The following is a 70,497-nucleotide window of genomic DNA, read 5'->3' as shown; positions in this document are numbered from 1 at the left end:
AGTATTTCTGGTAAAAACACACATAAAAATAGCATAATTATCTATCTAGCTATATGCTTGTATGTGTACCTATTTTCCATTGACTGACATTCACCTTATAAGTTTGCCTTCTCTCTCTTTTTGGCCAATGACCACAGACAGAAAACACAATAATAGTGAAAACACAGATATTGTTGCTAAAAAAACATTTGAACATGGAGTATTACCTGTCACTGGGATTGCATGGAAGGGGAAGAGAGTGATAGGAAGCACTAGCATAATACGTATACGTGATATTGGCACGGCTCAATCAAATAACCGAGCTCTAAGCATATTGAACACGGCTTTCAAATTGAACCGCACCAATATCTCGTATCATTAGCATACCACTCACTCTACCAACCCTTTACATTGCAATGAGAGATAAATATATAGAGCAAAAGGGATAAGTGATGAGAGGAAAGATTAGTGAATTGTGATCCTCCAAGAGAAATACAAGGCGATATATAAATAAGAGAGGGATGGAACTTGGAAGTTGGAAGCAACAAGGCATTGAATTTGCCAACAACCCAACAACAAAAAAGGAGAGTATATTTATTCAAAAGCTATGTAACGATGAAAAATGTGACTGCAGCAAATCTGGAGCCTTCAATATGCATTTATGAGGTCGGGGTAAAGGCGTGTTAACACCATCACTACCTGCATTTTGTTTTCTTTTTTTGAATTTCAAACCTGATAGATACATTTTTTGATTTATTCATACATTGCCAAAATTATATTTAAGTTATCGAAGAAATTAAATCCATGACACTGTTCTTTATCCGTCGTTGTCAAATGTGCATTGATGATGAAGCTTCTAATTTCTATCGCATGCTCTGGTTTTGTGGCCTTTTCTTGTTTGTTCGTTTTGTTTTTTATTGGGATTTCTGTGATCTATTAATTTGTATTTATGAATAGTCAAGTATTTGGGTGAAATGATTGTCGTATTAGGAGTGCTGTAACTATAACTATAAATACCAGTGGACTATTAATTCCTTTATTTATGGACCATTTCTTCCATCATGAATTCAACAGTACATTGTCCTTATGTGCTTCAAGCTTCGTATTCTTCCTTTTATTAAATAAAGTTGCAATCTGATGAAAGAAAAGGAATCTTCATCTTTTATCACATTTCGGGGGAATTTAGTAATGCTAATCTATACACATATTGCAAATTGTAATGTTAAAGAAATCAAAGAGGTCAACTTCGGCCCTGATTGTGATTAATATATTCTAAATTAATTAAGAAATTAATGATGGAAGTACCGTACATCCGGATGTATATAAGTTTTAGCCCTGAATAAAATATGATCTTGTAATAGAAGTTTGAATTAACATCATGAATATGGGGGGGTCTCATTGTCGAGTTTCAGCAACTCATTTCTTCATGTTTCCTACATTTCTCTTTTACTTTAGGTTGGTGCGTGGTTACAGAATGTGGGAAATTATGAGTGGAATTAAGGATACGAGACAAAATAAATCTTATAATAGAGCTTTGTGCTCCAAAGAAGCCACCACCAGCCCATGCCCGAATCCCGTGCACATTATACTGTTGGGGGAAAGGGCTACTGCCTACAAAATTGAAACTATATTCACCTCAAAAAGGTTTCAACAAGTAAAAATAAAACCACGTATAGATACATACACACAGGCGCTATCAAAAAAAACCTTAAAATAAAGAACCAACTACTTTACTTGCATAGGAAAATTTGAAAAATAACCACAATTTAGAATGCATAAGAAACCGTTCTTTATGTTGTAGACAATTTTAAAGTTTGTGAAAAATACCTAGAATTAGGTCAAAATTCGTGGTTTTATGGACTAGTATCTTTAAAATATATAGAATGCAATATGCCTATTTCTTCTTTTGCACGGTTTTGTGAGTGCATGTGATATATATTTGTGACATGAGCCATCATTTTAAAGGTTATAGTAATATATGCTCTTCCATTGTGTTTAGAGTAACACCTTTTTATCATATATCTACGTGAGTTGAGTTATGTTATATAATTGTATTTACGCAAGCATGATATGTGAATTACCAAGATACAACAAAAGAAGAGGCATGGTGGCATGGTAATGGTAGTAGAAAAATGTTATGGGTAGGAAAAGGAAAGTTAGGAATGTGGAGTGTAGAAACGAGAAATAATTGGTTGAGGAAGAGTCCCTCTCTTCATGTTGATAAGTAATCCCATGCTGTGTTTTCAACGTACAACATTAAATATCCCCATGACTGTTTTCACGTGATTTTACTGACCCCCTTCTTGTCCCTCACCTCACCTAACTCATCTCTCTCTCTCTCTACACATTTACACATCAAAATTCAATACAATTGTGAATAAATTCAGACATGCAACTTCTTATAATATGGAGTCTTGATCGATCCCCTGGCTCTTTGTCTAAATATGTCGACGGCGACAACGGATGGTATCGAGCTTTGTGCAGGGTGGTCCAGAATAACAGTGAACCATTCTAGTAGTATACTTCACTAGAATTGAATAGAGCGCCGATAAATGTAATGACCAAATTTAATTTGGGACCTTATAAATTATAATAAAGGAAAGGAGGGGGATGGTGAGGGTGGCCTCTACAAAGTATAAATGAAGATGGACCACTTGCTCACTTACTTGTTCTCTTCCAACTCCGATTACTACTATTTATTATTCATAAATACCAATTTAGGATTTTATGCTAATTAAATTTAATTTTTCCAATAATAAGACCTGCAAATTGAATATGTTTGGTGTGGTTCATATTTCTATATTTAGTCCATGGGTTAAAACTGGTAAAACACTTATACCAATGTCAAGGCGCCTAATAGCAACCGAGTAATTAATAAAACACGAGTACCGTTATGTCAAAATATTGACACGTTCTATAAAAATATTTTTACTACAGAGTAGTATAGAAAAATCTTGATCATTCAATGATTTTCCAAGAGTACCATTATGTCAAAATTCTAGCATCGTAGTGTCAATATGGATTTCATTTAGTACACATCACAAACTATCGCCCTCGCTAAAGTATACTCCATCCGTCCGCGAAATATTGTCCTTATTCGACTCGGCAAAGGGTTTAAGAAATGTGAAAAAAATGAGTGAAAAAGTTAGTGAAATGTAGATTCCACATTTATATATATTAGTTTTATAATAAAATGTAATTGTAATGAGTTAGTGGAAAATAAGCTCTATTTACCAAAAATGAAAAATAAGTAAAGTGGACAATATTTTACAGACGAATGAAATGACAAAAGTGGACAATATTTCATAGACATGGAGGAGTATGTGTTAAAATTGAGTACCCTAAATTTTAAATTTATAACTCAACTAAATATTACTACTAATAATTAACATCCATATAAATGTCAGTGTATGTGATAAAGTTGAGAGTATCTGAAGTATAAATCTATAAATGCATATTAACATTCATATCAATGTCAATGAGAGGGGGAAATATAAATAGAAAATGAAGAGGTGGTCCCCCTATGAGCACTCAGTATTAATTACTTCATCAAATTTAATCATTACTCCCTCCGTTCCTCCGTAGTTGAGGCGAAACTTTTCAGCACAGAGTTTAAGAAAGGAATATTGAGTTTGTTAAATAGATAAATAGATAAAAAGGTAAGAAAGAGAAAAAAGGTAGATAGAATAAAGTAAAAAGTGAATAAAGTAGAGAGAATAAAGTAAGAGAGAATAAAGTTATACATGAAAATGACTCAACTATGATGGAACTTCCCGAAATGAAAAAATTACTCAACTATAAGGGAACGAAGAGAGTAGCACTTGCTAATTAAATTCTATTTTTGTAAAGACCTCACATTTTACTAACCCATTCATATTCAATACTTACGATAAAAACTCACAATTCAAAAATATTTTCAAATCATTTATTATTACATTTTTAAACTCGTACTAAGTCAAAATATGTCAATTAATGCCGGACATAGTATGATTCCATATAGTAGTAGTGAAATGATGTACTCCCTTCAATAGAACTAGACTATTTAGGGTTGACACAATTTTTAATGCATAATTGGTAAAGTAACAGAGAATGGTAAAAAATACTTCCTCCGAGTCCCAGTTTAGGAGTGCAATTTTAGTTAGGGCACGAGTTTTAAGAAATTGTTGGAGTGTGTAATAATTGAAGTGATGTAGTGGTTGTTGGAGTGTATAATAATTGAAGTGGAGTAGTGGAAAGTGAGACCCTTTTGACTATTTGTATGTTTAAGATTTTGTTTTGTTTTATTTTTATGAAAGTAATGGCATTTGAGTGTAAATTTTATCAATAATGAGGTTAAATTTTATATCCAAATATTGTGAATTCTAAATGAGACTCTTAAACTAGGATGGACGAAAATGACAAAATATGACTCTTAAACTGGAACAAGGGAGTAGTTGAAATTGTGTAGTTGATTGTGAGACTCATAAATGATAAAGTAAAAGAAAGAAAAAAAGGTTGTCATAAATGAATATGAACTATTTCTATAAGATGAAAAATGTTCATTTTTTAAACTAATGAGGAAGTTTTCACTTAATTAAAATACAAAATGTTAGTATTAATATTAACAAAAACAAAATATGGGAATTTGTTAATTATGATTTCGTATACGAATTGGACACCTAATTCTGTATCCTTCTATACGGAGTACTAGAATAAGCTTCGTCCCTCTGATCTCTGCTTCATAATCTCTATCCCATATTCCTTGTTTCTAACGTCCCAAATTATATCCAGTCACCCTTTCAAGCTCCAATTACCGTTTGTTGTTGCGTCTTTAGTAAGTTTCCGAGTACCTCTCTGCTTGAATTTGTGTTTTAGTTGCCCTCTTCACGCAAAACTATAACCCGTGATTGTTTTAAATATAGTACTACTTGTGTTTGCTAGTCTTTTGGGCTTTCGGTATTTGTGAAGAATTAATTCCTTTCCCTGTTTCTTGATGTTGTTTACATGTCTGAAATTTGCAGTTGGAGAAAAAAAATCAAATCTTGCGATGGCCAAGGGTTCTTTCAAACTAGAGCACCCTTTGGGTATGCTTTTTTCCCTTGACCTATTTTGATTGATTTAGGTAAATGTTCTGGTCGCCCCTACTATTGATTGATATCTTTCCCAAATGGAAAATTTTCGTTTTGCTGATCTGCTGTGGTTAAATATGTGATTAAATACCATTGACTATCTGATTGGTTTGTTTTTGGGTTGGATACATTATACATGTACGCGATTTCTTGCTGAATGATACGTTAATATAATAGCTTGGCCTAATTCTCTTGGGATGCTGATAACCAAACAATAACAGTCAGATTGAAAGCTCCCCCTAAATTGGCTGACATATTTCCCTGGATGTAATGGATAGTGCAACACCTCTTTCTGAATTAGAGTTCTTGATGCTTTTACTTTGCTGTTGAGTCTATTTTTGATTGTAAGCAAGAGTTAACTGTATAAATTACATAGTCATGAACAGCCGGCCGTTGTTCTGTAGGTACTGGATAGATTCAATCTGGACTCCGTAGTCAATTCATCAGCTTTTGTTTTACATATTTCTACATGTATAATATTTTTGCTTGCCCAGCATTTCATGCTTGATTCCTGGCAAGCTTTGGTCTCTTCATCAGAATATCTCCTTATTCATCAGTCATCATTCATGTTTTGGTATCCATTACTGCAGAGAAAAGACAGGCTGAATCTGCTCGTATCAGAGAAAAATATCCGGATAGAATTCCAGTGAGTTATAAACAATTTATTCTGTGGTTGAGGTCTAATTATTTGCAGTCTTTGTGTTTGTAATTCTTATTTCTTTTTGCTACTATAAAGGTCATTGTGGAGAAGGCAGAAAGAAGTGATGTACCTGACATTGATAAAAAGAAGTGAGAGCAGCAACTTTACTGTGGTGTAAAGAGCTCATTAATCTAATTTTCAATATATTCATCTTTGCAGAAGTTGGCGTAAAGTATCATGTTCAATTATTGGTTACAGCAAAATAAGAATTACTAGTATAATTTGTAGATGCGTGTTGATTAAGAACCGTAACTAATGAGTAGTCACTTCTGGGCCACAGAAGTGGATCCTCTCCTGTGTAAAAGGGAGAGGTCCCAAGCTCAATCCCTCCCCAGCAGCCAGAGAAAAGAGAAAAAAGGAAGATAAAGAATAATATAATCAGTAGGATTTTCTCTTTTTTTGCTCGGATAAAGCTTGTTGACTATCTGTGTTTATCTTTGCCTTACTTTTCAGTTTATTTAATCAGCAAACTTGGGATATATGCTAAGTTGATTTTAATAATTAATTCTGAGATGTAAGGTCCTTGTTGGAATGACTGCTCATCCGGTGCATAAGCTATAATGTGCTGAACACTGGTCTTTATAGAGATTGAATATTTTGATTCAGACATTTTAGGCTCGGTCCCATTTAGTGATAGATACTGCTTAAATGTATGTTTTTAAACCTGTCTTTCTCGGGTTGCAATAAAGCCTTAGTTTGTGGCTGTTAGGTTATGCGAATAATAGGTTCTTACTATTTCTTACTAGAGTGCATCATCTCCCTTGTTCATATGATTTACAGATATTTGGTTCCTGCTGATCTGACTGTGGGGCAGTTTGTTTATGTGGTTCGGAAGAGGATCAAACTGAGTGCTGAGAGAGCTATTTTCATCTTTGTCAAGGACGTGCTGCCTCCGACTGGTGAGTGGGATCCTTGTGATTAACTGTGTATTCATGTTTGTAGTTCGCTTACAATGTGGTTTCGTTGTTATAGCTTCTTTGTTATCGGCAATCTATGATGAATACAAGGACGAGGATGGGTTTCTCTACATGACTTATAGTGGTGAGAACACCTTTGGCTTTAATGAAGGGCAGTAAATATATTTCTTCTGAAATCATTTCAATTGTAAATTTATCTTCAGTCCATTACTTTTTAACTGATATGTTCATCAAACTTGCCTGCACATTACCTTGTTGAAGAAATCTCTGTTTATATTACTCCATTTAAACGAGCCATTTCATAGTAAATAACTCCATGCATAAAAAAGAGAAAATATGTATTCTTTTGTGTGTGTATGTTGGTCTAGTGGTAGGGTGGTTATCTAATGCCAAAGGTCTTGGATTCAAGTCGACCATGGTTGATACTATTCATTTATAGAAAAAATGGAGAATAAATACCAGCTCGTCTACGCAAACTTGGTTCCCTCACCATTGTTGTTTTCTAGCCATCTCTATTTTCAATCCCAGCTTCCATCCTGTTTTTTTTTTCAAAAAAAATTTCCATCTCATTTGGCCTATGATGAGTCCGCGAATTGTTGATGTTAGTAAATGCAGGAAAATACAGATCACGACACAGAGAATTTTACGTGGTTCGATTTACTGAGGTAAATCTACGTCCACGGGGAGAAATGGGGGCAGGTTTGTATTGCTTGATCTGGAATTACAGCTTACAACACAGACTTGCTATATGGTATTTTTCTCTAGAGAACTTCTAACCCCTTTCCATCAGATCTAAGTTCTATTTATACATTGAACTAAGATCGTGGCTTACATCATCACTCTAGGTCGTGGAGGTCGTGTAGGTCATGGCCTAAGATCGTGGCCTGAGTTGACGCCACGTGGTAGTGGGTATGTTGGAAGTCGTGGAAATCCTGCATGGGTCCACTAACTCCTTGTTCGGTCGAAAACTGAGACCGAACTGCTTTGGTTGCCGATCTGAGAGTAGAGCTTGATGCCGACCTAATAGCAGAGCTTGATTGGTTGGCTTTTGCCGAGCTGTAGGCTGAGGCCGAACTCTTACTGAGACCGAACTGCTTTGGTTGCCGATCTGAGAGCTTGGTGCCGACTTGAGAGCATAGCTTGATTGGTTGGCTTTTACCGAGCTGTAGGCTGAGGCCGAACTCTTTGGTAATGCCGAACTCATACTCTTCCTTGGGCTTTGGGCTGATGGGCCGTCACTGCTGTTGGGCTTGTTTAGTCCGTACCCCATCACTACCCCCCCCGAAAGACGAAGTGAATCACTTCGGCGAAGCGAGTCACTTCGGCATTCTGGATAAAGGTACGGGGGAGGCTGACGTCAGGGGACGTGCCGTGCACGTGACTGCATTAAATGCGACAGTAAAATCCGGCCGTTGAATCCTGAAAAGGTGGGATTCGAAACGGTGTGACGATTTTGAAATCTTCGCCGAATCTGATAAATACCTCCCTTCTTCATCGTTTGAACACCTTTGCTATTGGCTTCTTCTGCACTCTCTATCTTTTGCGTGAAAGATTTTCTTCCGCTTTCAAAAATTTCCTCAGATTTTGCAAAGAGTAAGGACCATGTCTGCTTCTTCTTCGTCTGAGTCTGGTAGCGGTGGTGAAGGGGGTAAGGGGTCTTCTAGCCGGAAAGAATCCGGGGAGAAGACCGTAGAGTATTTTCACAGTATCTTGAGTAAGGATACTGTGATATCCCTTCACGAAAAATACTCTTTTCCTGGGGGGAAGGTTGCGATTCCTGACGACCTTTATAGGGCGGACTCGCCGCCGGAAGGTTACGCCACCGTCTACGAAGCCAGCTTAGAATGCGGGCTTCGTTTCCCCCTTCCCCTTGCCTTTGTAGAGTTGCTAGATTTTTTTCAACTCCCTTTAGGTCAGGTGACTCCGAACTCTTGGAGGCACTTATCGGCTTTTGCTGCCGAACTGCGTAGGCTAGATAAGGATCTGTCTCTGAGGGCAATCCTTAATTTTTTCCAGTTTAAAAGGAAGGGATCTTGGTTTTACTTGGTCCCTTTACAGCCTTTTAGGGCCTTTTGTAAAACCAAATGGCCGAAATGGCAAAATCGCTTCTTTTTTTATAATAGGACCGCGGCTCCTAGTTTTCCCTGGAGAGGGCCGAAGTCCGTTATCCGTCATCCTCGGCCTGAACCGTTGGACGAGCTCGATGGCGAGCTCAACAAGATTCCCATAGTTAGGAAACAATACACGGAGTCTGAGCTCGTCAAGGGCGACGTCGTGTTCGACATCTCGTCTTCGGACGAAGAGGCCGAGGGTGAGGATTTCTCTTTATCTTTATGCTCTACTGCTTTAACGAAGAAAACTAACCTTGCTTTCTTGCTTTTTGGCAGTGTACATGCTGAACAAGGCTACCCGAAAATCTTCGGAGTCCAAGGAGCCGGAGAGAGAGAAGGCTACCAGCTCGGCGCCTGATGCCGAGAAGAATCCGAAGAGGCAAAAGACTTCTTCGGGTCCAAAGAAGCCGGAGTCGACTTCGGCAAGTAGGAAGGGGAAGACCCAGAAGCCCCCGAGAGCGCCAGAGAAAGACGTGGTCTTGGCGCCTCCTTCGGAGCATATCTGTGAGCCATTTTTATGGCCCACGGACTTCGCCGAGGTGAATTGTCTTCTTGATTCTTTGGCTTGGCTTCTGTCCTGTATTTTTGGTGCCCTCTGTTGACTTTTTTCCTTATCCATTTTCAGAGGAACGATATGCTCTCCAAGCTCGTCGCCGTCGAGCTCTCCAAAGCGTCCAACGACTATGCTGAGATGCAGAGGAAGTTGGCGGCTGCTTGTCACCGGGCCGAGCAGGCTGAGGCAAACTTTGAGAAAGCCAGAGCTGCTAGGATTTCGGCCCAGGATGAAGCTCAGTTTGCCAAAAACCAGCTCGTCATCCAGCGAGAGCAGACGAAACGGAGTGATGCTGCCGCCGTGGTTGCCCAAGGAGAGGGTCTCCGTGCTTTCGTGGAGAAACTCTTTCTGAGCCACCAATTCTCGGCCTTTGTCGGTGATCTGGTAAGGCTAATTACCGATAAGGGCGAGCAGGGGCCTGAAGTCGTCCTGCCGCTGTACGGCCGGGAGATAGCAGCTCGGCTTCAGAGTCTGCCGGTGCTTGAGGAGCTTGCTTCGTCCTCGGTCCTGCTTTCTGCAGACCAAGTCCGGAGTTGTCGAGCTGATCGGGACGAGAACCTGGAGGCTATCTTTGCCTCCGTGGGACCCGTTTCACCCGCTTCGACTTACAACGGAGAGGGTGAGGCCGAGCCGCTGGAGCGGGAGGCCGAAGTCGAGCGGGCCGGGCATCCGGAGAAGGAAGCCGATCAGGAGACGCAGCAGATCGGCTACGGTGGCGCCGAGCAGGCTGGGGAGAGCAAGGAGGCAGAGGCTGAAGCTGAAGCAGATAAGGAGAAGGAAGCTGAACCTCACCGAGAAGGTGGAGACGAAGCTAGCGAAGTATGATTTCGTCTCCCTTCTCTTAGTTTAGTTTCTTCCTTTATGTAAAATGGCCTTGAAGCCCTCCCTGTATAGAAAATTTTTTTTCTTATGAATGAAAAAATTCTTCTTTCTGCTCTTGTGTCTTCGTATAGCCTTTCGTACTCTCTTACTCCTGTTGTGGTTTACTACCTGCTCGGTAAGCTGAAATGCCGAACTGACGTAGCTGCTTTGTATTCTTAACTCTCAAGGAGCTGGAGGTACTTCACTGGAAGCGGCTGTACTCTTCGGCTTTAGACGAAGCTGAGAAAAGAGCTATAGCTGACCAGATGAAGAATGACGAACTCTTGGCTCGTTCAATGAAGCTGGAGGCCGATAATAAGGACTTAGAGTCCGAAAAGAAGGATCTGGAGGCCGAGCTGAACACTGCCGTCGCCGAGAGGACTGCATATGAGGATTTCATCTGCAGGCGTGGGGGAATGACCATCTCTGAAGTTCAGGAACGAGTTGACGAACTGTGGGAGGAATATCACGTACTCCGGAGGAACAATGTGCTGGAGAGCCCGGCTTGCCAACAAGTTGTGAAATCATTGCGGCGCTGGGCTTCTCGGTACGACATCGTTCTTTCCCGGCGTCCTCCAATAGAGAGATTCCTTCGGCATTTCCCGCCAACAGATGCTAGTACTCCAGATCAAACCTCTGGTTCCCTTGTTCAAAATCCTACTCCAAATCAGCAACGAACTCAGGGACAACCAGAGACGTCAAGTCGAGGACGGACTGAAGTTCGCAGAGGAGCTGTGGTTATGAGTGAGCAAGACCGGCAAATGCTTCGTGAAGAGACTCTTCGCCGCCGAGGTGCTAGGGCTTCTCGGGCTCGGGGAAGAGGCGTTGGGTCGAGGATAGCATCTCGTCGACCTGCTTATTCTTCATCTGCTCGGAACAACCGAACTCGGCTTCCAGAGGATTTTGCAGATAGGTGGCTTAACTTCAGCAACCCTGGACAGTAGAATAGTCCTGTGTAATAGCGTAACGCCATTTTGTAGGGTAGCGGAGTTGTATGCCGAACAAGATTTGAAAATGAAATTTTGTTTTCGCTTCTAACACTGTATTTACAGCTTAGCGAAAAAATTTCATCGTACTTGTCCTCGGTCTTATGAAGTAAACTTCTTTGACCGGACTTGGTCCTTGATCTTATGAAGTAAACTTCTTTGACCGGACTTGGTCCTGGGTCTGATGAAATAAACATCTTTGACCGGACTCGTCTTTGGTCTGATGAAATAAACATCTTTTGACCGGACTCGTCTTTGGTCTGATGAAATAAACATCTTTTGACCGGACTCGTCTTGTCGGTCTGATGAAATAAACATCTTTGACCGGACTCGTCTTTGGTCTGATGAAATAAACATCTTTTGACCGGACTCGTCTTGTCGGTCTGATGAAATAAACATCTTTGACCGGACTTGTCTTTGGTCTGATGAAATAAACATCTTTGACCGGACTCGTCTTTGGTCTGATGAAATAAACATCTTTGACCGGACTCGTCTTTGGTCTGATGAAATAAACATCTTTTGACCGGACTCGTCTTTGGTCTGATGAAATAAACATCTTTTGACCGGACTCGTCTTGTCGGTCTGATGAAATAAACATCTTTGACCGGACTCGTCTTTGGTCTGTGTTCTAATTTGGCGATTTTTGTCGCCGGGATCGAACTTTCCCTTGTCCTAATTCGGCGAGTTTTATCGCGTGGATCGGACTTTCCCAGTTAACCGAAGTGGTCTTATGCAGTAAACCTCTTTGACTAGACATGGTCGTCCTCGGTCTTATGAGGTAAACTGCTTTGACCGAACTTGGTCGTCCTAATTCGGCGAGTTTTATCGCATGGATTGGACTTTCCCTTGTCCTAATTCAGGCAAGTTTTATCGCGAGAATCGGACTTTTGTTGCAGTTCGTTTCAGACGAAGTGCTTGATTTTTAAGCAGAATTGTGGTCTTGTATCCTCTTTAGAAGCTTTGACACACAATCTTTGGCTTGTTGCAGCTCGTTTCGGACGAACTGCTTGTTTAAGCTGAATTGTGGTCTTGTATCCTCTTTAGAAGCTTTGACGCACAATCGTTGGCTTGTTGCAGTTCGTTTCGGACGAACTGCTTGTTTAAGCTGAATTGTGGTCTTGTATCCTCTTTAGAAGCTTTGACGCACAATCGTTGGCTTGTATATGTTCTAAGAAGGGGATCAGCCTTCGAAGAACAAGATACCTCAGTAACATTTGTAAGAGACGACACGCACATAGACAGACAAAACGCATATAGACAAATAAAAAGCACATAGAGACGAACAAAAACCAAGCAAACCAAATAAAGCACATTGACCGAACAGGACCCAAGACCGACTGACCGGACTGTCTCTTACAAATGGAACTTTTTGAGGTTGGAAACGTACCATGTTCGGGGTACTTGTGCTCCTGACACTTGAGTCAATTTGTAAGATCCTTTGCCGAGGACTTCTGACACCCGATATGGACCTTCCCAGGTGGGTTCGAGTTCGCCCAGCTTTTCTGCTCGGCTTACTTCGTTGTTTCTCAAGACGAGATCTCCCACTTGAAGTTGCAGCTTCTTCACCCTTTGGTTGTAATACCGGGCTACTTGCTCCTTGTACTTGGCTGCTTTTATGCAGGCCAATTCTCTTCTTTCTTCGGCAAGATCTAGTTCGGCTCTCATTCCGTCACCATTCATTTCTGAGGAGAAATTGAGTTCGGGGACTGGGTATGCCGATCTAAACCGGAATCACAGCTTCAGTGCCGTACACCATTGAGTTCGGCTCCGGTGTGACTTCGGTCATTCCGCCTGCCTCTGACTCCGGCTGCTGTGATTGCTATGCTTGATGGTGCCGAACTGATTGCTCGGCACTTTTAAGCGCAATCTGCGAACACACTTGCTCTTTTTCGATCACCTCGGATGACCGCTATCCCTCCTTTGATGGGGAAGGTGTTCGGCGAGGAAGCCTCTGATCGTTGTGATCGGGCTTCTTTTCGTCTCCTCTAGATGAGCTGTCTAAAGACCGTTTTCGACGGTCTGCCTCATCGGCTCGGGAGAACTGGTCCGCAATGTCCCACATCTCTTGAGCTGTTTGCGGACTGCATTCCACGAGCTTTCTGTAGAGAGCTCCGGGCAGGATTCCATTTTGGAATGCCGAAATGACAAGTAGATCATTGAGATTATCTACTTGTAGGCACTCCTTATGGAATCTCGTCAGGAAGTCGCTGATCTTTTCGTCGCGACCTTGACGTATAGAAAGCAGCTGAGCCGAAGTATTCCGGGCTTCCGCTTTCTGAAAGAACCTCCTGTGGAAAGCATCCATCAGATCTCGGTAGGATCTAATGCTGCCTTGAGGAAGGCTGTCGAACCACCTTCTGGCGTTCCCGATGAGCAGCTCGGGGAACAGCTTGCACATATGGACCTCATTGAGACCTTGGTTCGCCATATTATACTGATAGCGTCCCAGGAAGTCATGAGGATCCACGAGTCCGTCATAGGTTATCGACGGAGTTCGGTAGTTCTGTGGAAGGGGAGTTCGGGTGATATCGTCCGAGAACGGAGTCTTCAATGCTCCGTACATGGCGAACCCGACATCTCTTCGGTATGGAGGAGATGGAGATCTCCTGTGATTCCGGTACCGAGGAGGAACAGGAATGTGTCGGGGTTGAGGATTCTTCTTCCTGGAAGACACGGTACTACTGCGGTAGTGACTTTCATGTCTGGACGAGGAAGGAGAATCTACCGTTTTCGTCTTCGTCTGTTGGCTCTTTTGCAGGAAGGCTAAGAACTCATCCTGCTTCTCAGCCAAGAACAGCTTGACAGCCTCATTCAAATCAGGCTGCTGGGAAGACTCAGTGGGACGATTTTTGGAGCGGCTTGTTCCTTCGCCATGAGAACTGGTGGTGGATTTATCCCTAGGCTGTTTTCCAGACCTATGGGATGGATTGGCTTCCTCCTGGTTCTCACGGGCAGGAATACGGGTACTCTGCGATCTGGTATGCATTTTTTGGGTGGAAAAAATGGATCAAAAATTCGCTTTATCACAAATTTGGTTCTCTGTTTCCCACAGACGGCGCCAGTGATGAGTCCGCGAATTGTTGATGTTAGTAAATGCAGGAAAATACAGATCACGACACAGAGAATTTTACGTGGTTCGATTTACTGAGGTAAATCTACGTCCACGGGGAGAAATGGGGGCAGGTTTGTATTGCTTGATCTGGAATTACAGCTTACAACACAGACTTGCTATATGGTATTTTTCTCTAGAGAACTTCTAACCCCTTTCCATCAGATCTAAGTTCTATTTATACATTGAACTAAGATCGTGGCTTACATCATCACTCTAGGTCGTGGAGGTCGTGTAGGTCATGGCCTAAGATCGTGGCCTGAGTTGACGCCACGTGGTAGTGGGTATGTTGGAAGTCGTGGAAATCCTGCATGGGTCCACTAACTCCTTGTTCGGTCGAAAACTGAGACCGAACTGCTTTGGTTGCCGATCTGAGAGTAGAGCTTGATGCCGACCTAATAGCAGAGCTTGATTGGTTGGCTTTTGCCGAGCTGTAGGCTGAGGCCGAACTCTTACTGAGACCGAACTGCTTTGGTTGCCGATCTGAGAGCTTGGTGCCGACTTGAGAGCATAGCTTGATTGGTTGGCTTTTACCGAGCTGTAGGCTGAGGCCGAACTCTTTGGTAATGCCGAACTCATACTCTTCCTTGGGCTTTGGGCTGATGGGCCGTCACTGCTGTTGGGCTTGTTTAGTCCGTACCCCATCAGCCTAATTCCTAATTAACTAATGCACTACTAATTTTATTGTGGTTGAGATAAACCATATTAAGCATATGATAAGCTTTAAGCATCTTGAGCGTCACTTTCGGTTTGGGCGGCTACGACAATTTTCTTTTCTTTAAAAAAAGTTCGAATTTATTGAATCATTATAGTAATAAATTTTATATATTCCGGACAATAACTTTAGTTGAAATTTTGTGATGGAGTTGTCAGTGTTATTAGAGATGCCCACGGTTCCGGAATCAGCGGTTATGGTTTGGAAATTGCCAAACCAGAGCCGAATCGTGAGGGTGTTTCACGGTTATGGTTATGGTTATGGTTCCGGTTCCAAAACCGCCGAATCCGGTTCCGAACCGTCGGTTTCCGGCGGTTTTTTGTGGTTTCGGCTTAGTTTCACGGTTTTTCACGGTTCTGACGCCAGACTTGTTTACTTTAATAATCCTAAAGCTTTTGATCGTTTGACCAATATCTGAATGATTTGTTGTGTTGTTACAAGACTTATTAAGAGATGAGTAACAGTAATGTAGGGGAGTGATCAATTGTTAACTCATCATTTAATTGCTAACTACAACTAATTTATGACCATAAGATTTTAAAAATCTTGTGGTCTACAATTTGTCATGGGTAATTTCGTTTTTCATTTTTTGATATTAAAAAGATAATAGCAACTATCAAATTTAGGGTTTAGAAACACAATGTCAATATAGTGTATGAAATACATCAACACAAAGACATGACAATGCCAATACAATTTCATATTGACATTATACAAAGCATCGTATTGACATATTATGTGTCATGTATTGATATAAAACTGTTAATGAAATTTATGAAAATTTTTTAAATTCTTTTCAAATTTTGACATTAGAACATATGCAAGTAAGATCACGTTAGAATACTTATGAAATTATCTTTAATTTGATATATGTTGTGCGAAAAAATAATTTAAATTGAGAAAGTTATATGTGTTTTAAAGTTATGGGATATTTTTCAAAAGTTAGTTACAATTATTTTGTTGTAAATTGACCTTAATACCTTATTGACATTTTTTGTTGATTTTCCGGAGCTGATGATATATGCTCTTGATTTGAATATCTAATGACTATTATTTAATTGTAATTAGTAATTAAATATTGAGTTTAAGTATTGAGTTAGTAATATAACACTCCATTAGTAATGTATAACTAGAAATGTTTAACACCTTAGGTTAAATAATCAGGATGTTTGAGACTAAACCCTAAGTGTGAGTTCAATAGATCATATGATATGTTAGGCGTTATATGCTAATGATGCAGAATTGTTCCAGTGTTTTATCCATGGTTTGATTACTTATTGTTATATTTGAGATCATCCTAGTACGACTTGAATTATAATTGGATTAATTGAATCGTCGATAAAAATCAATACCCTAGAATTCCTTTCTTTAATTGATCCACTCAGTTTACTACTTCATCCGTCCCATACAAATATAAATATTTTTCTTTTCCATTCATCCCATAAAAATATAAGCATTTTCATTTATAAAAAATTGTCAGCAGTGCATTACCCATATATATCAATTTATGTACAACTTATACCATACTAGGGCCCACTATTATAATTCATTAAACACTAATAATAATATGGATCACACTATCCATTATCACTACTTTTAACTACTCTTCTCATCATCTCTCTTACTTGTCAATTGTACATTAATTTATATGTTGTCCCAAATGTTCATAACTTTATGGAACGAAGGGAATATTTATTATCCTTTTTTATTTATGTTCAATTAGCTAAAACAAACCTTCAACTTATGTGGTCTAGATAGTGCATGAGATTTAAGTTAGTAGTAGTAGTACTTAGAAGCTAAATATTAGTCATCCTTGATACGATACGTGTACATACATTTAGCTATGCTGGAATAACATTTTCCAACTAGTACAATATTATTTCAGTGAATAAAAGATAAGTACTTATATGTCCCATTAAATATGAAACATTTGGTTTCATATTTAACTAGCATTCACCTCCTCTTTCTTACTTTACCATATCATTCTCCTCATCTCTCTTACTTTACCAATTTTGTCTTAATTCCCGTGCCATATTCATTGCCCATATTTTTATGGGACGGAGGAGTATTATTTTTATAAAACAAATGCAGAAAAGTCAACGGGACTTCTAATGACGGACAAAGGAAGTACTACTAAACAAAATGAGAGTGAAATAGAACTTAATTAAGTATTTTAGAGGAATTTTTCAATCAAATAAAATTTGGATATAATTAAAAAGTTTCTAGGTAACATTTATTTTTTATTATACTCCACTAAACAGTTAGCGACTTAGACCATTTTCAATGATTCTTTAAGATCCAAAACTCATCTTTTTGGATTTTTGTATTAAATATACTTCCTCCGTCTAATAATAGGAGTCCTATTTAGTTTGAGCACGAATTTTAAGAAATGTAAAGAAAAATAGGTTGAATAAGTTAGTGGCATATGAGTCTCATTTATATATTAGTTTTGTAATAAAATATGAGTGGAACAAGTTGGTGGAATGTGAGGTCTACTTACAATTTATAGTAAAAGTAAAATAAGCTCTTATTATGGGATGAACGGAAATGACAAAATAGGACTCTTATTGTGGGACATAAGGAGTATCCATGTTTTGGGTTTACAGTAAAATAAAAACAAATGACTTTTTAAAATTTAAATTTAGTGGAAATGATTGAAAATTTCAATTGGATATGACATTTACATTGAAATGAAGCCAAGCCTTGGTCGGCACCAGGCCCAGATCCCCCTTACACAGATGTCCTCCGCCCGAGAGGGCCTGCACTCCAGGCGTCCAGACTCCAGCGCTAGTTTTGGGCTATTTATTTTATTGTTGGGCTACTTTTTAATTTTGGGCTATAAAAATAATTATGGGCCTGGCCTTGACTATTTCTATTTACTGTGTATACATCCGTCTTTCTAGTTAAATTTTAAACAAATGGCTTATATTTACAAACCTATATTCAGTCATTTCTTATTAAAGTATCTACTAATTTTTCAATTAATTTGAAGAGATATTGTTTACTTTTACTAGTAAATTGAGGCTTTGAACTTTATTTAATCATTTGATTCAGAATTACAATTTTAGAAAGTATATATGATATTGATATATGAATTATAATTTATGTTATATGACATATATGAATTTGATAATATAGATTTATTAAACTTTTATTCTTTACAGGTGTCATCCGAGATTTCATAAAAATTGTAATGATATAAAACAGTACTCCCTCCGTCCCAAATAATTTGTTCCATTTTTTCATTTCAGTCCGTCCCATATAATTTGTGTCATTTCACTTTTTACCATTTTTTGTAGTGACCACATATTCCACTAACTCATTCCTACTCACATTTTATTATAAAACTAATATATAAAAGTAGGACTCACATTCCACTAACTTTTTCAAGTTACTTTTCATTACATTTCTTAAAACCCGTGCCCGTCAAAGTGAGACGAATTATCCGGGACGGAGGGAGTACATAATATTAAATAATACTCCGTCACATACCTTATTTCAATATAATAACACATTATTCTTTACAGGAGTATTTACTATTATTATTTAAAATTCGGCACCGAATTATTCTAATTTTTGATCCGTCTCACATACCTTATTTCAGTATAATAACACATTAGTTTAATTAAAATTGAAGAGCAAATTGCATTAATAGTTTATCTAGCCGCGTAATATATAGGGAAGTTAAATTATAAAGTCTATAAACTGGCAATAGAATTACCAAAAATTACCAAATTATAACTCGTGGATTTAATTGTAAACAAGATATAGTATATGGACTGTTTCACCCTGCTCAAATTCATATTTATTCAACAAATGGTTAATTTCTACGCATCTACATCAATTTTTACTTCAACTTGTAATTTTACTTTATTCAATGAAGTTTGTCCGATCTGCATCAAATTAAAACCGTCTGATTACATGAAGACAAAAGTCTAATGTATGAAATTAAATTCATGTGTACTCGCACCGGTCCACATTAAATGTCTTATATTTGATCGGTGCGAGTTTTAAAAATTTATTTGACTTTATTAGTAAAAGTGGATAGGATAAGTTAGTGAAACGTGAGTGAGAATAAATTATTAGAATATAGAGTCCACTACCAAAAGAAGTAAAGTGAAATGAGACATTTATTGGTGACCGTCCAAATTAGGAAATATGAGATATTTAATGGGAATGGAAGGGTGTAATTCTTAATATTTCGTCTATAGTTAATAATTTTATTTTCATTTTGAACTGCCCACTTTTATGATAAAGTTATCTCTTTAATGAGACGTATAAAGCCACAGTTACTTTTTCTCTATATTTATATTTTACTTTATCAATTTGGTATATTTAGTCTATATATTTTACTATTTGTATATTTGCGGTTCACATATTTTAAAAATATCATATCACATCTTTGAATTTTGATGTATTCCCTCCATTTTATAAAAATATGAACGTTTAAAATAATGTGGATTTAAATCAAAATTAGTAAAATAAGAGAGATATAGAAAACCTCCCTTTCATAAAAATATGAACTTTTAAAATAACGTGGATTTAAATCAAAATTAGTAAAGTAAAGTAAGAGAGATATAGAAAAAAAATATGTTAGTGAAAAATAAGTCTCACTTCAATAGAGAGAAAGAAATTCCTAAAATAGAAAATTTCTAATTTTATGGAATGAACTAAAAACAATAATTTTTATTTTTAGGGGATGGTGGGAGTAATATATTTGGAGTGACTGTGCTATTTCATGACTTTTTTGATCTTTTTATATTGTTGTTCACTTGGTAGATAATTTAGTCAATTCATCTTAAATGAAACATCATCTCTCTTCTCTCTCACGCACACATAATTACAATTAAATAGAAAATAAACCTTAACATGAAATATAAACTAAAGAGGACATATTCCTGAGCGAGAGAGATTATGTAAAAACAGTAATTGGATAAGCCTTCTTAAAATTTGAGTGAAGTGGAGTTTGTGTTGCATCACTCTCACAGCTACTACTTAGTTCGATAATCTCCCAACCAAAGAAGTGATTAGTCATAGTCCCTCCCAATGCTGCTCTATTAGTGTTGATGCAATCTTTTGGCCATCGAGATTAATGAATAAATATTTAGTAATTTAACTGAAATGAGAATAAAATAGATAAGTAAAATGAGAGAATCAATTAAGTAAAATAAAAGAGAAAATTAAGTGATAGAGATTGTGTATTGGAATTTATTAAAAGAGGATTTAACTCAATTGTAATTCGATGACAAAAAAAAATACAACTCAACACTTATTGTATGTGTGTGTGAAAGAGAGGGAAAAGGAAAAATGAGGAGAACAAGAGAGAAAATTAAGTGATAGAGATTGTGTATTGGAATTTATTAAAAGAGGATTTAACTCAATTGTAATTCGATGACAAAAAAAAATACAACTCAACACTTATTGTATGTGTGTGTGAAAGAGAGGGAAAAGGAAAAATGAGGAGAACAAGAGATAAGAAGAGAAAAGGTTTGATGAAAGATAAATTAAGATGATATCTCATTTAATACATAATTGACTAAAATAACAATCAAGATAAAAAAAAATTCAAAATCAAAAGTAAATGTATAAAAGTATTTCTGACTATATTAAATCGAAAAGTTCACATATTTAAAAAAGGAGGATGAAAATATATTCAACTAGCAAAGCAGTTATAGGAATTAAATTAGAATTTTGTCTTTATATTATTACAATAAATGAATATTGTTGATAGTGACGAGAAAAAGATGCTCGAGTTTACGTTAGAGAAGAGGAGTATCGCATTGGTGCAGTGTGGTGGAGCTGAAGAAGGAAGGGGCAGCCCCTTCTTCTTCTCCCACAGCCACGATTACCACATGCAGTGGTGAAAGAAAACGTAAACCCGACAATTTTCCCAACTACCTCTCCTTGTCTCCTCTCTCTTTATTCTGCAATCGCTCTTCCTTCCTCATTTGACATTCCCCATTTTCTGAGTAAATCACTGCACCACTCATAAACTCAATCAACCACTCTCTTCTTTCTCTCTTTCCCTCTCCCATGTCTCTCACTTCCTGCGACAGTCTCATTCCGCATTGGGATTGGTACAGCAACAAAAAGTCACGGCCTTTGACACCCGCGCCTTTCTTGGGTGTTGGCGCTGATACCAAAAAAACACCCCCCAATTTAAAATTGGGATTTTCAGATTGTCGGCCTGCTTGCTTGAATTTCAAGATTCGGAGGGAATGGACGCTGAGGGCAATCACTCCTGTGGATGATGAGGTCCCTACAACGCAGCAAGTTGCTCAAGTGCCCACTGAGATTGCTCCTTCAACTCAGTTTCACAATAATTTTAACTTCCTCCCAAGTTAGTCAATTCCCATTTTTTACAGTAATCATCTGGTGTTGCTGAATTTTTTATTGTGTCTGGGTGAAAGATGAGTAAATCGGGAAACGTTGAGACAATTTAATTTTTATTTTTATTTTTTTTACCGTTGTTAATTAATTACGGGGGAAGTATTTGATTCGGTGAAAATTTGAGTATTGAATTTTAATTTGATTAAATTTTGGGAAGTATTGACAACGACGGATATTATATCTAAATTCGTGAAGTATATGACGATAAAGATGGAATCTTGCTCGATTTGATAGGTGTCATTTTACCATGTGGTGTTTCTAATACAAAGTCGAGTTTGTGAGTTTAAAAGTGTTAGAGATGAGCAGATGTTTTGAATGTTTCCTTTCCGCCATGTCCCACCCACACCGTTGTGATTCCAATTTGATTTCTTTCACGAGCATGCTTTAAAGGAGAATCGTTATATATATTCTACCCTGCTGTATGCAACTTCACGAGTGACCTAATTATGTTTTCTTGTGCCCCTCTGTTTGCAACTTGACGAAAGTGTTTTGATTGTAGAACCATTGTCTGCAACCACTCCTTCTAGTGATGGTGCAAACTATCGTGTTGCTTATCAGGTGCGTAACAAGTAATTCTGCTATATGTATTGGTAATTTTGGCATGTTTTGCTAAGAGCAAGCTGCTTGTATTGCCAGGGGATTCCAGGAGCGTATAGTGAGACGGCTGCACTTAAAGCATTCCCACAGAGTGTGACTGTCCCATGTAAAGAATTTGAGGCTGTCTTCAAGGTTAGATGTTTCTCAAAATACTTCTCTGATATCATATTATCTGCTCAAACCTTTGTATAGCTGACTTCCGTTTTCAGGCAGTTGAGAGGTGGTTTGTAGACAGAGCTGTGCTTCCAATCGAGAATTCTGTTGCAGGAAGCATCCATCGTAACTATGACTTGCTACTTCGTCATAGGCTTAGCATAGTGGGGGAAGTTCAGTTGAGGGTCAATCACTGTCTTCTTGGATTGCCTGGGGTTAGGAAGGAGGAGTTAAAGCATGTCGTGAGCCATCCGCAGGTCATCTATACCCTTCATGTCTTTTACATGCATGCAGTCCAAAGTGATTTGTATTGTGGATAAGTAATTAAATAATTCTCAATCTAAGTACTCGGATCCTAATCATACCATCATGACAATATTACTTTATCTATGTGCAAGATAAGATATTTATGGCACCATACCGATTGTTCTATTTACTTGAGCATAATGAATGACTAAAGTGTGGTGGTTATAGGCACTTGCGCAGTGTAAAATAATTCTTAATGAGTTGGGTGTTACCGAGGTCAATGCAGTTGATACAGCTGTTGCCGCTCAGGTAACTTTTCCTTAGTTTTGTGCTCTTTTGCAATTTAGTTTAGTCACATCAGCATCAAACACAGATGGTAGGCTCTGAAGGTCTGAGAGAGACAGGAGCAATTGCAAGTGCTCAAGCTGCGGCTATCTATGGACTTGATGTTCTCGAAGAAGGAATACAGGTGAGGTTCTGAGTGATCCTGTATAAATGTAGTTTCAGTTTTATTAAATGCTTTGGCTCATGTTCCTGGTTTTTTTTAACTCGTGGATGTTGCCTTAATCTTTACTTTGGCTGTGTTGTTTGTTGTTTCCCAAGCATGTTATACTTCCACTGTTTATAAAAGGATTCTTACAGAAGGCAACTTAGCTATAGGGTTGGACACTGTGTCTTGTGTTTGCATGAATGTGAAGTGCTTTATACGCTTGTGCAATAAGATGTGACTCTACTGTTTGAACCTTCTACTGTAAATTCTGAAACATCATTCTGCTGACTCCTTGAGATCTGCAGAAGCAGGCAGTATATAATTGAAATGAATTACAGAAGAGATTTCATGGATTGTTGCCTAATATTTGAAGATATGTAACTGAAACTCATAATAGATGCACTGTTGTTTACTATAAATGCTGTAAGCTCGTGCACAGTTAAAATGCAGCGTTTTGGTATAGCTTTTTTGACATGATACCACTGCATACATTGTCTATGTAATCAGTAAAATTAGCTTTAGAGATTTCGCTTGGAACATGCACGTTAGAGTGTTAATGTAAAAGTTAATGTCAGTGACAGATATAGGAAACGGAATTCAGGGGGTCGGAATTTTCCTGTCACTGCATACCACTAAGATGTCATTCAATCAATCACCTCTCAGTTATTTCACAACTCCGACGTAACATAAATGTGACCATCACGGATCCTCAAAAAAAGATAAAAGTAATCAAATTTGAGTTAAACTACAACTGAAGTTTTGTCTAACAATTCGACACCAATTTTACCTTAAATAACAGTCTTCCTGATTCCAGCTGCAAGTCATATAGTATTACTCTAGCCATAATCCAATAACTATCACCCAAACTATGAGCAACTCTAGCATGGCCATAGATCAACTCAAAAACTATAGAGTTAGAATTGAATTCACATAAGCGAAATTCTGATTTCAAGTATACTATTCTTTAACACAGTTAGACATCAACACCAAATCATGCTCGTTCTCAACTTCTCATGGCTAACCTGATACAAATTTAGATTACAAATCCATGCTAGCCAGTTAGCACTAACGGCTGGAAATGGAAGACTAGGTTGTTAATGGAGATAATAAATTGCAACGGCGGTTATAGCTCATGGAGTAGTGGCCAGCGGTTACTGCCAATGCAATCAATTATTAAGCATTATCCTTGTATTATTTTGCAATTCCAAGTAGAAGAGTCCTATATAATGGTCACTTAGATTAGAGAAAAGGATGTTATGTCTTGAATTTAGTAAAAGGGAAGTAATATACCGTAGGGCTTCGTTAAAGGAGTGATCTAGCAAGAGGATTATCTTTTGCATGGGGTTCGTTCCCCCGCATCTCCACCCGTTTGTTAGAGAAAAGAGGTGAGGAAAGCCGACAACCAACAATACGAACAGAAAATATAGTTGATATTTAAATTGAACAAAGTATAGTTGATATATAAATTGGAACAAAACAAAAGATAATCATCTTGCGTGGCCACTCCCATAACGAGGCCCTATGGTATATTACCGTCCTTTTACTAAATTCAGAACTCAACATCCTTTTCTCTAATCGAAGCGACCATATATAGGACTCTTCTACTTGGAATTGTGAAAGAAAGACAGATGATAATTAATACTCCTTTTGTCCCTCACTTTCCTCTTTGGTATGTCTCAATTTTATGCAATGTTGTTTGACGGTGAGAGTATTATTGATTGCATTGGCAATAACCGTTGCCCATTACTCCATGATATATAACCACCGTTGCAATTTATCATTCTCCGTTAACAACTTACTCTTCCACTTCCAACCGTTAGTGGTAATTGTCTAGCATGGATTGTAATCTAAGTGTGTATCATAACCCCACACCCTCCCTTGCCCACAACTCATGCAATGTTATTAAATATCTGCCATGGCGCCGCCGTGGCGCTATTGCATGGCAGGTTTAAAAGAAAACACGTCATGAAATGATACGATAGAAAATGCAAAGAGATGGATATCACCTCATTAGAGAAAAAAGTTTTCACATTGAATAGAAAGTGATTCCTACTTCCAATCTATTCATTTGCTTGGTATGATTGAATAAAGGAGAGAATGGAATGAAAATGCAAAGGAATTGTCATTTCATTCATATATTCAATCCATTCCGCCCTCAATGCATTCCATCGTACCAAAGGGTTCTTAGGGTTTTATTTTAGAATCCCATCGCCGCACCACCTAGCTTCTAATATAATATTTTAATTGACAAACCAACCTATTATTATATCTACTTGGCAGATTCATTTGAAAAAGAGAAATAGGCTCGAGCATCAAAAGATACATGAATTGGTTTATGTGAAATATAACATAAAATTGCATGAGAGGTGCGACCTTAGAGATTCAACTGATCCTATTTCGCTCAATGATATTGATGAGTGTAACGAGTGGTTAGTTGGAGAGTTGGATGACGCTGATGATCAAATGATGACCTATAAGACCATAACCCTTGCAGTTTATTTCATTTTAGCACCAATCACCAATGGCAACACTCTTCTTTCGTGTCAAGAGTTCAAAATTTCTTAACTTTATAAATCTTTAAAACAATTGCATCATTTGTGTCCCTGAACGAAACAAAAAACCTAAATGAAAATATTAATAAGCCCGAATTTGTTATTGAAATATCGTGACTCTATCCATAGAAAAATAATTACTCCTTCGTTCCGCCATTAGGATTCCCGGTTTACTATTTTAGTCTGTCCGCCATTAGGAGTCTCTTTGCACTTATACTATAAATGGTAGGTAGATCTCAGTGGCGGACGCATGATTTTGACGTTAGGGGATCCAATTCTAGGATATTTTTTTAAATGTCGGTGTTGCCGAAAGTTGTGACATTATAAAGAATTAAAGATGCGAAGGAGATGAGTAGTGAGATAAAAATAATTAATAATATGGAAACTAGAGTTTAGAGATATTTATGCATTTAATATTATTAATTATGAATAATTTTTTAAATAAGTAAGTCATGAAGTAGGAGTACAAAACATAAACTTTATTTTTCATAATAGTGCATCATAGCAAAAAACATCAGGGAAATTGCTAAGTGTAGTGACTAGCCACTAGAGCTGATGAGGTAATATGGATATACTATGAATATATATAGTATAAATTGTGAAATAGTTAGGGGTTCCATGGGACCTCAAGGCTCTTGATAGGTCCGCCACTGGGTAGACCCCACAATCCACTCACATTTTATTATAAAACTAATATATAACACTATCTTTTTCAACCAACTTTCCTTTATATTTCTTAAAACTCGTGCCAAACTCAAATGGGACTCCTAATGGTGGACGAAGGGAGTATTTGAAACGAGAAGGGTTGGGGCGGAGGCAGAGCTATCGTGGGGTCGGCGGCGGAGATACCGTTGGTTGGTGGATGAATTAATGGAGTTTTTCCGACAGCACCTATGACCAGTGGTGGGGTCCATTGACCCTGGCCGACCGCACCTATACATGTTACTCCACTAGTTAATGTTATAGGTAAACATGGTGTACCTTAAATGAGTGTGCTGAATTTGGGCCCTTTGAAAGAAGTGAAATTCCTTAATTCATCCTGCCTCCTTAGGAGATGAATATACTGATTCATCCTTTCCTCGCCAGTCACCACGCCTTAGAACCTGTCTACCTCCTCTACCGGCTATCATAGACATATTACGTTGATTTTAAAGCACGTGTTAGGATACTTTTGTGACAATGTCTAAACATTAGGCATCGGAATGTCACAATTTAAATGTTGGGGCAATATTTAATATTATCCCCTTTTTAAGACAAATTTTCCAACTAATTTTCAGATATTCGTCCAGTTAATAAAAGTTTCCAAAAATTTTATTTGTAAGGCTTCTTGTTTAGGCTGACAGCACTTGTTCCATCTTACTTATTCTGTTTGTTCATTTCGTCCAGTTAAATTAGAATAAGCACTATAATTATGTGACAGCTTTTTATTTAATTCCGTTCATTGATCCAAAAAAACAGGACAATTCCTACAACGTAACCCGTTTTATGATACTTGCAAGGCAACCTATAATCCCAGGAAGAGAGGGTTCTTACAAGGTAGTACTTTTTCTTTATTTAAGCACATGTCCTGCTTCCTGTTATAAAGAGTTTGTTTTTGTACAGACGAGCATTGTCTTCACTCTGCAAGAAGGGCCAGGAGCTCTATTCAAGGCGTTAGCGGTGTTTGCTATGAGGGGCATTAATTTATCAAAGGTAATTGTAGAACCGATTTTAGCAGCTCCTTTCGGTTATACTTTAATGTTTACAGATAGTTTTAATTTGTTATTACAGATAGAGAGCCGCCCACAGAAAATGTGGCCATTGTGGGTTGTTGATGACTCAAAAAAACAACGTGCCAAGTAAGTGTGTTTGTATATCCAAGTTTATTGTATGCCAAATGAGAATCCATAGTGGATGTATTAATTGAGTCGAGGCCATGGCAACATTAGCAGAAGTTGACAATGTGATTTCTGGCTTGTCATAAGATGCTTCTAATTTGGTGATTACTTTTATGAGCCTTATTTGCATTCTATATTCATATGTAGGAGACTTGATTGCATAAGATCAAATTGATCCTGTGGTTCTATTCGGTAAATTTTGAAAGAGGACATAAGTTTCCGTCTGCTAAATATACTTGGATTGTTTTACTTATTTGGTCCTGCAGGACATGCCATACTTTACTATTTTTTTATGCTTATAAATGAGATAATCCACATGCAGATACTTTGAGTATTTATTTTACATCGACTTTGAAGCTTCGATGGCAGAGCATCGTGCCCAATATGCACTGGCTCATCTTCAGGTTTGTGTTCTACTAGTCATCTTTGTTATTTGATTTGAAGTTTGTAGGTAAATTAATATAAAAGAGAAGAAAGAAAAGTTTGTGAGAGTATAATCTTGTTTTGTTGCAAGTTTTAAACCCACCCTTTCTGCCTCTTGGTTGCAGGAGTTTGCACGGTATATTCGGGTACTTGGTTGTTATCCAAGGGATATGATGTGAATGAAGGTGGGCAGCCCTCTGTCATTGCTAGATTTTGTTTATGTTTGTACATAACCATTAATCAGCCACCAAGACAGTTTCTGGATGCAAACAGGCGTCCAATACCCCTTTTCTTATTATTATCTTCCATCATAGGTTTCATTTTTCATAGATAAAGGTCCTTTAATATGCAACTTTTTTACTTTGTTACTTGTAAATGAACCACAGTTATTATATACATGCCCGAGTTCAGTTTATACATGTTTTGGCTTAATTATATTTGCTACTGCTGATCCGTGTTCTGTAACATTCAAGACATGTGGGGTTAAAGTGAACGAAACTTTCAAAACAAAACAATTCACCCTCTTTTACCAGTATTCCAAATTTGTTTTTTGAGATCATTTTAGTTCCAAGAATCAAGAAACCACATAATTCCAGTTGATGAGCCATGCAATAAAATCCGAGCTGCATAGACTTGTCTGGAATAGAATTGAGGAAATTATACAGGCGTTTGAGTGTGAAGTTAGAAACATCACATAGGCCTTCCATTTGATAGTAGCAGGTGTGTGTGTGTGTGTGTGTGTATGTGCAAGTGTGTGCATGTGTGTGTATATGTGCAAGTGTGTGCAGGTGTGTGTATATGTGTGTGTGTTTTGTGTGCAAGTGTGTGTTTTGTGTGCAAGTGTGTGTTTGTGTGCAAGTGTGTGTATATTTGTGTGGGTGTGTGTTTGTGCAGGTGTGTGTGTGAGTGTGTGTATATTTGTGCAGGTGTGTGTGTGTGTGGATGTGCAAGTGTGTGTGTGTATATGTGTGTGTTGGGTGTAAAAGTGCAATTTTATTATTACTAGTATTACACCCGCACAGTCCATTTTATTTTCTTCAAATTATGAAATGATTTTTTAAATTAGAAACAATAGTGAATTTAATTTTTACTATAATTTTTTAATAAATATGATGCATACTTAATTAAAGTAGATGTGAATGGAAATTTATTTAATTACTGAGAATCAAGAAACGGAAAAAATAAAACATTCAAACAACATAATTAATCTCATTAATCAATTAATACTCTTATTCCCATTACATTATTGATTACTCCATTTGTTAATTATTTTTAGGAATGTAAAAAATTCAAAAATACATTTATGTATGGTGCATATTAAATGACCCACTATACTCATCAATCCTATTACATTATTGATTATTTTTGTTATAAATCTCTTCGATCTGAATACTCACTTTTCTTATTCCTAATTGTTACTCCTTATAATAAAAAACGTTTGGATTAAATAAATGAATTTGAATTGGCATTAAAATTAAATAGAAGTGTGACGAATGGATTTGCTACTGTTATCATTTTTTATGTTATCATTCATTCATAATGAAAATGGAGTCCGTCTCTTTTCAAAACTTTATTAGAAGTCGAATTAATTTTAAAGAGACGTTAGAATCAAACATCAAATAGTAAATTTGTAGGAGTATTCACTTAAACCTATATTAAATTTAGCCTTCAAATATCTTTTCATTTCCACTCCACTAATTAATATAAAATAAATACATAGTTTTATTTCTCTCATTTTATTAAAAAAATTATAATGACAAACTTGTTATATTCTCCAAAACTCCACAAAAATTATTTTCATTTTATATAGTTTAAAATTTAAAAATTAAGCAATGTAGTACGTTAGGAGACACTATAAATAGAGTAACACCATACAACAAATATAGGCCGTTAGATCTCTTATATGGACACCTAGGATTAAATTTTGTTAATAGAGTGCAGATTGCAGTCTACCTTATTCGAAATTGCATGCGTGGGCATTTTAGTCATTTCTGGAAATTTGAAGTTGATTCAAATTTGGAATATCCTCCAAATTTAGCGCGACTCTCTATCCTCCAAAAAATAAAGTATAAACTGCAAAATCATCGTGGTAACATTGCAATAGTCAATGCATAGCACTTCAATTTGGTATTGTTTCATAAAACTACATTTGGAACAAAAAAAATTTAAAGTAATATGTAAACTGCAAAATCGTTGTGGTAACACTGCAATCTGGTATCGTTTCATAAAACTACATCAGAAACATGAAATTCCGATTTTGCCCCTTAGCTTTTTAAAATGATTAAACTTAATTAAAATTAGTTGCCACATGGCAGGTTGAGAATCACACGCTCTTTATATCTAAAAGCCTAAAATGGTGGTATGGTATTCGTGTTACAATAAAAGGGTTGTCACATTAATACATCCCATTAAGCAATTAAACATAGTATAAATAGATATACTCCATACCGGGATTTAGCCTATAACAAAAAAACATTGAGAAAATTTACAAATAATACCATACAATCACATGACAAGGATTTAGCCTATAACAAAAAAATTTACAAATAATACCATACAATCACAGCCTATAACAAAAAAACATTGAGAAAATTTACAAATAATACCATACAATCACATGGTTTGTCAAACCTGAAATTAAATTAAATTATGTATTGTCAATTTTATAAAGGATTATAAAAAATAAACTATTATTATAAAACAACATTCACAAAAACATATAAATAAAAATGAATTTGTCAATATAATAATTATCCATTAGTAGAGGATAAAAAATACAAATTATTGTTTAATTTTCTATTTTACTATAAAATATAAAATCCAAAACCCCTAAACCGTAAATCCTAAACTTATATCATAACGATTGAAAAAAAATCTTTTGGACTTCCCTGACTTATGACATAATTTTATAGCGATTATATGACATATTAATTTCTTCCAAATCTCCCATTTCCCTTTTATATATGTATAACTAGTATCACGTCCGATCGAGAGCGATGCATAATCTATTTTATTTTCTTTACATTTATTTAATATTGTGAAATAAATTTATGAAACGATACACAATATTGAAATCTAAAATCATAAATGCACACAAAAAAAGTATTATAAAAAATAGAAAATCAAACGACTTTCGTGCACACGAACATGAAAGTTTAGATTATACTCCTATCAGATATCCAAGGTTAATTAAAAATGATAAATGGTTCGGCTAGGCGCCATTGTGGATGCTCTAAAGTCAATCTCGGCCATAGGACGAACGTGCTGACTCCAATCGGCTTCGATCCTAGAATACGTCCACATTCAACGAACCTGCATACGCCTCCATCGTTTTTACCTCCTATATACTCCCTCCGTCCCCGATTAAGAGTCGCTAATTTCCATTTCGGGACGTCCCCCATTAAGAGTCACTCTTCCACTTACCATTTTTGGACATCAAAATTACCCTTCATGTTTAGCAAAATTTACAAGAAATGCCATTACTTACCCTCTCAACTTCCATTTTTTGGACATCAACTCCCTCACTCTCGATTCAACTCTCTCTCTCTCACTCTCACTGTCGACTCTCTCTCTCATTAATCCTCCCACCCTATCCCCCTCTGCCTCACTCAGTCTCTCTCTCTCTCTCTCATTAATCCTCTCACCCTCTCCCCCTCTGCCTCACTCAGTCTCTCTCTCATTACGACGCAATTGGTCGTCGGTCCGTGGTTCACGGTGTTCCACTGTTCATAGGCGACGACGGGGCTGAAGGGCCGACACCTCCCGATTTGGTTTTTTACGGATCTGAAACTGAAGCTCGGTCCGACGCTCTCGACGGACCTGAAACCGAAGCTCCGGCTATGGGTTTCGACGGATCTAAAACTGCAGATCCGTCCGAGGGCTTCTACGGTTCTGAAACTCTACCTCCGTCCCCATTACTCGACGGATCTGACACCGAAGCTCCGGCTAAGGGTTTCGATGGATTTGACACTCAACCTCCCTCCGTGGGCTTCTACGTTTCTGACAGTCTACCTCCGTCCCCATTAACCAATGGATATGAAACCGAAGCTCCGGCGGGGGGCTTCGACGGATCTGAATTTTGGTTTTCCCTCTCTATTTTTTGGCGAGTATGAATTTGACTGTGCACTTTTGTTTTTCCATTCAATTTTGCAATGACAGTGCAAGTTGATGTTGAAATTGGCTATTCAATTTTTTTTTTCATTCAATTGGCTAATCACGTTGACAGTGAAATTGGCTCTTCATTGCAATAATAGTGCAATTTTTTTCCATTCAATTTTGCTAACATAAGATTAATTAAACAAGTGTAATCGATGGAATTTAGTTAATCACTACACCATTATCTAATCCTACGAAGTTTAATTGGACATTGAATTCATTCAATTAAATTTATTACAACAAAAGTCAAAGAACGGCTCCTAATACGGAGGGAGTATATACCACCATTTTCATCGCAGTTCAAACAAAGATTTTCGCAATTACCCAGGCAACCACAATACAATCACGTCAACCAGATACGAAAATGGCATTTGCTGTCACATCTTCAGCTTCTTTATCTTCTTCAATTGACCAACCCAAAGGTAACACTTTTAATTCCACTCTTTTCTCTCCCAATTCACATGTTTTTAGCCTAACTTGCTGCTAACACTTCGATCCTTCTCCACAGCCGCGCATTTTAGTGCATTTCAGGCCTTCGATAGGCTCAATCCCGCAACAACGGCCGTGAATTTCTCAAGCAGACGTTGGTCCGTGACGCCCTTGAATGCCGAACCCAAGCGGAATGCCTCTATTGTATCCGCTGCTGCAACCGTGTCCGCTTCTGGTACGTAGAGATGTTTTTCTTCAATGTTTCTGCGTGCGAAATGCTTTTAGAGTTTTGATTTGACGAATTTGCGCTTTGAACAGGTCTATTGTATGCAGCAGAGGTTTCCGAAAATGTGGAGGTAGAGGACTATGTAGAATTGGCGAAGGAGCTCGAGAATTCTTCGCCGCTCGAGATTATGGATAATGCCCTTGAGAAATTCGGAAATGATATCGCAATTGCTTTTAGGTAATTAATCCACAAAATTATAAATTGCCTGTCGTTTCCTGCATACCCGAGCTGATCCATATACTGGTATACCTTTATTTGATTGAGCTGTTAATTTGATGGGTTTGATTGTAATTTCTGATAACTATTCAATTATCAACTGTTTTTCACTTGAGCTTTGCAATTTCTTTGGAAATGTTAAAGCCTGTGTGAGTACTTTCAGATGTTACTTAAAAGTTAAAACTGTAGCTGGTATTGAATTCTACCTATTGTGGTTGCTAGCTGCTCTTAATTCCAGATTTTGGTGATAGATGCAAAAATTGTGACTTTGTAGTTCTTGATTCATTAACAATTGTGCAGTGTGCATTTCTCGCTGAATTTGTAGTGGTGCAGAAGATGTTGCTTTGCTGGAATATGCCCGTTTAACTGGACGGCCATTCAGGGTGTTCAGCTTGGATACTGGGAGGTTGAATCCTGAGACGTACAAATTCTTTGATGAAGTTGAGAAGCACTACGGCATCCACATTGAGTACATGTTTCCTGATGCTGCTGAAGTTCAAGATTTGGTTAGGAGCAAGAGTCTCTTCTCATTCTACGAAGATGGGCACCAGGAATGCTGCCGTGTGAGGAAGGTTAGACCCCTGAGGAGGGCCTTTAAGGGACTGCGTGCGTGGATTACAGGCCAGAGCAAGGATCAGTCCCCAGGAACCCGGTCAGAAATCCCCATGGTCCAGGTTGATCCTGTTTTTGAAGGGGTTGGCAGCTTGGTGAAGTGGAATCCAGTGGGAAATGCCACCGGTGACAATATATGGAGTTTCCTCCGTACCATGGATGTGCCTGTGAATTCCCTCCATGCCAAAGGATACATCTCAATTGGATGTGAGCCGTGCACAAGAGCAGTGCTGCCTGGCCAGCACGAGAGAGAAGGGTGATGGTGGTGGGAGGATGCCAAGGCCAAGGAGTGTGGGCTGCACAAGGGCAACATCAAGGAGGAGAATGTGAACGGTGGTTTGCAACCTAATGGAACTGCGACCAATGGTGATCTCTTCGAGAGCAATAGTGTGGTGAAGCTGAGCAGGCGTGGGATCGAGAATCTGGTGGAATTGGAGAAGCGGAGTGAGGCGTGGGTGGTGGGGGTGTATGCTCTGTGGTGCAGATTCTGCCAGGCGATGGAGGAGTCGTACGTGGAGCTGTCGGAGAAGCTTGCAGGGTCGGGAGTGAAGGTAGGCAAGATCAGGGGTGATGGAGAAGACAAAGCATTAGCGCAGGAGCAAGTGCAGTTGGGGAGTTTCCCTACGGTGGTGTTATTCCCTAAACATGGTTCGCGTCCAGTAAAATATCCATCAGAGAAGAGGGATGTAGACTCCTTGCTGTCTTTTGTCAATGCCCTTGCCTTGAGTAACACCAGATCTTCAAGTGTATGTATATTTTGAGAGAGAGAGAGAGAGAGAGGGCATGGCTTTGGGTGGTTCATGAGCTTCTGCAGCAAATAGAACCATGAGTCCCTGGTAGAATATACTAGAATTGGTTACTAGTCCAAACAAATACAGTATTGATTTTGAAGGCTCATTTTTGCATGTTGTGTGTGTGATTAAGCGAGCTGTGTGATGGCCAATTATAAAATCACTTTACAGAGTGAATGGATTCATTTTAAATAAACACGTGATAAGTTGTAGGTAGATTAGTTTTTCGGTTTGGCCCAAAATTTGAAATTATTTTCAGATCTCCAAATTGTGTTGTAACAGTAAGAGTCTATCTTGACTAGTTGACTAGTTGCGTACTCTACTGGCTCAAATTATTTAAACTATTGTTAAGAAGAATCGAACCAACTATTAGGTCATCATGAACCTTTTATCCCTCCTCCTAACTAAATTGAGTCGTATTCTTTTTTAAAATATTCTAACTAAGTTGAACAAACATCCAATCATTTTTACTTTATTCAATCACCTACTTTACTCTATCTATATGTTTTTTACTTTATTCCTCTCTTCTACTCCCTCCATCCCCATTAATTGTCACCAATTTCTTTTTTCATCCGTCCACAATTAATTGACAACATTGCTTTTTTACTACTTTTCGTAACGAACTCAAGATTCCACTCACATTTTATTATTTAATCACACTCCACTAATTTTTCCACCAACTTTTCACTACAATTTTTAAAACCTGTGTCAAGTCAAATATGGTGCAAATTAATGGGGACGGAGGAAATACTTTTCAACACAATTTCTTAATCTCTGTGCCTTAAATTTTTGACTCAACTCAATTGGCGGATGGAATAGTAACTATATAAAATGAATCAATATGATTGGCGTGATGGTTCAACATTATTTCATTCTTCTAAGTACGAGGTTAGGAATTAGATCACCTTGTTCTTTTAAGTTGGGGTTAAGGATTAAATCACTAAGTATGAGGTTAGGAATTAGATCACCTTGTTCTTTAAGTTAGGATTAGGATTAAATCACTATTATGTGGATGGAACAAATCATTTGGTCAGTCCCCTACTGTTTAGTGTGTTACTGTTGGGATAGGGGATTAGTCCTCTAGTTGACTATCTCTCCACACTAATTGGCGAATCCAAGAAATTCGTGGAGTCAAACATAATTAGGAAGGTTGTCGTTATATGCTGTGAGAGTGGATCACAAATAAACGATGAAAGTGAAACTTCAACCTCAAATAGTTGATGCGAAGTAGCCACACCCATGAAATCAACGTCAATTCAAATGGTAAGTTTTAATGAAATTTTTCGGTTCTCATGAGGTGACGATGGGTTAGTCGGCGCATGAGCCCAGCTGAATCAATCCTGCCACTAATCGCCTTAATCGTTACATACATGTTCTAGTTCATATGTTTTAATTATTAAAAAAATAAGAAGAAATTTCGCCACTAATTGCAATCACATGCTTTTTCACCTCTCTACATCTAATCAAGGCTTAACTTGGTCGACTGCGTTTTGTAAATTCTCCACCATTAATATATGAAGGCTGGACAAGTCTAATTTTAATACATGTCACATATTTGATGTAGAGTTAATATAGCACTTCATGTGACCCACTGTCAATTCTATTTTATTTTAATGATCGTGCAATGTCGTGACCATCTCTTAAGGTATACACACATGAAGATTGGTGGACTATTCTGTTTATTAATAATGAAAAATAGTACTCTATTGCTTTCTTTGTGAGGACTGAGGATGTTGTAATGGTAAACAAATGAACTAGTGTTGCAAGTCAATGACTCTAAAAAGTCGAGACGATTAACTAACACAAGTTTTCATTTATTTGAAAATTACTATTAATAAATAGATGTGATTAGACTATAAATTGTGGCAACGTATGTTTATAGAGAGAGAAAAGAAGTCAAAGAAAATTATGCAACTAATTAACATAATTAAAATTCTTTATTATTTCCTCAAATTGAATGTGACACTTGAAATAACACAAGTGTAACAAAATTATTGAATAATAAAAAACTCTTTGTAATCACATTGTTTGAATGATGTCTTTATATTTTTTGATGAGATGAAATTATGTCGGTAGACAAGCTAAAGCATATTTTTTGGAGTGTGGAAAATTTTTAAATGTTGTACTACCATAGAAGTTCAAATTTCTGTATTTGATAGCTGATCAATAATTTAGAATCCCATAAATAGTGAGGATTAACAATTAGTATTTCGGGAGGATTAACAATTATAAATAGTGAGACGAAATTGATCGGGTAGGGGTAAATCCGTCATTTCATGATACTACGGGTGAGAAGGAAGCCGGCCAAATCAGATGTTGCAGAGCAACTCAGCCTCAGCTAACACATATTCATATATATATACGTCCTTCCCCTTATTCCCCTTTGCATATTTTTCTCCTCCCAATCCCATCTTCAAGAAAGAAAAGGGGCAAAAAGAGTAACTACTTTTTCCCGCGTATTCTCAAAACAGAAATATTCTGCTAGAAACCGAAACTGTTTCAACACACCACCACCATGTCCATGAGAGGCTACACCGCCGCGTGTTCTCTCATCGTCGCCCTAGCACTGCTTCTTGCCGTCAATGCCGACAACCCCTACAGATACTACACTTGGAAAATCACCTACGGCGACATTTATCCTATCGGCGTCAAACAACAGGTCCATCTTTCTTCTTCTTTATCTTCTATCTCTCTCTCTCTGTATGTGTGTGTTTCTTGGTGAGATTTTTCTTGAAGTTTTTTTGGGGGGAATGTGTGTTGCAGGGAATTCTGATTAATGGGCAGTTTCCGGGGCCGACCATCGATTGCATCACCAATGACAACTTGATCATCAGTGTTTACAACTACTTGAATGAGCCCTTTCTCCTTTCATGGTAACTGCATTCTTCATTCCGTTTCATTATTCTCGCATTCAACACTTTCAGATATCACACTTGTTTAATTGCTTTTTAAGTTGCCGTTAATGCAAAGGACCTTTCTTTGGCCAAGATTATAACATTTTGATTGGTTTAAACTTCTCATTTCTTGAAAATATTTCTTCACTTCTATCAACAAAAACAAAAACTCTGGAAAGATTATCTTGTTAATGGACTTTCTGTGTTTTATGTTTGTTATTAGAACTCCCTTCTGATGCAAAAGCTCTATCAGGGTTTTTGGGTGCAGAAATTAATTAGTCCATTATGTTTCTCGCCACTTCGTACGTGCTAGCTAGATCTATGGATCTCTGCCATTTTTATCATTTATATATAGTATAAACTTAATTCTGTGAATAAACATGTGTAAGTGGGATATCGTGTAGGGCCAGGTGTTTGTGCCAAATTGATAACTCTCTTTCTTGATCCATTCTTGGAGTAATGGCCCCTCAAATTATGTGATATGTTTATGAGCTAACTTATATATTGAAGTCATTGACTGAATCTGATGTTTCTTGGTTATAGTAAAGTAATGTCACTGTTGTAATGTATATTGCATTTGTCCTTTTTCAGAACAGCTATAATTAATTATAGATTGTATTTTCTAGAAAGGACTCTCTATTTCGAGTGCATGTACAGTTTTCACAACTGAGCAGCTCTTGTGTGGTCTCCTGATTTCCACCATCTTTGACAGGAATGGATTGCAGCAAAGAAGGAATTCCTGGCAGGATGGAGTATCTGGTACAAACTGTCCGATCCTGCCCCGTAGAAACTTCACTTATGCCCTCCAAGCAAAAGATCAGATTGGGACTTACTTCTACTTCCCATCACTTGGAATCCATAAGGCTGCTGGAGGATATGGGAGCATCAAAATCTACAGTCGTCCTCGAATTCCTGTACCATTCCCCCCACCTGCTGGGGATCACGTTGTACTTGCTGGGGATTGGTACAAGAGAAGTCAGAGAGTAAGCCAATCTTTTGACATTTGTGTTGAGTGGATTTGATGGAATCACTGCACATCTTTCTCACAAATCATGTTCTTGCAGCAACTGAGATATTTTGTGAATGGTGGTCACACTCTCCCCTTCCCCGATGGCATCATTATCAACGGTCGTGGTTGGAATGGATATACATTCACTGTTGAACAAGGTGATTCAACTAACTGAATTTAGAAGTTAAAAATAGTAGCTCTTGCATATCTTTAGCATGCCTTTTCTGTCTTTGTGAACACAAAGTTTCAACTATTTTGCAGGTAAAACATACAGATTCAGGATATCGAATGTTGGGACTGCTACATCCCTCAACTTCAGGATTCAAGGGCACTTGATGAAGCTGGTGGAAGTAGAAGGATCTCACACAGTCCAGAATACTTACTCCTCTCTGGATGTCCATCTAGGCCAGTCTTACTCAGTCTTGGTCACAGCAAACCAGCTACCAAAGGACTACTACGTTGTGGTCTCAACTCGTTTCACCTCCAAAGTTCTCACCAACGCCGCTATCCTCCATTACCGTAACTCAGTCACAAAAGTTTATGGTCGTCCCCCTGGTGGACCCACCACTGAGATTGAGTGGTCTCTGAACCAGGCAAGATCCATACGGTAATGAAGGCTCTTACACTTTATAAGCAATTCTTGTGACTGTTTTAGTGAAGATATGATGTTTTGAAAGTGAAATTCTGATGGTTGGATGTTGATGAAACAGTCGGAACTTGACAGCAAGCGGGCCTCGACCCAATCCACAGGGATCGTACCACTACGGGCAGGTGAAACCGGTTAGGACCATCATGCTTGCCAACTCTGCTGTGTATATCAATGGAAAGCAACGATATGCAGTGAATGGAGTGTCGTATACCCCCCCTGACACCCCTTTGAAGCTGGCGGACTACTTCAACATTGGAGGTGTGTATAGCATTGGAAGCATCTCCGAAAGACCTAATTGGGGAAATGCGTATCTTGCTACCTCTGTCATCCAAGCTAACTTCCGGGATTACGTAGAGATTGTGTTTCAGAACTGGGAAAAAACTGTGCAGTCATGGCACATGGATGGATATTCATTCTTTGTTGTTGGGTGAGTTTTGAGTTCATCAACCCTGTTAGAATGCATATATATCTCATCCTCTTCCTAATTTGCTAACTGTACATGTGAATTAAATAGAATGGACGGAGGGCAGTGGACTGAAGCAAGCAGATCACGCTACAACTTGAGAGACACCATTGCCCGCTGCACCACTCAAGTGAGCTAAACCATAAGAAGAAAAGATTGTTTTTTTGCTTTTGCATTCAACTCTAATCATATGATTAAATGTAATGGCAGGTGTATCCAAGATCTTGGACTGCTGTTTATGTAGCTTTGGACAATGTGGGAATGTGGAACATAAGATCTGAGGACTTGGCGAGGCAGTATTTGGGGCAGCAGTTGTACCTTAAGGTTTACACCCCATCAAAATCTTATAGAGATGAGCTCCCTATTCCGAAAAACGCTATTCTTTGTGGGCGAGCGAGAGGGCATCACACCAGACCTTTGTAGAAGACTGCATTCATCGTCACGAGAGGGTGACTGAGCTTACCGTAGGCGAAGCGAAGCAGCTCAACTTGAGCTCTCAGTTTTTACATTTTGATTCTTGAATGTTGTACCACATTGATTCCAACTGAATGGAAATTACCACATTATGCAGTAAGAATTTAAGTAATTGATGAGGAAGAGTTAATCGTTTTTCATGTTCCCCAACAAATAGCCACCAAATGTGCGAGTGCTGCAAAATTTATAACAAGTTGAAAGTAGCTGACCCAAACTAATTTGGGATGAATGCTAGTAGCCTATATAAAGCAGACCATCCATTCCATCTTCTTCAGAAACTGAAAATGGCAATGAAGATCGTGTTCTTCCTAGTGATTGTTGCAGCATTTGTGAGCGCCATCAGTGGCAGGACCATAGAGAGTGGGGCTGACATGGAGACGGCGTTTTTCCGTCCCCACTTCCGCCCCTATCCGGGCTTCTTTGGTGGATAGGGGAGCGGTGGAGTTGGTGGAAGATTTGCTGGCGGTGGTGGTGGCGATATCGGTGACTTGGCTCAAGGTACATCGCTTCCTTGAGGATTCTCAATGCCAGTGATAAAGATGGTTTTCAGTTGTAATGCCATTACTGAAATTTATCTTACTCTTATAAGTGTGGTAATTTGTCCGACTAATATGCAACCAAACTCGAACTTACTAATATCATGAACTTAAAACTTCCATTTTTCACGCAAACTTCAAAATTAATTGATAAAATCATAACCTTGCAGCACGTTCATCTCCATATACTCCCTCCGTCCTGGATAATTCGTCTCATTTTGACCGTGCACAAGTTTTAAGAAATGTAATGAAAATTGAGTTTGAAAAAGTTAGGTCCTACTTTTATATATTAGTTTTACAATAAAATGTGAGTAGGAATGAGTTAGTGGAATATGAGGTCCACTACCAAAAATGATAAAAAGTGAAATGAGAAAAATTCTGTGGGACAGACGGAAATAGAAAAATGGGACAAACTTTCAAGGACAGAGGGAGTAGCACGTAATTTACAATATAGATCCGATTATAAAAAGTGCATTTAATGCTTGTTACGAATAATTTCGCATCATTTGATCAACCCCACCAAGGACATTCATCGACCAATGACGAGGACATGTCTTTTGGAGTCATCCGCGCTTCAATGCGCGACTTTCGTATAATGGTCATAAATCTCTCATCCGGACTCCGATGGGGGCGTGCAAGATACTCACGCTAAGCCCTTTCGAAGACGAAGACAATGTTTTTGGAGGATTCCAGAGAAGAAGACGCATGTGTGTCATGCGTTTTACATGCGTCGTTCAATTAAAATAAAAAAATTGAAAGACGCATTAAGATCATGCGTCTTACACTAAACCACATCATGATCACGCGTTTCATTAACGGGCGACGCATGTGGGTCATGCGTCTCTCCCAAAGCCGGAATTTAAAAAAAGCCCAGTACACTTATGGAATGTAAAAAACACCCTAGAACTAAAAAAGAATTAACCCCCGTTTTCAAGAAAAAAAAATCCTCCATCAATTGCTGAGGTACTGAATGTTGTGCCTCTCTTCAATCTTATGCATTATACATGCATTTTTGTAAATGGATTTACTCAAGATCGTTTTTTTTTTCTTGCTCATGTTGTTTTTTTTTTCTCGCTCTGGGTTGGTTGGTGAGATGGTCTTTCTCATCACGCTTCATCAAGATTAGAATCGGATCTGTATGCTATAAAGCCTCACTGCTGACTAGCTAATTCCAAAAGACGTGATTTTAAGCCTTATCAAGAGCTTTACTTTCTTTGTCTATGTTTTTCTTGATGAGTTATCTCTTCTTTTTAATCTATAATCACATCTCACAACCTTGATAGTGCATTTGTTAGGGAATATGCTTTTTCGTAAGAATGCTCGTCTGAATTAGCCTATCTTTAGTAAATCTCATCATTTTCTTGCGATCAGGTACTTAGAAATATGAGGGGAGGGGTATTGTGGCAACTTGGTCAATCAATTACCCGCCGCTTGGCCCAGTCCGATGAGAAAACAGTTGCTCGCTGGTGTTCTGTACGACTTCCACGTTGCTCATGGCGAGAAGATGGTCCCTTTTGCAGGCTGGAGCATGCCGATTCAGTACAAAGACTCGATTATAGCCTCAACGTTGAACTGCAGGGAAAACGGCAGCCTCTTTGATGTTTCACATATGTGTGGTCTGAGTCTTAAAGGAAAAGACTGTATCTCTTTTCATAATATTTACTGAGTAGTCATTGAGTTGTTAGAATTTCTTCATAAGACCTGGATTCTAGGAATGCTGCTTTTCTGCAGCAGTCATGCTGATATTTATGAAATATGATGAAAGTTTTACACAGTAGTCTCTCTAATATATATACCAGAGCAATTGAAATGATCAAAGTGCGTCCATAATGGATGAGGAATTTTGGCAGGTTTGGGCCATGCGTTGAGATTTCCACCAGGCTCTTACTCTCTTGTTTTAACATAGAGTCTCTCTTGATAGAGTAAAGGTACCGGTCAGTAGGAAGAGCACAAGAGGTGCTCTGTAAATTTCGCAGAGGAAGAAATAAACTCCCAACACTCACTCAAAATAGAAGAACTCTCGGCTTTATTGAGATGGAAATTGAAATGAACACCCAAAGGAAATCCTCACAAAGGAGGCCTACGATACTACGATCGTCCAATACTAAATTCCCAAGATACTTCTCGTTATTTTGGAACTTTAATATATATAGACTTACAATAGAGAAAAATCAGCAACAATTAAACAGAATCTACAACAACTTAAATTTGAATTTAAATCCCCTAACAACCTAACTATAGCCGAGATTGGTGCGCGTCTTCTCTCCTTCATTCTTCCCCTTTTCCTCTGACTCGGTTGGCCACAATACTTGGCGGTTCCCCCTTTTGTAGACCCGCCAACTCGTATTAACTGCCCGGGTTGGCGAAACAGCCTTGCCCGCAAGGCGGAGGTAAGGAAATTGACCTTGTAAATTCAACGTATCCACCCATGTGGTTTCGTCGACCGATTGGCCTGACCACTTGATTAGTAACTGGGGTATCTGACTCACGTCCCGTGTGACCATCCGCTCTCCCAGTACCTCCTCTGGTAGAAGCGGTGACTCGGCATCCATCAGAGCCTCTGGATGTTCGATGTACGGCGCTGCAGAGCCAATCGCTCGTTTCAACAACGAGACGTGAAATACCGGGTGAATGCGAGAGACATCGGGTAGTTTAAGGCGATAAGCCGCTTCGCCAATGCGAGCTTCCACTGGATCGCCCATTGCGTACAGGGATGAGTGTAAGGACGGAACTACCCGATGCGAGGAGACAACTTTCGATTAGGAGCTGGGAACAGGGATGAGTGGCGGTAAGGACGGAACTTTAGATAGACTAGATCGCCCATTGCGTACTCAACGTCCCTACGGTGTTTGTTGGCCGATGCAGCCATTCTCTGTTGGGCTCGGAGCAAATGTCAGCGCCTAGTCGCGAGACCGGAGGGAGTCCACTACTGCCTGCGCACGGATTTCACCGGGTAAAAAACTGTGCAACCAAGGCGGGGGCATGCCATAAACTACCTCAAAAGGGGTGGTTCCCGACACGGGGTAGGCGCTCGTGTTGTAGCAATATTCAGCCCACGCAAGCCATTTGTGCCATTGTTTGGGGAGCTCGGATGCAAAGCAACGCAGGTAAGTCTGCAGGCATCGATTCAACACCTCGGTTTGGCCATCCGTCTCCGGGTGATAAGCCGAACACATTCTTAGTTTTGTACCAGTAGCCCGGAATAATTCGCGCCAGAACGAACTCAAAAAGATAGGGTCGCGATCCGAAACTATGGAGTTTGGGATCCCATGCAGACGAACGATCTCTTTAGTGAAAAGATCAGTGACTTGCTTGGCAGAGAACGGGTGGCGAAGGGCGATGAAGTGGGTGTACTTAGAGAGACGATCCACGACGACAAAAATACAGTCGACGCCGCCGGACATAGGAAGTCCATGCTCAAATCCTCCCAAACGCGCTCTGGAATGGGAAGCGGAACAAGGAGGCCGACCGGCGCTTGGGTATCAGATTTATTTTTTTGACAAATTGCACATGCAGCCACAAAGTGAGTAATATGCTTCATCATTCCAGGCCAATACACGTTTGAGGCAAGGCGACGGTAAGTACGATATGCCCCAGCATGACCGCCGGTGGGGGTGGCGTGGAACTTGGAAATTAGCTGTTGAATCCAAGGGGAGTTGGCCAGTACAGCGATGCGCCCCTTATAGAAGAGTACACCATGAATTAATTCATAGTGAGCTAGTCCCGGCTGGCCTAGTTCCAAATCAGCCTTGATTTTGGGCAGTACTGGGTCCGTGCCTAGGGAAGACTGGAACCTTGACCAATCAGGCCATGTAGGTCGGGAAATAGCTGAGAATTCTACCGCTTCATCATCCCGCCGAGACAGGGCATCTGCTGCCCGGTTCGTCTTTCCCTCTTTGTAGACGATAGAGAAATCATATCCGAGCAATTTCGCCGCCCAATTCTGTTGCGCAGGTGTGGACAGAGGCTGCGCAAGGAGGTGCTTTAAACTCCTTTGGTCGGTGTGGACTATGAAACGACGGCTAAACAGATAAGGACGCCTGTGATGTATAGCGAGAACCAAGGCCATCAACTCCTTCTCATATGCCGACTTTGTAAGCCAACGCCCCGATAAAGTCTTGCTAAAGTAGGCCACTGGCTGCCGATCCTGCATAAGAACCGCCCCCAACTCGTGGCCCGATGCTTCACATTCAATAACAAATTCCTTGGTGAAATCCGGCATCCTTAGCAACGGGGCAGATGTTAAGGCCGTTTTTAGGGTGTGGAAAGCCTGCTCCGCTTCGGAGGGCTTGGTCCATTTTGCCTTTCGGGCAGTGTCAATTGGCTTCTTGAGGAGCTGGGTGAGAGGCGCCGCGATTTTTCCATAGTCGCGAACGAAACGCCGATAGTAGCCTGTCAACCCAAGGAAACCCCGAACTCCTTTTAGAGTGGTGGGTGTCGGCCAACGTAGCACTGCCGATACCTTGGTGGGGTCCATGCTCACCCCTGCCGCTGACACCACATGACCGAGATACTCAACTTGGCGCTGCCCAAGGAGGCACTTCTTTGGGTTAATTATCAAGGAGTGGTCCTCGAGGACGGTGAAAACCAGCCGAAGATGAGATAAGTGTGCATCCCAGGAGTTGTTGTAGATCAAAATGCCATCAAAGAATACCAGGACAGACTTACGAAGGAAAGGTCGGAAGATTTCATTCATTAGACTCTGGAAGGTGGTGGGGGCATTTGTTAGGCCGAATGGCATAACGAGGAATTCATAGTGTCCTGAGTGCGTACGGAAAGCGGTCTTGTGCACATCGAGGGCGGCCACTCGGATTTGATGATACCCGGCTGTTAGATCGAGCTTGCTGAACCAGCAGGACCCATGTAGCTCGTCAAGGAGCTCTTGGATAATTGGAATCGGGTATTTATCTGGCACTGTGCGCTTGTTCAATTCCCTGTAGTCGACACAGAAACACCACAACCCATCCTTCTTTTTCACAAGTAACACCGGGCTGTAGTACGGGCTGGTGCTTGGTTGTATGACCCCGAGTCGAGCATCTCTGCCACCAAACGCTCCATCTCATCTTTTTGAGCGTGATTATAGCGGTAAGGCCTGACCGAGACCGGCTGTGAGCCTGGTTTCAGTGGGATCTGGTGGTCAGTGTGGCGATGAGATGGCAGTGCCGTCGAGGGGTGGACCGCCCGAGGGAACCCGTCAACCAGTGATAGCAGCCGATCAGGCTCGGCAAGCAGTAGCGAAGGGTCTAACCCAAAATCTGTCGTGTGACCCGGGGCCTCCAAGGAGTGTAGGACCCAGCACGAGTCGCCATCCTCCAGCCTCTTAATGTCAGAAGAAGAGCATGCCCGACGAGTAAGGGACGGGTCTCCCTCAATCGTCACCCACCGATCACCGATGAAAAACTACATAGACGAACGTTTCCAGTTCGCGACCACATAGCCAAGTGTCTCTAACCAAGAAACTCCTAAAATAATATCAATATTCCTCAATGGAAATACATAACAGGACAAGGAAAATTTTTCGGATGCCAAAAGAAGAGGTACTGCATGGCAGATGCCAGAAGCTCTGACCGTCGACCCGTTACCTAGCGTGACGGAGTAGGGTGCTGTGGGCATGATTGGGAGCTGCAGGAGACTGTCCAGATGATCTGAGATGAAACAGTGACTTGCCCCGCTGTCGACCATGGCCAGGACTTTTTGGGTATCGATGCCGCCGAACAACTTCATAGTGCGGGAGGTATCCAAGCCGTTACAAGATAGTTCCGATAGCTGGAGCTCCAGTTGGACCCCATTATCAATCTGGTTCTCGCTCTCCGTATCGTCATACATAGGATCATCTTCGTCGATGACGAGAACGTTGAGAGTCTTTGGGGGACAGCGATGAGTGGGGCCAAACTTGAGGCTACATTTGAAGCAGGTGCCGGCGGCGATGTGCTTTTTATACTCCTCGGAAGATAAATTTCGGAAGCGCCTGGGGTGGTTAGGTCCTGAAGAGGAGAACGACGCATGCGTCGGGGAAAAAACCTTTGGATTCGGGCGGGACATTCCCTGTGGCGGCAGAACTGCGGATGAAGGGGGGTTGCTCATCAGCCGAGTACCGGGGAGCTGATCCAGTTGCAAGGCCATTTGCACCGCGTGTGAATAAGAAGTAATTTGCGCTGCCTTCAGGAGCATCTGAATCTCTGGGCGAAGAGCTGCCAAAAAGAACCCCAGATATTGGTGATCCGCTAGATCCGGGATTTGGGCAAGACGGGCCTCGAAAGCTGCTACGAACTCGACGAGTGAGCCCTTTTGTTGGGTTGAGGTGAAAGTCTCATAGCCGTCTAGAGCCATTTTATCACCGACAGTGTTATCAATCTCGTATGGCGGCTTATGGCGGTTCGCCTAAAAACCACCATAGGGATATGGCGTATTAGTATTGGCGTATTAGTATGGTGGATATGGCGGTCAATAATTAAATAAATAAAATAATACTTATTATTTATACATAATTCAAAAATTAGAAAATAACAAAAATATAACATCTAAAACTCTTAAAACAATTAATAAAGCATAAAATACAGCTCTAACATCCGTGTTTCTTGCATAATGCCCCATTCCTAAATGGGGTACACACGCAATGTTGTCAAATGGCGGATATGGCGGTGCTATGGCAGCGCCATGTTGCTATAGCATTTCCACCACAGAACGCCATGCCATAGCGCCATGGCGCCGCTATATCCGCAATTTGATAACATTGATCACCGAAACGTTTCATTAACTTCCGTTGGAACTGTTCCCAACTGAGCGTCTGCCATATCCGCTATTTGATAACATTGATCACCGAAACGTTTCATTAACTCCCGTTGGAACTGTTCCCAACTGAGTGTCGGAAGACGGCATCGCAGAAGTTGGAACCATGGCAAGGCTGGCCCAGCTAAGGCCACCATGGCAATGTCCAATTGCTTTTCAGTGGAGGTTTTGGACACCAAGAAATATTGCTCCGCGCGCGCGAGCCAAGCGGTAGCATTTGTTCCGTCAAATGTAGGCATAGACAGGGTTAAATTGCCCCTTGTTGTTGTCGTGCTCCCGGTTGGATCATCATTCGTAGGTGGATCTGTTGATTTGGAAGAAGATCCTGTGGCGAGAGCAGTTCGGATCTTTGCCATAAAGGTCTCGAGTTGAGCCCCAATTGCTGTAACTTGCTCACCCGTTTTCGAACACTAGATATTGAGTTCATCGACCATGGCGGTCACTGTCTCTGTTTTTTTTTCAGATCTCCGGTGACCTTCTCTAATCCCTCCAGTCGTGTGTCCGTATTACGTGTGTTAACAATCGTCACCGCACCAATTGATAGAGTAAAGGTACCGGTCAGTAGGAAGAGCACAAGAGGTGCTCTGTAAATTTCGCAGAGGAAGAAATAAACTCCCAACACTCACTCAAAATAGAAGAACTCTCGGCTTTATTGATATGGAAATTGAAATGAACACCCAAAGGAAATCCTCACAAAGGAGGCCTACAATACTACGATCGTCCAATACTAAATTCCCAAGATACTTCTCGTTATTTTGAAACTTTAATATATAGACTTACAATAGAGAAAAATCAGCAACAATTAAACAGAATCTGCAACAACTTAAATTTGAATTTAAATCCCCTAACAACCTAACTATAGCCGAGATTGGTGCGCGCCTTCTCTCCTTCTTTCTTCCCCCTTTTCCTCTGACTCGGTTGGCCACAATACTTGGCGGTTCCCCCTTTTGTAGACCCGCCAACTCTCTCTCTCTCCGTCTGCATCTCTCTATCTAGTATCTAGATCTATCTATATCTTATCGAAGTCATAGCTATCGACGGAAGCGTCTTCGACTCTCATATCTACTAGGTCTCTATACTCTCTCTCTCTCTCTCTCTCTCTCTCTCTCTCTCTCTCTCTCTCTCTCTCTCTCTCTCTCTCTCTCTCTCACACACACACACAAATTATCACATGCAGTGCTTGTGCTAAAATATGAGTTTAGGCAATTTTTAGTTTCTGTGGTCAATATATTTGAACTAAAGTTGTTCTATCTCCTTCTGACATTGACCTTTTAAATGCTAGTCGATATTCTATGAGTGGAAAATTGTAGCTTCACTTGAATGTTATTTACTAGTACATTTTATCATTGCATAATGCTACCTTCATTTTCTCACATAAAAGACGGAGTGAAAAAAGCAGAAATTCGTTTTACTAGTAAATTCAAATTTAAACCAAGTATAAATGAAGTAAAACATTTGCAGTCCTTAAAAAAAGAAAGAGTTGGTTAAGCTGATAAATTTTCAGGTACACCGGTGAAGATGGCTTTGAAATATCAGTCCCGTCTGAGAATGCAGTCGATCTGGCAAAAGCAATTCTGGAGAAATAGAAGGCAAAGTGAGGCTAACAGGGTTAGGTGCTAGAGACAGTCTTCGTCTGGAGGCTGTCTTGTGCTTGTATGGAAATGACATGGAGCAACACACAACCCCAGTAGAAGCAGGACTCACATGGGCCATAGGGAAGCGAAGAAGGGCGGAAGGCGGATTCTTGGGTGCAGAAGTGATACTGAAGCAGATCGAACAAGGGCCATCTATCAGCAGAGTCGGGATCTTCTCTGCTGGCCCGCCTGCCAGGAGTCACTGTCAGATTCAAGACGACAAGGGCCAAAACATAGGCGAAGTTACCAGTGGAGGGTTCAGCCCTTGTCTTAAGAAAAGTATAGCCATGGGGTATGTGAAATCCGGACACCACAAGAATGGCACCAAACTAAAGATTGTCGTACGAGGGAAGTCCTACGATGGATCCATAACTAAAATGCCTTTTGTTCCCACCAAGTATTACAAGGCATCTTGATTCTTTCTTACTTGTCGAATAACTGTTGCTTCTGAGGTGGTGTTTTTTCTGGTGAACTCAAAATGCTGCAATCAACTATCAAATTTCATATCATGAGATTTTTTTTGTTTTTTCTTTTCATTTGCATTTGGATTGATATTTTTGTAGGAGTTAGAAGTTGATAAGGTGCCTCTGCAATTCGATCGGTGATGTTTGTTGAAGTAAATAGGCCTGTTTGCTTGTGTTATGAAATATTACCACCCATAAATAAATTTTGACATAAACTTTCTTGGTATGTAAATCATTTTTCCCAATACATTGTAACTAGCATATAAGTATATAATGTAGTAAAATAGCTAGCTTACTGCGTTTTGTCTGTGATTTTGTTAAAAAAGCATGCAAATGATACAAAACATTACCAATAGTAAATATGGTTGTGTAAGTATAAGGGTTAGTCTAATTATCCGACTATGTCAACTCCCATAGAAACGGAATGAATTATGACTTTATTACAGATAATTGAAATAATTCAGTAAAGGACAAACTAATTAAAAATAGACTGACATATTATTCCTTAAACCGGGTCAAGTATTCATGTTTTACCTTCGCAGTCGTCTATAAGTTGCTGCGGTCTTCTCCAACTAGTAGATTTTATTGATCATGGCTAACTTTTTGTAATGAATAGCTAACCAATTTTATTTTTAATTATTTATTTTGACCATTTCGGATTTTCACCTTGTATAAAATTAAGTAAAACCTCTCACAAAATATGACTTTAGCTTTAAATTGGCCATAATTAAACTGATGTGGTAATAAAATTTCAAACATTGTGATGTACTACTAATGTTCCAGTCAAAGTCTTTCGCAACATATTTTTATGTTCTATTCAAATGCACGTACTAGTGCTGTTTTTATAATTAAAATTGAAGAAAACCCACACAGAGATACTTATATTTATATAACCAACAGATACAAATTAATTGAATATACTAATACTACAAAATAATACTATATGTTAAAAAAATAAAAGAATTACTTTCACAAAAATATCATAATAATTTGCTCGCAAATTCATCAATGTCAGTTCCATGTTGCCGAGATGAAGCCAAATCTTTGAGCTGCGACACACTCCTCCCCAACTGCAACGAAACCTTCATTTCCATCAACTCACCGTCTTCTCTGCTCTCAACTCCTTCCTCTCCAATGGCGGATTCAATAGATTCCTCCATATTCTGAAAAAATCCAGCACAATTCCTATACATCTCCACCACCATCCCCACCTGTCCCCCATGCTCTACACTATTCACTATCGTAGCCAAGGCGCCTCCTCCAACCGCAACAGCCACGGCCAACGCTCCAACGCCAGAAGAAGAATCCGAAAAAGCAGATCCAACCGCCGCCGCTCCGGTAAACACCGGCCCTAAAACCGCCAACATCTTGTTCAGTTTGAGAGCTGTGTTGCCTAGCTTGAGATAATCCTGTTTATCCTTTTCCTTCAAAACCCTAACAATCTCCCTCATCTCCTCCTTGCGCCATCCTCCGTTCTCGGACTTTTTCAGCGGCGGCCACCACACGGCCGCCTCTAGCTCCGCAGGGAACTTCTCCAACATCGCTCCGATCAGGGGGAGAGGGTACGCTCTGTCGAGAGCTAGAACTCTCTCCATCGCGCTTGCGACGTCGGTTTCGGTAATGAGATCGGTTAGGATCAGTGCCGTTTGGATCTCTTCGTGCAGTTGCTTGAACAATCTGGTGGCGTTGCGCTGCTCTTCAGCGAGCTGCGAGGGTTGGAGCTTGTTCACCGCCGCCGTCATCGCTGCGGCCGCCGCGAACAGCCCGGCGGAGGACGCCTTCAGGGGAAGAACCGGCGCATGTGCGGCGGCGGCGGAGAGGCCGGCCATGGCGGTGGCTGTGAGGGTCATCATGTTGATGGAGTTCAGCAGAAGCGAGTTCCAGTTGCGGCGCTGCTCGCCGATATTCGCGTGCATTTCGACCCTGTCCGCCACGGCCTCCAACACAGCGTAGAGCTTGGCCGTGGCAGTGGCCGTGTTGTGGCTGCATGGCTGGAGAGTGATCGGAATTGCCGCGACGTCGTTTTGGGGGGAAATTTTGGCGGTTAATTTATCATCATCTGACTTCATATCTAAAGACATATTTATAAATTTTGTGGGTTTGGTTGCATTTGTGATGATAATTCTTTTCTTTGATATGGAATTTTTGGCACAAGAGATTGATGAAGGAATTGAAGATAGTGCAGCCATTGATGAATAACAATAAGTTTGCCCTTTTTCTTCTTTGCTATCTCTAAGTACCAAGGGTAATTAGGTTTGGTATGTTGCAATGTCTGCATATGTATTTATATTGCATGGACAAACTAATGTCAATCTTTCTTCTTATTATTATTAGTATTATTTAGAAATGTATATACTGACTAGGAAAGAAAATTGAAGTTATCTTGACGGCCGATTAGGGCTGACCCGTTCTTGCAAATAATATTCTAATAAATGGTTCGCGTGGCCCAGTAATATGGACCCAGCATATTGAGGTGAAATTTGGGCACTTGGGTGACGTACATGGTGATGTCATGCGTCAAGACATCTCAAATTTTAATTTGATGTCCCTTGATTTGGGAAGTTTAATCAGATGAGAGATAGATGCATGAAACCATATGACACGAACATAAGTTTTTTTTATAAAAATTATCATGCAAGAATTTTTGTTGCAGAAAAATGGAATTATGCAAGAATTTTCGTTAAGCAAGTGATTTCGATTTTTTTTGGGGGGTGATTCAAATTGGTATGCATCATCATTGCTACTTCTAATGCCAGGAAATCGCATGTTCTTTGGTCAAATAATTTTACCTTTTCAATTCACGTTCCTCGGCAGATATAGATTTCTTCTGAATTTTATCTATAATTGTATCCTTTTCAGTCTCTATTTAATTATTTGTTTACTTATATCCCAAGTTTTTGAATTTTGAAAATATTGCACATAAGTTGGTTGAATTTGTGCGACGATAGCGTGATATAGAATAAGAAAATGTTCTCTATTTGTGTTAGTTGAGCGGGATACATTACAAAATTGTTGTTGTAGTTAAAACTTGTCGTACATGGGATCTAATGCTACACTGAAAATTTCACAAACAATATAATAAAAGAAAAACATAAAATAAAAATTATAGAATTGGCCAAAATGAATTAGAAGAGTTTATGGTTTCTCAAGAAAAGGGAGGCTTAGGCCCTATTCTCTGATATGAGTCTTATACTATTATTATTTAGTTTAGATATATTAGGGATTTACATATCTTTTTTCTATATTTTTGTTTTCTTATTCATTAAGTCAGTAGCATTATAAATAGGAGTTATTGTTATCACTTTATTCATTCAATCAATATATGAAATTATCATTCTTTTGGCTCAATTGAGTAGCAAACAAGAAACATCTCCTAAGGTTGTCGACGAGGCTGATCTCGCGCTCAACCGCCTCTTTTCGTCGTCCAAGTCACGACCCAACGTTGGGCGCTCGACAACGACGACATCTCGTTTCTTGATTTTCCGGGGAAATCGACGTTAAGGAGGACGGTCCTTAACAACTGGTGCTTTCATTGAGAGCTCAGCATCCTCCGTCTGCGTTCATCCATATCTCCAAATAAATCACCACCATTTCTACCGCAACCACGATTCAGTCCGTCAACATGTCATACGACTACGCCGGCTATCGCCGTCGTCAATATGACTTCCCTCAGGCCACACAACCATTCCGTCCCTACCAGCCGACCCAACCTCGCCGTGTAACCAGTTGGGACCCTCCGAGCAGCCGGGTGGAAGTACTCCGCCCGCCGTCGTGGCCTGATCCAGAATCACCCTACGTCTCACACCACTTGGATCCACCTGATTGTCGCCCACGGCCGAGATACCAGGCCATCGGGTGCCGCGCTCGCGCGCAAGACGCTTGGCCCCAACACCGCGGTGGCTACGTCGAGAGGGGTGGGCACCTATCTGATCGCGGAGATCATCAGACCCAATTAGGGTTTGATCGCTACCCGACAACCGCAACGCAACGACACCGCCCATCGTGCTGGGACCCACCAGCGCAACAGCAGGACCGCAGCTACCGGACCGTTGACCGGGCCCGACGCTCGGAGACGTGCTGGGACCGACCTCGCCCTCGGGAGGAGGTAAGAGCGTGAGTCCAGCCCGCCTCCCACCAGCCCCGCTACTTCACCGAAAAGCCAACGCGGGACCTGTACAGTCAGCCTGCACGTGTGACCAGTCAAACTCCGGAGTAGCCACGCCTGCCGCTAATACGGGTCTCCCAGGCGAAGAAGTCAGAACGGTCCAGGTTGGGTCTCTGCTGGCACTGTCCCGAGAAATGGGTGATGGGACATGTGTGTAAACAACGCATTCTCTGTTATGCGGATGATGGGGAGGAGTTTGAGGAGAACATTCAAGATGAGAATTTAGCCGAAGAGAAACTGATAATACTCCCACGATAGTATTCGGTGATGATGTTCCCAATGACATTATCGATGTTCACAATGATGGCGCTCCTCTTGATGTTCCAAACAATGAGTCCCCTGGAGAGTTTGTCAAGAACAAAGGGATTGTCAAGAACGACAATGAGTCACCGCAAGTGCTCGTTGGGGTATATGATGAGAAGATTGGTGAAAAGGAGAAGACATTGCTAGAAGATAAAGAGGAGGATGGTTCTATTGGTGATTACACTGTTTTCCACGAAAGTGCTTGTGTCTATAAAGATTTGAATGTTGGTGATGTTACAAGTCTGAATCAACGTTCAACATCGCTCGACGTCGATCCAAGGTTGATTCTTCTGCGAAATAACACGCCGTGTTTGAGCATTCATGACTGTGTGGCAGAACTTTCCATTTTAGCGTTGAATTTGGTCGACCACAGTAGTCTACCTTTGTTGATTTTTTATGGAGGTGAAGAAGGGAGACGGTCAGCTGTTCGATGTGTGTTTGATCCAGGAGGAGTTGCCATGCCGAAGCTTCTGATTTCAACTCTCCTTTTTGCTTCGTGGTTCCCACCTTGAGGATAAGGTGGATTTTAACCGTGGGGGAGTTGATACGAGTCTTATACTATTATTATTTAGTTTAGATATATTAGGGATTTACATATCTATTTTCTATATCTTTGTTTTCTTGTTCATTAAGTCAGTAGCATTATAAATATGAGTTATTGTTATCACTTTATTCATTCAATCAATATATGAAATTATCATTCTTTTGGCTCAATTGAGTAGCAAATAAGAAACATCTCCTAAGGTTGCCGACGAGGCTGATCTAGCGCTCAACCGCCCCTTTTTGCCGTCCAAGTCACGACCCAACGTTGGGCGCTCGACAACGACGACATCTCGTTTCTTGATTTTCCAGGGAAATCGACGCTAAGGAGGACGGTCCTTAACATTTCATGACATGCAAGAAATGTAATTATTGTTTGGTTTGACATTTATGGTATCTGTAGTTTAAATTCTGATGTTTAGTTTGGTTATTAGGAATAGCTTTTAATTCTATACATACCCTCGTATATTTTTGTTATTTCTAATATTATCCTCATCTAACCCTTGCAATAAATATATGGAGAAGCTGCCACAATTGATAACCTCTCCTCACACTCTTCATCGCAATTTCTTTTCTACTGGTTAGGCAACGCTTGAACATCGATTTAGCTTCGATTTGCTGGAGAATCTGAGAAGTTGCCCACGATAAGTCCCAGAAGTTGCCGATGCCAATTGACGAATATGCGGAGAGAAGAAGAGAGCGGCGGCGTGCAGTTGTAAAAAGGGGTAAATTCCGCGAATGTACGTCATGGGAGATGATATCCGCCATTTGTACCCGGAAAAAAAAAAAACATTTCCAGTTATGGGAAAGACGCGTGAGCCTCTCGCGTCTTTGATAAACACGCATAACGCTCTCGCGTCTTTGATTAAACACGCGTGACGCTCTCGCGTGTTTGCCTTGGATACATGTTCCAGTCCAAGCGGCAGAAACTTCACTTCCACCTCGCTCACTCTCTCACTCTCAGCGACACCCAACATCTCTAGCCGGCGGATATCGAAGTGAATCCGATATTTTGATGCTCTAATTCCTATTTTAAGTGGTGTTAGGTAATTTTTTACCATTAATTTCAATTATCATTGCTATATGTTAGTTAGGTATAGATTTAGGGTTCATGATTTGACATTGTGTGACAAGAAAAACATTGAATTTAGGCCATTGATGTAGTTATATGTATGCATTGTAAACTAAATATATAATCGAAGCATTGAACTTGGTATTGAATTTTCGTATTTAATTTTGTGCAATATTTATTTAAGTATGTTGAATTTAGAGTATATGATGTTTTGTCGTACTTATTTTGCAAGTTTGATGGTGTTTGTGAGTTTATATTGGGATGAGAAAATTATTCAGCTCCCAGGTTGGGTGTTGCTTATGATCCCCCTCGTGCAAAATCATTTATTATATTGAGTGAAAAGATATCTTATTATCAACTAGTTTCAATGATATGTGAAAAAATTGGAATTGATTTGGATGCACATACGATTGATTTAACATGGAGGCATCATGTGGTTTTTAGTGGAGTGGTGAATTATATAGCTACACCAGTGGATGATAATTTGTTAGAGTATATGTTTGCTGAAAATCCACGTCAAATTGAACTTTTTATTGAATATACTTCGATTACTACTGCGTTGCAATTTGAACCACCTATCACTCATCATGATGTTGGAACGTCTAGGAGAGATGATTATCATAGTTTTGATGTCGGGACATCTAGGACGGATGATGAATATCATAGCTTTGAATTCAACACATTTGGGAGGGAGGTTGATGAACAACTAGATGTACCAAATGTGACATGTGATGGTTATGATGGTTCAGATGGTTCTGATAATTGTGATGGTTCAGATGGTTCTGATTGTGATGGTTCCGATGGTTCTCAACCAAGTGATCTTGATTATAGTGCAGAATCATGTGAAGATTCTACAGACGACGAGACACTTGATATGATGGTTGAGAATTATGTACATGGAGTGTTGTTTGTATGTATACGTGCCATCACAAAATCGGGTCTCAAAGTGAACATTCTCTCCCACACCCACAGCTGTAGGAGTACTGTCGGACCTCCAATGTCTATCCTTTTGCCCATGGACACCTCACAAAGATTATGATATAATGTAGCAAGTGCAGCACTCGCCCAACTAATCATAGAGGCAGCCTCTACATCTCGAAGTTGGGTCAACCACATCAGAGGTATCTTACACCCTGAGCCGTCGGGTAATATCAACCTCCCCAATAGCTCAAGCACAATCATACGTGCCCGTTGAATGTAGGCTTCGTCTTCCAGACCATCTTCTAACGGTTCAATCGCCATCCTATGTATTAGAGCCAATGCCAAGATACCGTTTTCCTTCATCTCGCTTTGAAGGGGATAGAAGCCCAACAGTTCATCACATAAACTCTTCCACCCAGATTCACAATAACCATTCCCTGTAAAGGGTACTCCATCTACACGTAGAGCCCATAATACTTGAACGTCCTGTAATGTAATAGTAGTTTCTCCTACGGGAAGAAGGAATGTATGTATCTCTGGCCTCCAACGTTCAACCAAAGCTGTGATCAAAGCATGATCTACATCTAGAGACTTCCCACAGTTAAAAACTCCACCAAAACCAAATCTACAGACATAATCAATCACGCGTCTGTGATGATTATCTATTTCCCAAAAATGGCCCTCAAAGCGCCGAATATTGAAAGGAGTTGTTTCGTCGTCTGCCCACGCCTTGCGAGATTATGACTATGCTGATAATGCAATACAGAAGGATCTTCTGGTCCATATCGCGACATCCTAATATAATCAACAATTAACAACATGTTTAATTATAATATAGAAGGATCTTCAGCTCATCATCTAGTTAAGTGTATATATAAAAATTAATTAGTATACATTACTCCATATATTTTACTTATATTTCTAAATTCAATAGTTCAATTCTCTGATATCAAATCCAACACTAAATCTTAGTTACTAACAACAATTTTCATCAAACAACAATCTTAGTTTATCAAAACAAATCAATTTTCATTGTTAAGAGAACTAAACAAATCTAAAGTTGACGGTGCTTTCAACTAATTTGCTTTTAACTATTCTAAATCCGATTAAGCAAAGTATACTTTTTGATTGGAACAAATTACAAAATAATAAGATTGATAAACATTGTAAAGTTTAATATGTCTTTTAACATATGTCTTTCATCACAATTCAACACCAAATTCATCCTAACACCAAAAATTCGAAACCAATTTCAATAATGACAAATTCAATAATTCAACAAAAAATTTCAAACCATGAACCATAAATCTATAACCAACTAAAATCGAATTAAGGGTAAAAAGTTACCTAACAACACTTACAAGAGGAATGAGAGCAGCTAGATGTCGGATTCACTTCGATTTTCGTCGGCTAGATGACGAATTCGCCGTCTCGTTGCTGGGCGTGCAGAGGGAGCTGCTGGGAGTGAAGGAAGAGGGGAGAAGCGTCGATTTTTCATTCATTCAAACACGCATGAGCTTGATGCGTGTTTAATTAAAACACGCATGAGAGTAACGCGTGTTTTGTATACACGCAAGAGACTGTCGCGTGTTTGGTTAAAACACGCAAGAGGCTCACGCGTCTTTCCCATCACTGCAAATGTTTTTTTTTCGGGTACAAATGGCGGATATCATCTCTCATGACGTACCTTCGTGGAATTTAGCCTTGTAAAAAGAGGCTGCAGCAGTACTTGCTGCAGCTCCAGCGAAACCCTCTCAGAACCCAGGTCTCCGCTCTCCTTGATTATAACATTTTGCTTCATGTTATTGATTATATTGTTTTCCCCTTCGGATTCTAGGGTTGCCTGTAGTAAAATTTTTAAGATGTTTAATTTTAATTGAAGATGATAACGGCGGGAGTGCTGTCGGCGGTGAGTGATGTTGCAGCGCAAAAGCTTTCAGCCATTCAGAAGCTTCAGCCGAAGCGACTTCTTCTTAAAGTGGTATCCTTCTTACTCAAATTACTAATTATTCACGTTGTGTATTGATTCCACTAAATTTAACACTGATCAACCAAAGTAAACAATTTTTCAATTCGACTACCATTTGTGCTAATTTATCCACAACACCTCAGTTATGGAATCGGTATGAGGATTCTTCAAGTTGTTGAAGTTAAACGGTTTTTTCTTTAATGATGCCTTCCTTATGTGATTGATTAGTTAGATTTGTAAGGCAGATGAGGTAGGAGCAATACGTTTACCCCTATATTGATTGTTAGGCAGATGAGGTAGTACCGTAGTACTCTAGTAGATGACCTTCCTAGTAGGAGTATGTTTTAGCCTTTAGGGGATTATCGGTAATCTTGCAGGGTGCTGTTTCTTCTCCAATATCGTGTGTTAATGCCACCTTAATAGACTAGTAGGGGATCTCTCAGTAGAATAGCATATTTGGTTTTAATATATCTTTCATTTCATTTTCTATATGCTCAGGTAAAATGCTAGTATTTCAGGAGAGTAGAGTAATATATTTAGTGTGGTATTAGACACTGATTAGTGATAACTATGAACTTCAAGTAGCATTCTGTTTTTCTATTGGAAGGAAAGATAATGCAGCATGATTGATGATTTTTATACCAAAGCACTCTGCTTGAAATTCAATGGGCAAATAGCATAAGGATGAATATGTGGCACCACTGCCAATTCAATGGTTTCCAGAGGCATGATGTACCCAAGTTATAATGATAGAGGTTTAAGAGTTCCCTGCAGATAGTGTAGCTTTATGGATGCACATCATGCACTTATTGATAGGTTTCCATTGTTTCTAACTTTTTCTTTCGATATTATTGACGTGTTCAAGTTGTTCAAGGGGCGTCATGTTTCTGCATATACTTGTTATTTGATTCCAAATCCCCAAAATGCAGATATTTGGGTCAGCTTATTTATGCCCTTTAAGCCATTATTTCCACATATTGCTGGATAAAATTTTCAAAGGGAAGAAGGACACAAAAACTGTAGCTAAGAAGGTACTCCTGATTCTTGTATTCTCTACCTTGTTAGTTTCTTATTTCTGAATCCATCATTCCATTCAATTTCTGGCATTAGTAAGAAATCTTGTGTATGACATTTCTAGTACCTTGATAAATGAATAGCCCTAAGTAAATTTCAGAAATGAAACCTTTCAGGTGGTACTGGAGCAACTTACAATTTCACCTTGGAACAACCTGATGTTTATGATTTACACCACAGCCTCTCTCAGCTTGCAATATCTTTTGCTCATGCATGTTATCGGTAACCGTATAATTCTCTCACTTTGAAGTACAATTCTCACTTCGTTCCTCTGTTCTCGCTTCTCAAGGCATGGTTAATAACATGTGTAGGCAATATTTTGAAAGTGTGCATAATTTACTAATTCAGTAGTAATTTGTATACTGTATATGATTTTTTTTGACTTGTATAGTATACTTTGCACAGGGAGACCCTGGATTCATACAAAATCTAAAATCAAGAAGGAATATCCAACTGTCATATATATGCATCGTGGACAGTAAGAGATGTTAAACAATTTTTTTTAATGTTTGCTGTTTATGATCTATTGGAATAAGTTCATATAGTATTTAATATATGTGCTACTATAATGCAGTTTCCACCTGTGGTTGGATGGGTAAATCATCAGTACGTTCCACTGCAATTCCATGTTATTGTCCAAGGCGTCTTTGCTTGTTTCTGGTACAATGCTCTCCTCCTCATTGAGAATATATTTGCTCCTCATGTCCCAGATATGATATGCTTCATTCAAATTCTGTTATTTTTTCAAAAAAAAAATCTGATTTTCTTGCATGTTATACAGGGGAATATTTCTGAATCTAAAAGCGAAATCTCTGGCACCTGCTAAACCTTGAGAAGGAGAGGAGGAAAGGTGCCTTGTTTGGTTTTGGACATTGTCAGCTTGTTTTATGTATATATATGTATTCAACATCCAAAACTACAAGCTGTATTATTTCATTATGCATTTGAAGTTTGAACTAATTCTGATTCCTATAACGTTGGATTGAATGTGAATATGAAATATTTCAACATTTATTCATCCAGATCTGCTGGTCATACCTTGTCCTTCTGTTGCTTTTTTTTGACTCTCACCTGTTTTTTCAATTCAACGTATATTATAGTACTATTTACCTCTTATTAAATGATGGAATATAATTCTACAAATGCTAAGGTTCACACTTTTGAGTAATCTGTATACTCCATGTATTAGTAGTTTTTAGGTCATTCATACTCTATCGGGCTCTTGTTAGCTTCCTAGTGTTGTCAAGAAAAAAAAATTTTACAAGCCCAAAACATGGTTATAAAATCAACATATATATGAATGAAGAGATGTTGTTTGATTAAATATATGAAAATCATGTTAAAAATGTGATACCAGTAACTTATTTTTCAGTTGCTAAAGTCCAAAATCCACGCAAAACGAACACAATTACACAATCACGAGATATTTACGCCACACATTACCCAATTTAATTTTCTTTATTTAGAGTATGGTTGCATATATTAACGATATAGTGAAGAACGCCATATATGATTAAAATTTATTTTATCCTTGTCATTTGCTATGCATGTGTAGTCAGTCTTTGTCACGCCCGCATTTTCTAAGGATAGAAAACACGGTTGATCGCGACTAGGGGAGGGTTAAAGAAGCGGGGAAGAAAGGGGAGAACAAGAATACTTGACCCGAAAACGTTTAATTAGAGGAAGTTCACTTCAAAACAATGTACTGTAGCGACATTTCTAAAGATAAAGTAAACAGAGTTTAAATGAAAACATTGTATCAGATTACAAAGCAGCGGAAAAGACCAAGAGATAGATAATGCCGGGTATGACGACACGACACCATCCAAAAGGCAAAGTAAAAACACAATTTTGACTTTAATTGCTCAACATCCGTCATCCCCATCGTCGCTCAACCTGCACATTAAGAAAACAACATGCAGGGCTGAGTACTTATTGCACTCAGTGGACACACGCCAAAATCATAGTTTGTCATGCCATAACAGTGTAACCTTGGGGTTTTAAGTGTAAAGAAAATAACCCAAGTACACTAAAACATATTTCATAAATTCGACTGCGCAGTCATTTTCAGATATTGCCACCCTTATTCCCACCATCATACACTATCTGATCCAATGGGTGACAAGGGGCGTGGCCACACCCCAGGTCAACTAGACCGGCCAACTTGCTCTCAGATGGCTCCCGATCTCGTGTACACTAGCCTGAGGGTTCGCAGCCCAACAGACCCGAATTCGATTAAACATATGTGGTAAACCACTTCAGATAGGTTTCAAAACAAAACAGTTGGCAAGACAAACAGTTCATCTCCATAAACATTTCCGGAACAACGTCCGTATTAAAGATAACCCACAAAATAGTAGGGTAGAAAAGCCCACCTCAACAGCTTAGGTTTTCCGTAAAATTCCTCGTTCCGACTTTTAGCGTGCGTGCGAACCACCTTTTCGCAAAATACATAAAATTCATATCAAAAATCGGTAACGACGATAATTAGAATGCATGCACTCTAATTAATATCCTTTAAATTCTCTTTCTCGATTTTCGTGCATGTTCGATTATTCGGCGGCCGCCCAAGCCGTCGCGTGCGACGCCGGTCGGCCGCTTACGCTCGCTCTTCCTTCGTTGACTCCTCGTATTTTTCCTTAGCATCGAAAATAATTTTTAAAAAAAATTATTTAAGCGCTTACTTAAATTTTCCGTAATTATTTACCGGAGAAAAGTATTATCTCAAACCTAGGTAAATTATTCATTCTTCAAGAAGTCTTCCGGAAATTAATTAAATAATTTCCCCCGATTAGATTTTAATTTACGGCCCAAAAGATTAAGCTCAGCCCACCTTATTCCTCCAAAAAATTGATTAGGAAGCCCATCATTTAAATTAGAGTTCCAATTAATTATAAAAAGGCCCAACAACAACCAAACTAAACCAAGGCCCAATTAACTAAAATTTACATGGCCCAAAACTCTCTCTATCACCTTCCTCTCTCTCTCCTCCCTCCTTTCTCTCTCCCCGTCTCCTCCCCTCACCGCCGTCTGCCGTCCACGAAGCCCCGCCCCCGTCGCCCTCTCTCCGGCTCGACGCCATCGACGGGGTCGTCGCCACTGCACCATCGTCGAGGAGTCTCCACTCGCGCCGCCGTCGCAGGGTCGCCGTTGGGAAGCTGCTGTCCGTCGTGGAGTTACCGCCGCTGCTGCCTCGCCGTGACACCGCTGCTGCCGCGACGCCGCTGCTGGGTCGCCACGACGCTGCCGCTGCTGCCACGGGGACGAGGAGCTGCCGCCATCGCCACCGGGAACCGTCGCCTGCCCCGGATCGTCGAGCAAGGCTGCCCGCCGTTGCCCGTCGCCGGCGGTGGTTCTTTCTCCACCGAAACCACTCCGAATCGTTACGCAAAACACGTTATGTTTATAAAGTCACGTTCTTTCTTAGTTTCGGTTACGCGCGGCGATCGTTTGGTCGATTCTTACGGATTGTTACATGGTTTGTGATGGGGTACGAACTAAACAAGCCCAACAGCAGTGACGGCCCATCAGCCCAAAGCCCAAGGAAGAGTATGAGTTCGGCATTACCAAAGAGTTCGGAGGAGTTCGGCATTACCAAAGAGTTCGGCCTCAGCCTACAGCTCGGTAAAAGCCAACCAATCAAGCTCTGCTCTCAGGTCGGCATCAAGCTCTACTCTCAGATCGGCAACCAAAGCAGTTCGGTCTCAGTTTTCGACCGAACAAGGAGTTAGTGGACCCATGCAGGATTTCCACAACTTCCAACACGCCCACTACCACGTGGCGTCAACTCAGGCCACGATCTTAGGCCATGACCTACACGACCTCCACGACCTAGAGTGATGATGTAAGCCACGATCTTAGTTCAATGTATAAATAGAACTTAGATCTGGTAGAAAAGGGTTAGAATCTCTCTAGAGAAATAATCATATAGCAAGTCTGTGTTGTAAGCTGTAATTCGCAGATCAAGCAATACAAACCTGCCCCCATTTCTCCCCGTGGACGTAGATTTACCTCAGTAAATCGAACCACGTAAAATTCTCTGTGTCGTAATTTATTTTTACGAGCATTTATCATCATCAAAAATTCGCGGAATCATCACTGGCGCCGTCTGTGGGAACCAGAGAACCAAATTTGTGATAAAGCGAATTTTTGACCGTTTTTTCAACCCAAAAAATGCATACCAGATCGCAGAGTACCCGTATTCCTGCCCGTGAGAACCAGGAGGAAGCCAATCCATCCCATAGGTCTGGAAAACAGCCTAGGGATAAATCCACCACCAGTTCTCATGGCGAAGGAACAAGCCGCTCCAAAAGCCGTCACACCGAGTCTTCCCAGCAGCCCGATTTGAACGAGGCTGTCAAGCTGTTTTTGGCTGAAAAGCAGGAGGAATTCTTAACCTTCCTGCAGAGAAGCCAAAAGCAGCCGGAGGCGAAAACGGCGGATTCTCCCTCTCCCTCCATACGAGACAGTCACTACCGCAGTAGTATCATGTCTTCCAGAAGAAAGAATCCTCGGTACCGGAATCACAGGAGAACTCCATCTCCTCCATACCGAAGAAATGTCGGGTTCGCCATGTACGGAGCATTGAGGACTCCGTTCTCGGACGATATTACCCGAACTTCCCTACCACAGAACTACCGAACTCCGTCGATAACCTATGACGGACTCGTGGATCCTCATGATTTCTTGGGACGCTATCAATATAACATGGCGAACCAGGGTCTCAACGAGGTCCACATGTGCAAGCTGTTTCCCGAACTGCTTATCGGGAACGCCAGAAGGTGGTTCGATAGCCTCCCCAAAGGCAGCATTAGATCCTACCGAGATCTAATGGATGCTTTCCACAGGAGGTTCTTTCAGAAAGCGGAAGCCAGAAGCACTTCGGCTCAGCTGCTTTCTATACGTCAAGGTCGCGACGAAAAGATCAGCGATTTTATGACGAGATTCCACAAGGAATGCCTACAAGTAGATAATCTCAATGATCTACTTGTCATTTCGGCATTCCAAAATGGAATCCTGCCCGGAGCTCTCTACAGAAAGCTCGTGGAGTGCGGTCCGCAAACAGCTCAAGAGATGTGGGACATTGCGGACAAGTTTTCTCGTGCCGATGAGGCAGACCGTCGAAAACGGTCTTTAGACAGCTCATCTAGAGAAGACAAAAAGAAGCCCGGTCATAGCGATCAGAGGCATCCTCGCCGAACACCTTCTCCACTAAAGGAGAGATAGCGGTCATTCGAGGTGATCGAAAAAGAGCAAGTGTGTTCGCAGATTGCGCTTAAAAGTGCCGAGCAATCAGTTCGGCACCATCGAGCATAGCAATCACAGCAGCCGGAATCAGAGGCCGGCGAAATGACCGAAGTCACACCGGAGCCGAACTCGATGGTGTACGGCACTGAAGCCGTGATTCGGTTGAGATCGGCATATCCAGTCCCCGAACTCAATTTCTCCTCAGAAATGAATGGTGACGGACTGAGAGCCGAACTAGATCTTGCCGAAGAAAGAAGAGAATTGGCCTGCCTAAAAGCAGCCAAGTACAAGGAGCAAGTAGCCCGGTATTACAACCAAAGGGTGAAGAAGCTGCAATTTCAAGTGGGAGATCTCGTCTTGAGAAACAACGAAGTAAGCCGAGCAGAAAAGCTGGGCGAACTCGAACCCACAGAGAAAGGTCCATATCGGGTGTCAGAAGTCCTCGGCAAAGGGTCTTACAAATTGACTCACGCGTCGGGAGCACAAGTACCCCGAACATGGTACGTTTCCAACCTCAAAAAGTTCCATTTGTAAGAGACAGTCCGGTCGGTCAGTCTTATGTGTTTTCTTTGTTTTTTACTTGTTCTTGTCTCTACGTGCGTTGTGTCTGTCTATGTGAGTGTCGTCTCTTACAAATAAAACTGAGGTATCTCGTTCTTCAAAGGCTGATCCCCTTTTTAGAACATACAAGCCAACGATTGTGCGTCAAAGCTTCTAAAGAGGATACAAGACCACAATTCAGCTTAAACAAGCAGTTCGTCTGAAACGAGCTGCAACAAGCCCACGATTGTGCGTCAAAGCTTCTAAAGAGGATACAAGACCACAATTCAGCTTAAACAAGCAGTTCGTCTGAAACGAGCTGCAACAAGCCCACGATTGTGCGTCAAAGCTTCTAAAGAGGATACAAGACCACAATTCAGCTTAAACAAGCAGTTCGTCTGAAACGAGCTGCAACAAGCCCACGATTGTGCGTCAAAGCTTCTAAAGAGGATACAAGACCACAATTCAGCTTAAACAAGCAGTTCGTCTGAAACGAGCTGCAACAAGCCCACGATTGTGTGTCAAAGCTTCTAAAGAGGATACAAGACCACAATTCAGCTTAAACAAGCAGTTCGTCTGAAACGAGCTGCAACAAGCCCACGATTGTGCGTCAAAGCTTCTAAAGAGGATACAAGACCACAATTCAGCTTAAACAAGCAGTTCGTCTGAAACGAGCTGCAACAAGCCCACGATTGTGCGTCAAAGCTTCTAAAGAGGATACAAGACCACAATTCAGCTTAAACAAGCAGTTCGTCTGAAACGAGCTGCAACAAGCCCACGATTGTGTGTCAAAGCTTCTAAAGAGGATACAAGACCACAATTCTGCTTAAGAATCAAGCACTTCGTCTGAAACGAACTGCAACAAAAGTCCGATTCTCGCGATAAAACTTGCCTGAATTAGGACAAGGGAAAGTCCAATCCACGCGATAAAACTCGCCGAATTAGGACGACCAAGTTCGGTCAAAGCAGTTTACCTCATAAGACCGAGGACGACCATGTCTAGTCAAAGAGGTTTACTGCATAAGACCACTTCGGTTAACTGGGAAAGTCCGATCCACGCGATAAAACTCGCCGAATTAGGACAAGGGAAAGTTCGATCCCGGCGACGAAAATCGCCAAATTAGAACACAAAGACGAGTCCGGTCAAAGATGTTTATTTCATCAGACCAAAGACGAGTCCGGTCAAAGATGTTTATTTCATCAGACCAAAGACGAGTCCGGTCAAAGATGTTTATTTCATCAGACCAAAGACGAGTCCGGTCAAAGATGTTTATCAGACCAAAGACGAGTCCGGTCAAAGATGTTTATTTCATCAGACCAAAGACGAGTCCGGTCAAAGATGTTTATTTCATCAGACCAAAGACAAGTCCGGTCAAAGAAGTTTACTTCATAAGACCGAGGACAAGTACGATGAAACTTTTTCGCTAAGCTGTAAATATACAGTGTTAGAAGCGAAAACAAAAACAAAATTTCATTTTCAAATCTTGTTCGGCACACAACTCCGCTACCCTACAAGATGGCGTTACGCTATTACAAAGGACTATTCTACTGTCCAGGGTTGCTAAAGTTGAGCCATCTATTCACAAAATCCTCGTGAAGCTGAGTTCGGGCGTTCCAGGCAGCTGCAGAATAAGCAGGTCGACGAGATGCTCTAATCGACCTGCCACCTCTTCTCTGAGCCCGGGAAGCCCTAGCACCTCGGCGGCGAAGAGTCTCTTCACGAAGCATTTGTTGATCTTGCTCACTCATAATCACAGCTCCTCTACGAACTTCAGCCTGTTCTCGTCTTGACGTTTCCGGCTGTTCCAGAGTTCGTTGCTGACTTGGAGTACGGTTTTGAGCAAGTGAATCAAAGGTTTGATCTGGAGTGCGAGCATCTGTTGGCACGATATGCCGAAGGAATCTTTCTATGGAGGGGCGCCGAGAAAGAACAATGTTGTACCGAGAAGCCCAGCGCCGCAATGATGTCACGACTTGTTGGCAAGCCGAGCTCTCCAGCGCATTGTTCCTCCGGAGTACATTATATTCCTCCCACAGTTCGTCAACTCGACTCTGAACATCTGATATGGTCATTCCCCCGCGCACACGGATGTAATCCTCGTACGCAGTCCTCTCAGCAATGGTCGTATTCAGCTCGGCCTCCAGATCATTCTTATCGGACTCTAAGTCCTTATTATCGGCCTCCAGCTTCACTAAACGAGCCAGAAGCTCGTCATTCTTCGTCTGATCGGCTATAGCTCTTTTCTCAGCTTCGTCTAAAGCCGAAGAGTACAGCCGTTTCCAGTGAAGTATCTCCAGCTCCTTGAGAGTTAAGAATACAAAGCAGCTACGTCAGTTCGGCATTTCAGCTTACCGAGCAGGTAGTAAACCACAACAGGAGTAAGAGAGTACGAAAGGCTATACGAAGACACAAGAGCAGAAAGAAGAATTTTTTCATTCATAAGAAAAAAATTTTTCTATACAAGGAGGGCTTCAAGGCCATTTTACATAAAGGAAGAAACTAAACTAAGAGAAGGGAGACGAAATCATACTTCGCTAGCTTCGTCTCCACCTTCTCGGTGAGGTTCAGCTTCCTTCTCATCTGCTTCAGCTTCAGCCTCTGCCTCCTTGCTCTCCTCAGCCTGCTCGGCGCCACCGTAGCCGATCTGCTGCGTCTCCTGATCGGCTTCCTTCTCCGGATGCCCGGCTCGCTCGACTTCGGCCTCCCGCTCCAGCGGCTCGGCCTCACCCTCTCCGTTGTAAGTCGAAGCGGGTGAAACGGGTCCCACGAGGCAAAGATAGCCTCCAGGTTCTCGTCCCGATCAGCTCGACAACTCCGGACTCGGTCTGCAGAAAGCAGGACCGAGGATGAAGCGAGCTCCTCAAGGAGCGGCAGATTCTGAAGCCGAGCTGCTATCTCTCGGCTGTACAGAGGCAGCACGACATCGGCCCCCTGCTCGCCCTTATCGGCAATTAGCCTTACCAGGCTACCGACAAAGGCCGAGAACTGGCTGCTCAAAAAGAGTTTCTCCGTGTAAACACGGAGAGCCTCCCCTTGGGCAACCACGGCAGCAGCATCGCTCCGCTTCGCCTGCTCTCGCTGGATGACGAGCTGGTTTTTGGCAAACTGAGCTTCATCCTGGGCCGAAATCCTAGCAGCTCTGGCCTTCTCAAATTTAGCCTCAGCCTGTTCGGCCCGATGACAAGCAGCCGCCAACTTCCTCTGCATCTCGGCATAGTCATTGGACGCTTTGGAGAGTTCGACGGCGACGAGCTTGGAGAGCATATCGTTCCTCTGAAAATGGATAAGGAAAAAAGTCAACAGAGGACACCAAAAATACAGGACAGAAGCCAGGCCAAAGAATCAAGAAGACAATTCACCTCGGCGAAGTCCGTGGGCCATAAAAATGGCTCACAGATATGCTCCGAAGGAGGCGCCAAGACCACGTCTTTCTCTGGCGCTCTCGGGGGCTTCTGGGTCCTCCCCTTCCTACTTGCCGAAGTCGACTCCGGCTTCTTTGGACCCGAAGAGGTCTTTTGCCTCTTCGGATTCTCCTCGGCATCAGGCGCCGAGCTGGTAGCCTTCTCTTTCTCCGGCTCCTCAAGCTCGGAGGACTTTCGGATAGCCTTATTCAGCATGAACACTGCCAAAAAGCAAGAAAACAAGGTTAGTTTTCTTCGTTAAAGCAGTAGAGCATAAAGATAAAGAGAAATCCTCACCCTCGGCCTCTTCGTCCGAAGACGAGATATTGAACACGAGGTCGCCCTTGACGAGCTCAGTTTCCGAATACTGTTTCCTAATCATAGGAATCTTATTGAGCTCGCCCTCGAGCTCGGCCAACGGTTCTAACCGAGGATGGGGAATCACGGACTTCGGCCTTCTCCAAGGAAAGCCCGGAGCCGAAGTCCTATTATAAAAAAAGAAACGGTTTTGCCATTTCGGCCACTTGGTTTTGCAGAAGGCCCTAAAAGGCTGTAAGGGGATCAAGTAAAACCAAGATCCCTTCCTTTTAAACTGGAAAAAATTAAGGATTGCCCTCAGAGACAGATCCTTATCTAGCCTACGCAGTTCGGCAGCAAAAGCCGATAAGTGCCTCCAAGAGTTCGGAGTCACCTGACCTAAAGGGAGTTGAAAAAAATCAAGAAGCTCTACAAAAGGTGGGGGAAGAGGAAAACGAAGCCCGCATTCTAAGCAGGCTTCGTAAACGGTGGCATAACCCTCCGGCGGGTCGTTAGCCCTATGATCATCGTCGGGAACCACCGCCTTCCCCCCAGGTAAAAAATATTTCTCGTGAAGGGATATCACAGTATCCTTACTCAAGATACTGTGAAAATACTCTACGGTCTTCTCCCCGGATTCTTTCCGGCTAGAAGACCCCTTATCCCCTTTCCTACCGCTACCCGACACCGAAGAAGAAGAAGAAGACATTTTTCTTACTTTTTGAAAGTGAAGAAAGTCTGAAGAAGCTCTTGAAAGCGGAAGAAAATTTCTCGAGAAAGAGAGAGTATAGAAGACGCAACAGCAAAGATGTTCAAATGAGGAAGAAAGAGCATATTTATCAGATTCGGCGAAGATTTCAAAATCGTCGCACCGTTTCGAATCCCACCTTTTCAGGATTCAACGGCCGGATTTTACTGTCGCATTTAATGCAGTCACATGCAAGGCACGTCCCCTGACGTCAGCCTCCCCCGTACCTTTATCCAGAATGCCGAAGTGACTCGCTTCGCCGAAGTGATTCACTTCGTCTTTCGAGGGGGGGTAGTGATGGGGTACGAACTAAACAAGCCCAACAGCAGTGACGGCCCATCAGCCCAAAGCCCAAGGAAGAGTATGAGTTCGGCATTACCAAAGAGTTCGGAGGAGTTCGGCATTACCAAAGAGTTCGGCCTCAGCCTACAGCTCGGTAAAAGCCAACCAATCAAGCTCTGCTCTCAGGTCGGCATCAAGCTCTACTCTCAGATCGGCAACCAAAGCAGTTCGGTCTCAGTTTTCGACCGAACAAGGAGTTAGTGGACCCATGCAGGATTTCCACAACTTCCAACACGCCCACTACCACGTGGCGTCAACTCAGGCCACGATCTTAGGCCATGACCTACACGACCTCCACGACCTAGAGTGATGATGTAAGCCACGATCTTAGTTCAATGTATAAATAGAACTTAGATCTGGTAGAAAAGGGTTAGAATCTCTCTAGAGAAATAATCATATAGCAAGTCTGTGTTGTAAGCTGTAATTCGCAGATCAAGCAATACAAACCTGCCCCCATTTCTCCCCGTGGACGTAGATTTACCTCAGTAAATCGAACCACGTAAAATTCTCTGTGTCGTAATTTATTTTTACGAGCATTTATCATCATCAAAAATTCGCGGAATCATCAGTTTGGTTATGGAAGAAAACTATGGAACAAGAAGGTATAACATGTATGCAAAGCTACTACAATACATGCTTTGAGATAGAAAAGAATTATACCTCCAAAATGGTTGAAAATGGTGGAAGAAAAACAACGAATGGTGGCTTC

At 40.6% G+C, this 70,497-nt stretch overlaps 6 protein-coding genes, 1 long non-coding RNA gene and 1 pseudogene across 7 annotated transcripts; 7 read left to right on the top strand and 1 right to left on the bottom strand.

Annotated features, from left to right (window-relative positions):
* The first annotated feature begins 4,936 nt into the window (after positions 1–4,936).
* LOC121742332 (autophagy-related protein 8C-like) lies at positions 4,937–6,988 on the top strand. Its single transcript, XM_042135445.1, has 5 exons — positions 4,937–5,042; positions 5,678–5,733; positions 5,824–5,876; positions 6,568–6,686; positions 6,760–6,988. Exons 1-5 carry the CDS (start codon positions 4,952–4,954, stop codon positions 6,861–6,863), a joined length of 423 nt encoding a protein of 140 aa, XP_041991379.1. The 5' UTR covers positions 4,937–4,951; the 3' UTR covers positions 6,864–6,988.
* Positions 6,989–20,784: 13,796 nt separating this feature from the next.
* LOC121810276 (arogenate dehydratase/prephenate dehydratase 1, chloroplastic-like) lies at positions 20,785–28,180 on the top strand. Its single transcript, XM_042211051.1, has 11 exons — positions 20,785–21,379; positions 21,929–21,987; positions 22,066–22,158; positions 22,236–22,436; positions 22,654–22,734; positions 22,799–22,894; positions 26,926–27,003; positions 27,070–27,159; positions 27,238–27,305; positions 27,667–27,748; positions 27,893–28,180. The coding sequence occupies exons 1-11, from the start codon at positions 21,073–21,075 to the stop codon at positions 27,944–27,946; spliced, it is 1,209 nt and encodes a 402-aa protein (XP_042066985.1). The 5' UTR covers positions 20,785–21,072; the 3' UTR covers positions 27,947–28,180.
* A 4,004-nt stretch (positions 28,181–32,184) lies between these two features.
* On the top strand, positions 32,185–34,448 carry LOC121811026 (annotated as a pseudogene).
* A 2,220-nt stretch (positions 34,449–36,668) lies between these two features.
* Positions 36,669–39,873, top strand: LOC121811067 (L-ascorbate oxidase homolog). The gene is made up of 8 exons (XM_042211840.1): positions 36,669–36,915; positions 37,020–37,129; positions 37,863–38,133; positions 38,215–38,317; positions 38,421–38,766; positions 38,870–39,235; positions 39,323–39,401; positions 39,482–39,873. Exons 1-8 carry the CDS (start codon positions 36,772–36,774, stop codon positions 39,692–39,694), a joined length of 1,632 nt encoding a protein of 543 aa, XP_042067774.1. The 5' UTR covers positions 36,669–36,771; the 3' UTR covers positions 39,695–39,873.
* A 169-nt stretch (positions 39,874–40,042) lies between these two features.
* LOC121741096 lies at positions 40,043–42,055 on the top strand. The gene is made up of 2 exons (XR_006037779.1): positions 40,043–40,243; positions 41,653–42,055. It is a non-coding gene; the product is annotated as an uncharacterized LOC121741096 (long non-coding RNA).
* Positions 42,056–47,205: 5,150 nt separating this feature from the next.
* LOC121810708 (aminomethyltransferase, mitochondrial-like) lies at positions 47,206–49,120 on the top strand. Its single transcript, XM_042211459.1, has 3 exons — positions 47,206–47,430; positions 47,485–47,540; positions 48,625–49,120. The coding sequence occupies exons 1-3, from the start codon at positions 47,206–47,208 to the stop codon at positions 49,118–49,120; spliced, it is 777 nt and encodes a 258-aa protein (XP_042067393.1).
* An 871-nt stretch (positions 49,121–49,991) lies between these two features.
* Positions 49,992–51,405, bottom strand: LOC121741031 (probable F-box protein At4g22030). Its single transcript, XM_042133712.1, has one exon. It carries the CDS (start codon positions 51,355–51,357, stop codon positions 50,149–50,151), a length of 1,209 nt encoding a protein of 402 aa, XP_041989646.1. The 5' UTR covers positions 51,358–51,405; the 3' UTR covers positions 49,992–50,148.
* A 3,451-nt stretch (positions 51,406–54,856) lies between these two features.
* Positions 54,857–60,234, top strand: LOC121810706. The gene is made up of 9 exons (XM_042211455.1): positions 54,857–54,891; positions 55,855–56,140; positions 57,872–57,934; positions 58,052–58,150; positions 59,068–59,169; positions 59,329–59,434; positions 59,618–59,690; positions 59,787–59,872; positions 59,994–60,234. The coding sequence occupies exons 1-8, from the start codon at positions 54,857–54,859 to the stop codon at positions 59,809–59,811; spliced, it is 789 nt and encodes a 262-aa protein (XP_042067389.1). The 3' UTR covers positions 59,812–59,872; positions 59,994–60,234.
* Positions 60,235–70,497: the final 10,263 nt, after the last annotated feature.

This window comes from Salvia splendens, chromosome 7 (assembly GCF_004379255.2).
Source record: "Salvia splendens isolate huo1 chromosome 7, SspV2, whole genome shotgun sequence".
Classification (NCBI taxonomy): domain Eukaryota; kingdom Viridiplantae; phylum Streptophyta; class Magnoliopsida; order Lamiales; family Lamiaceae; genus Salvia; species Salvia splendens.
The sequence above is the reverse complement of the archived record's forward strand: the minus strand, read 5'-3'. Positions and strand labels throughout refer to the sequence as shown.

What these genes read in the sequence shown, in the direction of transcription:
- LOC121742332 (XM_042135445.1), top strand. Translation starts at nt 4,952, where the DNA reads ATGTTGTTTACATGTCTGAAATTTGCAGTTGGAGAAAAAAAATCAAAT. An exon ending in CAAACTAGAGCACCCTTTGG is followed by an intron (nt 5,043 to 5,677) that starts GTATGCTTTTTT and finishes CCATTACTGCAG; the next exon opens with AGAAAAGACAGGCTGAATCT. An exon ending in CCTGACATTGATAAAAAGAA is followed by an intron (nt 5,877 to 6,567) that starts GTGAGAGCAGCA and finishes TATGATTTACAG; the next exon opens with ATATTTGGTTCCTGCTGATC.
- LOC121810276 (XM_042211051.1), top strand. Translation starts at nt 21,073, where the DNA reads ATGTCTCTCACTTCCTGCGACAGTCTCATTCCGCATTGGGATTGGTAC. An exon ending in AATTTGAGGCTGTCTTCAAG is followed by an intron (nt 22,159 to 22,235) that starts GTTAGATGTTTC and finishes TTCCGTTTTCAG; the next exon opens with GCAGTTGAGAGGTGGTTTGT. An exon ending in ATGCACTGGCTCATCTTCAG is followed by an intron (nt 27,749 to 27,892) that starts GTTTGTGTTCTA and finishes TCTTGGTTGCAG; the next exon opens with GAGTTTGCACGGTATATTCG.
- LOC121811067 (XM_042211840.1), top strand. Translation starts at nt 36,772, where the DNA reads ATGTCCATGAGAGGCTACACCGCCGCGTGTTCTCTCATCGTCGCCCTA. An exon ending in GAGCCCTTTCTCCTTTCATG is followed by an intron (nt 37,130 to 37,862) that starts GTAACTGCATTC and finishes CATCTTTGACAG; the next exon opens with GAATGGATTGCAGCAAAGAA. An exon ending in TACATTCACTGTTGAACAAG is followed by an intron (nt 38,318 to 38,420) that starts GTGATTCAACTA and finishes ACTATTTTGCAG; the next exon opens with GTAAAACATACAGATTCAGG.
- LOC121810708 (XM_042211459.1), top strand. Translation starts at nt 47,206, where the DNA reads ATGGCAATGTCCAATTGCTTTTCAGTGGAGGTTTTGGACACCAAGAAA. An exon ending in TTCGGATCTTTGCCATAAAG is followed by an intron (nt 47,431 to 47,484) that starts GTCTCGAGTTGA and finishes TTCGAACACTAG; the next exon opens with ATATTGAGTTCATCGACCAT. An exon ending in GTTTTTTTTTCAGATCTCCG is followed by an intron (nt 47,541 to 48,624) that starts GTGACCTTCTCT and finishes CTGAGAATGCAG; the next exon opens with TCGATCTGGCAAAAGCAATT.
- LOC121741031 (XM_042133712.1), bottom strand. Translation starts at nt 51,357, where the DNA reads ATGGCTGCACTATCTTCAATTCCTTCATCAATCTCTTGTGCCAAAAAT.
- LOC121810706 (XM_042211455.1), top strand. Translation starts at nt 54,857, where the DNA reads ATGCGGAGAGAAGAAGAGAGCGGCGGCGTGCAGTT. An exon ending in GAGAGCGGCGGCGTGCAGTT is followed by an intron (nt 54,892 to 55,854) that starts GTAAAAAGGGGT and finishes TGGAACGTCTAG; the next exon opens with GAGAGATGATTATCATAGTT. An exon ending in TTTGCTCATGCATGTTATCG is followed by an intron (nt 59,435 to 59,617) that starts GTAACCGTATAA and finishes TACTTTGCACAG; the next exon opens with GGAGACCCTGGATTCATACA.